General features: G+C 44.0%; 2 protein-coding genes across 2 annotated transcripts; both read right to left on the minus strand.

Moving 5' to 3' along the window:
- Positions 1–18,428: 18,428 nt before the first annotated feature.
- On the minus strand, positions 18,429–38,024 carry IL26 (interleukin 26). Its single transcript, XM_023643964.2, is given in 8 exon segments — positions 18,429–20,839; positions 21,846–21,911; positions 24,796–24,970; positions 29,513–29,621; positions 37,226–37,434; positions 37,606–37,658; positions 37,661–37,673; positions 37,769–38,024. Coding segments are annotated over 7 exon segments (753 nt in total). The 5' UTR covers positions 37,940–38,024; the 3' UTR covers positions 18,429–20,839; positions 21,846–21,888.
- A 15,995-nt stretch (positions 38,025–54,019) lies between these two features.
- IL22 (interleukin 22) lies at positions 54,020–57,978 on the minus strand. The gene is made up of 6 exons (NM_001309428.1): positions 57,963–57,978; positions 57,628–57,859; positions 57,128–57,193; positions 56,860–57,003; positions 55,881–55,946; positions 54,020–54,497 (listed from the first exon to the last, which is right to left on the minus strand). Exons 2-6 carry the CDS (start codon positions 57,811–57,813, stop codon positions 54,390–54,392), a joined length of 570 nt encoding a protein of 189 aa, NP_001296357.1. The 5' UTR covers positions 57,814–57,859; positions 57,963–57,978; the 3' UTR covers positions 54,020–54,389.
- Positions 57,979–72,089: the final 14,111 nt, after the last annotated feature.

Here is a 72,089-nt window from a genome sequence, read left to right on the forward strand (position 1 = left end):
GATGAGAGGTGATGTGGGAGTCCAGGCTTCTTGCGGCATCTGTCTTAAACAGGCACAAAGAGCACCATGATCCCTCATGGTCTCAAAGCCCAGAGTGGGAGGGAGGCTGTGAGTGTTGAGGATCCTACCAAGAACACAGTTATGGTCCCCTCTTCACTCATGCCAGTGGTTATTTGAAGGTTAGGGAGCAATGGTCTTATCTCCCAGAGGAACAGGAGCTCCGGGCTCCTTCTGGACTCCCTGGGGAAGAGGATGTCACTTCTGCCTTAGCACCTACAGATGGAGCCATAAGAGGAAGGCCTCCTGACACGGAGAAAACTTATGAGGACAGACAGACCGGAAGGAAGGAGTGAACACGGCACAGGCTCACAGGCCGGCAGGCCTGGAGCCAGGAGGAGATCTGAGAGCTGTAACCGGGAGCTTGGGGGTCTGAACGGAATGCCTCGCTTCAGCGAGGAGGGCACCGGATTTCAGAGAAGCAGAGTGAACCCACTAGAAGTAGGGACCTCTGTCATATATCTTAGGGAGTTCTCCTCAAAAGTAATTATCCAAAACAAAATGATGAACTACTTAAAGGAGAATTGATTTATTATTTGGGAAATTTGCTTATGGCAAATAGGCAAAAACTTGTTTAAAAATGTTCGTCGTAATCCACCTAAAATTTCTGTTGGCAGCATTATTATGGTTAGCTGCTCCCGTGGTGGCACGAATAAACCCACATTACACGATAGCAATCACTGAGTTTTCCTGTACATTTGATGTTATCATCACCAATTATGAGCTCTGAAGTAAAATGTTCTATCACATGACAAATTTCAAATGATAAATTTTAGGATTTACCATTCCAACACTGTTTGTAATAGTTTGAAAACTATTGAGAAATTAAAACTCCAAGTGGATTATACCTATAAAAGCTTTCTTTTAAGTGATGCTAGAGGAAAAAAAATATTATCCTAAGAATTTTAGAAATTATACTTTGCCAATATGGAGATAGTTACAGAAAACCTATATTATTTTTAAACATATTTTGTTTCACTGATGTTTGTGAAATTTGACAAACTATTTGATAAATCTAGATTTTCTGGAAGGCTCTCAACTAAATGCTGTTATTTCTTATGATCTGTCTTGGCTACTTTGAGGACCTTAACTTTCCAATATAGGCTTTTAGACTTCCAAATTGATACTTTGAGGCCCCAAATTATTCCCACCATAACTTAGAGTAGCTTTTGAAATAACTTGTAGAAAGTACCACTGATTCCATACCTAGGGCTTTTTTGAGTTGTTCATAATTTATATACATGCTTATTTATATAATTTATATGTATATCTTTTTTATATAATTTATAACTAGATTTCTTTTACCAAATAAAAAAAAAAACAGTCTATATTTAAAGTGTGATAAGCAATTGGATTACTTAACTTTTGCCACAACTCACTCTTATCCATTGATTTGGAAACCACAGGCAAGATAATCCTCTCTACCAAGAATCGCCCCCCGGAGGCAGTGGTGGTGCCATTAACTATCATTTCCACTGACAGCTGGGGCTGTGGTTTAGGTCTCAGCCCTTTTTCCCTTGTGTGGAGTGTTGAACAAAAGCTGTCACTCATGCAGTAATGTGAGTAATCGACCGAAGCTGTGGTTACGACTACCATGAAATGTTGTCTTTCTCAGTAGGAAAGTGTCACTGGTCATTCCCAAGATGTTACATACGAACAGAAAAAAAGTGAATAATATTGGCTCATACATTTTTTGACTAGGAAATAAAACTGAGTTCTTCATTTGCGGTTACAGGCAGGTTGCTGTGGTGACACACACCGGGTTTTCATTAGGAGATGAGCTCAGCAGGAAGCAGGACCTGAGAAGCCATCAGCAGTGAATTTTACACCTATGATATTCATTTGTCTTAATAAATACAAATAGCAAACATAAAAAATAGCTTCTATAGATGTATTAAACTTTGTCTGTCTAATCTCCTTTAAACAATACATGCCGTATTAATGTTTTGCTGCTTAAATCTTTTTCTTCTTCCTTGAAGAGAAATCCAATAAATTTCTTCTCTTTCCATCAATGGTACACCGATTCTTCTGTTTTCCTACGCAGTTTGTATCTAAAAGAGACCGTGAGAACTACCATCTTTGTTTCTAGACCCAGGCTTTGATCTAAGGCTGTCGTAGGAGAACCAGTGACAATACGTTGGCTGGGGTTCAAATCAGAAGTCCTATAAATACACAGTTGCTAGGCAGAAGTGACGGCTCCAGTTCAGACAGCCACACACTGGGCATCCTTAGACATTTCCAAAGCTCCCTGAAGCCACCCTTCTCTCCATCTCCTCCCTGGTCCCGGTCGCCACCGTCTCTCACAGGCACCACTGCAAGTGACTTCAATCGCCTCCCGAGCTTCCTCTCCCACAATGAGGGCTGACGGTCAGTGAGGATGCCTGCAGCCCACAGTAATTGGTCAAAATCCATGCCACACAGTTTGTTAAATATTTTTACTACCATCCCTGCCCACAATCCTTTCACTACATATGGCCGAAGTGATCTTTACAGGCTAAATCATGGCTCGTCACTCCCCTGATTCTAATGATTGTATCTGGCTGACAACACTTGAAACCACTCATCTCTCTTAACATCAAGAAAAGAGAAACAAGCAGGCATTACATCTTTTCTGAAGTGATGCAATGGGCCATTCACAGCACCACCGTGGAGCATTCTTGCCAAAAGCTTGAAACTGAATCTGATCATACCTCTATATCCAATTACCAGTTTACAGGAAATTGTGGTGAAGAGAGACACATTAAATGTCTTCTTGGGGATGTCAGCAGCAAAATGCAAGGGTGGAAAATTCCGTAGGACAAATGATCCGGTTTCTTCAACAAATAAATGTTGGGAGAGACAAGAGTGTGGGTACTGTTATAGAGCTAAGAATATGACTATCCATTTGCTTTGGATTCTGATTCAAACAAACCATCTATAAAAAGGCGTTTGTGAGATATTCAATTTGATGATATTAATAAATTATTGTCAATTTGTGTGTGTGATAGTGATATACAGTTGTGTTTTTAAGAGTTCTTATTTCTTAGACATACTGAAGTATTTATGGCTAAAACTATGATATCTGGAATTTTCTTTAAAATAATCTGAGATAAAGGAGTGTTAGGTACAGGTGAACCAAGATTGCCAGATGTTGAGAATTTTTTAAGCTGAATGCTGGATGTACTAGGGTGTGTCTGTTTTTATGTTGTTTACAATAGCCTCTCTACTTTTTTGTAAGTTCTGAGATTTTATAACACAGAGATGAAAGTATTAATAGAAAGAAAACCCTTCGAAGACATCCTTTTACTCTCAGAATAAGCTTTAGGCTCCTTGCCTGTCCTCCTGGTCCTGCATGGCCTGGTTCCTGCGTGCCTCTCCAGCCCCATTGTGGAGCATTCTTACTGCTTGTTATGCTCCGGCTACCTGCACCCCTTTTCTGTGTCCTGAATACTGCAATTCCTTCCCACGTCAAGGTCTTTGCACTTGCTGTTTTCTCTGCCTGGCATGCTCTTCCTCCAGCAACTCATGTGGCTGTCTCAACTTTGATCTTCCAAGTTTCAGCTCAAATATCCGTGTCATTTCATCTCTGAAATCTGCCCTGAACCCCCATCAAAAATAACCCTCTGCATACCACCCACCCGCCCCGCCAGGGACTTTTTGTTGTGTTACCCTGGTGATTATTCCTTCATAGCACTGACCACGCCCTGAATTGTCTGTTTTCCTCTTTTTGTTGCTAGCTTGTTTGTTTTCTGCTCCCCACTAGCTGTGAGCACCTTGAAGGCAGGAATGTTATCTCTTTTCGTGGCTGTTCCCTGGCATCAGAACAGCACCCAGCATGCAGTGAGCACTCGATAAATATATGTTGAATAAACAAATGGGATATTGAAAATGAACAACCAACCAGGGAAAAGAGCCAACGTCAGAGAACTTGAGTTGGCTAATCAATTGAGTGCTACTTCAAACTGAAAACCTAGACAGTCAGAAGTGGAGGATGACCCAGATTCCCTAGACGGAAATGAGGCAGGAGCACGACCTCAGAGGGTTCGAAGATGTTCCTCTCAATTGGGCCAGAGATGATTACTCTCTCATGAAACCCAGAATTCTCGGAGTAGTGGGGTCATCATGTGGCTAGATCTGAGCGGTACATGGTATCTAAATACATCAATACCACCCCCTCACTTCACCAGCTAAAAGGTGCTGCAGGAGGCAGAGCACAGCTGGGCTCACGTAACTTCTCCCGCCCCCTAGGCCTTACTCCCTTAGAGGTGCATGAGATCGCAGGCCTCTCAGAGACTAAGATTCACGGACATCTGAACTCCTCGAAGTAAACTGGCATATCAGAGTAGGAATGAGCAAGAGAAAGCACCAACACATTAACACGGCAATAAGTCCTGTTATTGTTATCCTTACAAGTATTACCAGGTGAGACTTAGGGAACCACAAGCCAAGCTTCTTCCTGATTTATTCCCAGAAGACTGGGCCCAGTTCCGAAATTGAGAATCTCTTCTAACCTGGGACCTGGATTCCTGACTTGAGGGTGATGGCAGTCACAGTCCTGATAAAACAGCAGTTCTCTGGCTTCCTCCTCTAAGAATGCCTTTCCAAGATCACAAGCTGGCTGGACAATTCTGGCACATCCATGGCAGACCAGACAAACTGAGCAAGGTTTGCAGATGGTGCACTGGCATAACAACTCAAAGTTAAAACTGTCGCCCAGGTCACCAAAGTGTCACACATCCCGGGCCAGTCCCATCAGATAACGGCGAAGTATGTGGATATAAACTCCAGCAGCTCAGGGAGGCGCCTGATGAAAATTGGATTATCCCTTGAATTCTTCACTTTATCGTCATATTAGAACTATTCACCCATGCCACATCACAACCACTAGATTAGGCAGAGTTTATTTCCTGCTCCAGTAATGTTGGGGATGGTCATCTGACTGGATTTGGCCAACGGAATCTTCATGACATTATGCAAACAGAAGTTTAAAATATGCTTGCATGCTTTGGCTGGGCCTCTTGCACTCCTGCCCTCTGCTATGAAAAGACTGTGTCCTAGTTTGCAAAATGAAAGACATGTGGAAACTACATGCCTGAAACTAGAGCAGCAGCCTGAAGCCTATAGCAGAACAGCCCCAGCCAACCCAGAGCCCAATGAACAGGCACTGTTTTAAGACTCTGAGATCTGGGGGTAGTTTGTTACACAGCATTATCGCAGGACTTGTTAATCCTCAACATGGAACTTCAAGAATCAAAGCTCTGTCCCCTTCTTCAGTGAACTGTCATTGTTACTTGCTCAGTTGAGGAAGGTTTCAGTATGTCAGCAGTCCATGGATGATGAACCAGGGCTCATCCAATGAAAACTCCCCAGTTATGCAAAGTATAACAAATGCAGGCTATAAAACTCCATCAAAAGAGACCTATGTCCTTTTTCCCTTGGAATCTGGAGAATTAACCTATGCTATCCCTGATTTGCCTGATCAAGAAGGTATTTTGGTGGCCTCAGCACAGGTTCTCACTAGTATTCCAAGAACTTCAAAGCAATTTTGCAATAAAGTTCTTTTAAGAGCCCTGTAGTGAGTTGATACTTTGTTCTCCAGTACTCTGCTCCTGCAGCCCCTGCAAATGGAGGTAAGTCATTGATAAGTACTCCTAGCTCACAGATTACTTCCTACAAGAGCTTCCAAACTATGTCTTCCTATTGTAGATTATGCTATTGGCCCAAATTCTTGGCCCTAACTTTCATCAACACCCTTGGTCATGGGACTTTACAGTTCCTCCCACTAAAGGGGCATAAATAGTTCCCTGCCACTTGTCTTTGGATTGGACTTGCATTGGTCAATCAAATAAGGAGGACATGCCAATTTGGCAGTTCTGAGCCTAGACCTTAAGAGACCATACCTTTTTACTCTCACCCCCTTACATCCTTGGAGGAGGAGAGAGATACTGGGAGCAGAGGCAAGGCAGGATCAGCAACGCCATCTAGACAAGTCAAACCCTGGTCAGTGGACTCCAGATGGCCTGCAGACTTGAGAGCCAAATGAACGCTTGTGTATGATGCAGAGATTTGGTGGATGTTTGTTACACAGGATTTTTTGACCATAAAAAACTGATATACATCCCTACCTGCTATTTTTTTTTTTTTCGGCTGAGTAAGATTTGCCTTGAGCTAACATCCATGCCAATCTTCCTCTATTATTTAGTATATGGGCCTCCAGCACAGCATGGCCACTAACAGAGTGGTATAGGTTAGTGCCTGGGAGCTGAAGCCAGGCCGCCAAAGTGGAATACACTGCGCTTAACCAGTAGGCCACTGGGGCTGGCACCCTTCCTGCTATTTAAAAAAAAAAAATTTTTTTAGGCTCCTGTCATTTATCTACATCACTTTTTACACTTACTTATTGATAAGACCTCTTAATATATTAAAGATAGTGAACCTTGTCATAATTTTTGAAAGAATCTTTTTCCAATATCTTTTTTATCTTTTAAATTTGATAAAAGTAGCTTTTTGAGTATAATTTTTTAAATTTGATTTAATAAGCCCCATTAATCTATTCTTTATGATGTTGCCTATTAGTTTTATATTTACAAAATTGGTCATCAACCCAAAATCAGTTAACTACCTCTATTTTGATTGAGACATATTTACTTACATATTCAGGTCCTTTATATAAATCTGGAAATTTTTCTACAGTTACGCCTTTGTGCCTTGCCTCTGTTCCAGTTAAGGGCAGAGTTCTTATTTGGGAATATCTATATTTCTTAGGTTTTTATTTGAGGACGTGGAGGTGGAATTCATGGGTCACATTCTATCCAGCTAAGATATTAACAGAATACAAGATTAGGTGCTGGAAATTTTTAATTAGGAGTCTGGAAACAAGTAAAAATACTCTAGTAATTTGTGAAGTTATACTGGTTTCCTTTTTCATCCTTTATGTTTCTGTTTTGGCCTTTTTGGTAACAGCTTCTTGAAGGACGAAGGCCTTATCTGAAAGGCTAATCCTCTGATCTGCTCTTCCCCAATGCCTCAGCAGCATCCTGGCTCCTGCATCCATTTAAGAAAAGAGTTCCCAAAAAAGCTGCTCCAGGATAGGCCACCAATGGCAGGAGAGAAGGAGAAACATTGGTCATCAAGAGCATCTCTGAGGGAAGAAAATACCTTTGTCAAGCATGTTCTCAAATCTTCAAGTCTAGAATAATCAAGACCAACCCCACAATCCTAGTGGGTGAGGCAAATTGCATCCTTTGAGCTATTTGTTGGACTTTGACATCTTCTAGGTTTCAGGAAGTCAGCAGATGCCTACTCCAGAAGGAGATCAAGTGGGAACAGAGGAGCCTCCTCTCCAAGCAATCCTCTCATTTTTTGTATTCATTAATTAAGCAAAAAAATATTGAGAACTACAAGGTCCTAGGCACTGGGCTCCGGCTGATGGTACAACCATGAGCAAAGTTCCTGCTGTCCCGGAGCTTATAGTCTGGGGAGAGGGAGACAGACAGTAATTAAATTAATGTACTAATGAATATAACTCAGTCAGTATTTAACCAGCATTTCCAGAGCATCCTAGGTGCTGGGAGCTACTCTGCATGTTGGGAAGGTTTTGTGAACAAGTCAGGCAAAAGTTCCTGCATCTTGGAGCTTAATTCTAACAGAGATGGGGAAATGATAGCCTAGATTGATTGATTGATTGGTTGATTGATAATAAAATTCCAGGAAGGAAAGGAAAACAGTTGTTTAAGAGCATACGACAAACAAATCTGATCAAATCAAGAGAAGCTGCAAAAGCTTAGTAGGGCGGCTCAGAACATAGACCCTGGAGCTAGGATGCCAAGATGCCAACACCAGCTGCTGGTCAGCCACTGTGCGCCCTTGTGTACTTCACAACTCTCCCTGCTTCAGTTTCTTCATCTGTAAAATGGGTATAATAACAGTATTATTAAGTGGATTATGTAGGTTAATATTTGTAAAGTATTTAAAGTAGAGCCCGGTCCATAATATGCACATGGAAGGATTTTTACCAAAAAAAAAAAAAATGTTCAAAGGAGAAAGAAATGTGTTCCACAGAGAGGGAGCAGAATGTGCAGGCTCCCAGGGCTGATGCTCACACACTCTGATAGAGTCACGCCAGTTGTTTTCAAGTCACCATCCATTCTGATTGGCCAAAGCACATGATCTGTGCTTCAACTCTGAGCCTTGCAGATGTTCCTGAAAAGAGGGAATTGAAAGAGTAGGGGCCTAGAGCTTAAAGAGCAAGGGCAGTTAGAAGGAGGGTGTTGCAAGATGAGGTTGAATGAGAACACACAACACCCTGGGAGCCAGGGCCAGAACAGGGTGAGGAGAGTGAGGTGACCAGGGTGTAAAATATAAGAAGGCACTCACTCCCAGGATCAGGCAAGCACCATCTGTACAATGCCGAGACTGAGTGCCTCCTTAAATTTTGCACACCAGGGACCCCACTGGCCTCCTCGTGGTGTAAGCCCCGCTGGAGGCCATTGCATGGTGCTTGCTTATTTGATGGGGGCAATGAAAAGCCACTGAAGCATTTTGAAGGGTGAAGGAGGTGGATGTCATGATAGCATTTGCACTTTGAAAAGTTCTCCCTGGCTATCCAGACAAGGAAGAAGCTGGCCAAGAAGATCCAGTGTGGGCAGCAGCTGGTGCTTATAAGAAGCAATGCCTGGCTGGGAATGTAGATCATTCACTGCTCCAGGGAATTCTGGATTGCTATGAAGATCATATGTGCTCCCTGGAAAAACTCGCCCAAATATGCATCACTGGCCCTCACAGCCCATTCACACTTTAAACGCTATCTCTTAGGACTCATGTGGCCCGGGATCCATGGCTACCTGGGGCCCAGCTCCTAAGCCAAGAATAGTCCTGGACAGCTACAGGGCCTTTGAAACCTGGTCCAAGAACCTGGACATTAACATCATCACTCTCCAAAGAGAGGGCAATAATGTGGAAGTAGGGACAACCCAAGAACCTCTAGGAATAGCTCAGAATCCCAGTGATTGTACCTGGGCCTCCAGATCCCATGTCTGAGAGGGTTGAAATCTAAACTGTAGAGTTAGGAACATTTTGGTTGCAAGTAACAGAAAATTCTATCCCAATTGGCCTAAAACATTGATTAATTATGCCATCTGACTAAAATAGAGAGCAGGTTTGGGGCACAGTTTAATCTGGAACCCAGCTCCATGTCAGAGATCCTCTAAACTTTGTCCTCCTTGTATTGGCTTCATTCTTAGGCTGAATTTCTTCATGGTAATGAGCTGCCCAAACAATAACTGGTGTTACAATCTTTCTCATTCACATCAGGAAGAGATAGTATTCCTTTCTTCAATTATTGATCAAAATTTGTGAGCTTCAAAATGATTGGACCCCCTACCAATGAATCTTCATGGCCAGGTTAACTCCACTGATCCTGTGTTGGCTGAACCATTCGTTGTGGCAAAGACATGACCAACCTCCATCCTCATCCTTCCCTGCTCCGGTCCTCCTTACCTGACTTTATTTTTACTCTATAGATCTGATCATTCACTCTATTATGTACTCGTAGGGGTTTATTTGTTGCTATATTCCATTAAAAGAAGGTAAGCCCCATGAGGGTAGAGACTTTGTTTTGTTCCCTGTGCCTGGCACAAATAACTATTTGTTGAATGAATGGATGGATGGATGGATGGATGGATGAATGGATGGATGGATAGATGATGGATGGATGAATGGATGGATGGATGATCTGGAGTAGTGTGAGTAGTGAACGGCTATTGAGGAAGTGGAGGACAAGCACAGACTGCTCTCACAGTAAAGTTAGCTATAAATAAAAGAAGAACGACAGCGCTATGGAGACGTTGAAGGTGAACTTGAGGCAAGGTTTCTTTTTGTAAGAGGAGAGATTTCTACATATTTATATGCTGAGGAAAGAGATCCAGAGAGATAGTTTGATGTGTGAACTGCACACTCTTTTCCTAATTAATGTAACTGGAAGGATAAATGGGGTTCCATCTCTTATTTCACGAAGCAAAGTAAATCCATCTTAACACTTATCTTGTTTTCCTTGAGTGACATCTAGAGTTGGGTCAGAAGTACTAAACCTTTTCTAGTTCTGCATTATCTCAAGATTATCATTTGCATGGATGGGTGTTTCCCAAACTATTTTCTGTGAAACAAAGACACAAGATGCTGCTAAGTGATAAAGCTAACATGTTTTTGGATCAAACAACTTCTGGAAACAGGTTAAACAAAGTTAAAGAGTTATTTTAATGCAGAACTTCAACAAGCCCTTGATATTCTGATATGGAGCAAAATTCCTCAGCTAGAAGATATAGTCTCCATCATTTCCTAAACTTGTTAAAGAATAAAACAGTTTTATAAGTTAAATAAAAAAACTATTAACATATTGGGGAAATGCTAATATTCCACGAACCAAGTGAGAAACGCTGGTGTCAGTAACATGTTTGCTTTTTGCTCGGGAGCAAGGTACCCCTTTGTGTGTGTTTAATGCTTGCTGTCAAGTCCCAAGCATCTGTATTATTATGGTGGCCACACAGTCTTAATTTGGAGTCAGCTTCAATTACTTGGTCCCATTGTCCCTCTAAGCACTTCAGAACTTTTCAGGATTTGTTGCCCAATTTTTGATTCAGAAAATACATTTACTACATATACAGAAAAATAGTTTGGTCAATCAAGAGAACACGGATTTCCATAGCTAAGAAATTGTTTCTGCTATTTATTAAAAGTCATCAGATAACTAAGTAATTTCCTGAGAGAAAGTACAAAAGGCAGCTCAGAGAAATGTAAAGTCTTGTAGGTTATGGTCTTAGTCTACTTCTTAATAACTATGTGTTTTTACTAGAAATATGTAACCTCCTCAAGCCTCAGTTTTTGTATCCACAAGAACACAAAATCATTACACGATACCTTGGCTGACTACTAATCAGCCATTGTAAGGATTCTTCCCGTCTGTGCAAAAATGCTCTCTTATCAGTGAGCAAGCCAGCCCTTGCCCTGCCAAATCCATGGTCCTTCCCAGCTTGGTTGTTCTTCTTAGCATCCTCATCGTCTGACATACTTGATATTTACTTTTTTTGTGGCAAGAATATTTAACATGAGATCTTCCCTTAACGAATGTTTAAGTGCACAACACAATATTGTTAACTACAGGCACTATGCTATACAGCTGATCTCTAGAATTTATTCATCTGGTATAACTGAAACTTTATACCCACAGAACAGCAACTCCCCATTTTCCCCCTCCCCCAGACCCTGCCAACCATCATTTTACTTTCTGTTTCTGTGAGTTTGACCATTTTAGATATCTCATATAGATGAAATCATGCAGTATTTGTCCTTCTGTGAGTGGCTTATTTCACTTAGCATAATGTCCTCCAGGTTCATCCATGTCATTGCATATTGCAGGATTTCCTTCTTTTTTGTGGCTGAATAATGTCCCGTTGTGTGTCTACACCACATCTTCTTTGTCCATTCATCTGCCCATGGACATTTGGACTGTTTCCATATCTTGGCTACTGTGAATAACACTGAAGTGAACATAGGATTTCTATCTCTTTGAGATCCTGATTTAGATTCTTTTGGATACATACCCAGAAATGAGATTGCTACATCACATGGTAGTTCTATTTTTAATTTTTTTGAGGAACTTCCATACTGTTTTCCATAGCAGCTGCATCATTTTGCATTCCCACCAACAGGGACAAAGCTGCCAATTTCTCCACATCCTTGCCAACACTTGTTATGTCTTGTCTTTTTGATAACAGCCATCCTAACAGGTGTGAGGTGATATCTCACTGTGGTTTTGATTTGCATTTCCCTGATGATTAGTGATGTTGAGCACCTTTTTATGTATCTATTGGTCATTTGTATGTCTTCTTTGGAGAAATGTCTGTTCAAGTTCTTTGCCCATTTTTTAGTCAGATTATTTGGTTTTTTGCTACTGAGTTGTGTGAGTTCTTTACATAATTTGGATATTAACCTCTTATCAGACATGCTTTGCAAGCATTTTCTCCCATTCCCATAGGTTGCCTGTATATTTACTTCTCTATTTGTTTATAGTTTGCATCCCCCCAACTAGAATGGTCTTCTCACCTGGTTAACTTCTAAAATAGAGCCTTACATAACAAGTAAAACAAATCAATCTTTGTTGGCTAAATGAATTCAAAAAGCAATGTGATCAAATTAATGGAAACACTTGGAAAGTGATATTAGAATAAATCTGCAGAATTGCAACTAATATCAACAAAATCAGGTGCATATGAAAGTTCAATATGTATTTCTAACCAATCATTGATAACTCTGGGAAATAACTGCCAGGGAATAGTCATGTGGGCTATTGCAGCCACAGAAGACTCTAGGTCAGAGGAGATCATGAAAAAATGTAGAGTTTGACTGGAAATGGAAGAGTGAAGCGGGCGTAGCCGAGGGACAAAACAGCTCATACAAGATTCTGAAAGCAGAATCAGCCTGTCTTATGAGGGGGCTTTAAAAAATGGCCCGATCTAGAGGACAGCGCATGCGTCAAGGGCCAGTGAGAGACGGATTTGTAAACTCAGCCACTTGTTCAACAAAAGCTTGCTGAGCACCCACTCCTGCTGGACTCTGCACTGTTCGGACTGGTGATGGTAGAGGACCTGCTGATGGCCCTTTGAACGTCAGGCTAACGATTCGGAAAATGCTCGTTCTAGCCCATGGGGTTGTTTTCAGAATTAACAAAATAGCTCGCATACTCAGCACGCTCCAAAAGCCACTATACCCCGTGATGATACAAACATCTGTGTCATGACCAGCTGGAGACTGATCGGCTGAAAGCTTCGTGTTACACCATGCTTTTAACCAGCTGGCCACAGACAATACATGTCTGAAGATCACACAGTGTGTCAGAATTTAGAAAGCACGGTTGTGGGGAAAGTCGAAAAGCCATAAAATAGATTGAGCACCATCCAGAAACAGACCTGTTTCATGCTTTAAGGACAGAAACTGCTAGAAATAAGTAATAAACTCAACCTTTCCCAGATGGGACCCAGACTCTAAAGAAGAATCTGTTCTGAAACTAATGAAACATTCTTCGGTCACCTCTCTGAGAAGGTGCCGAATGGAAAATTGCAAGTGACTAAAGGAAACTGATAGCTGTCTGCAAAACCCAATATCAACAAAAAAAATGTAAAAAAGCAAATCTATGTCATGTTCCGTGGTGCGCTCTTCTGCCACAAATTAACCAGTTCCAGGCTCTCATTGAATGTTGGCAGCACAAAGATCAATGAGGCGCCATCCCTGCTCTCCACGAGCTCTTGATCTGGTGAGAGAGTTAGAAGAGGCAGTCCAAGGGTGCAGTGTGTGTGACAAAGGGCATATCATGAGTATTTTGCAGGGATTGTGGTAGCAAGAATTCTGAGGAGAAATCTACCCAGGCAAGACTGGGGGTAAGAATAAGAGAGGTGCCAACAATGAATGAGTAGGTAGGGTCACAAACTGTTTGCACAAGTCCCCTGTTCTCGTGAAGATGGTCAGGAACATCACCTAGAAGCAAGGGACAGTTGAGCCAAGACATGAGTGAAAGAAGCCAGTTGTGCCAAGAACCGGAGGAGAGCGCTCCAGGGGGAACAAGCAGCAAGTACAAAGGCCCAGACAGTGAACTTGAATGTTTCAGAATCGGAAAGGTCAGCCAAGAGATGAGGTCGGTGAGAAAGGCCAGGCAGTTCCAATAGGACCTTCTAGGCCAAATAATAAGGCTTATTCTCAGTGCAATGGAAGCCACTAAAAGATAGCAAACAGGAAGGGCTATGCTTTGACCTGCACTTTCGAGTTCTCTCTGGAAACTGATGAGCCCAGGTTCAGGGCAGGAGGGGCGTGGAGACGATGCGAGCAGTCAGCGGGGGCTTTTGCAGAGAGGCCAGCGACATGGGCCAGAGTACACTAACACAGGTGGGAGAAGCAGAAGGATTCGGGGTATGTTTGGGAGGTAGAACTGAAAGGACATGATGATGAATTTGGCTTGGGGTATGAGGGAAGAGAAGAAATCGAGACTAACCCTAGATGGTTGGCTTTAGCAATTGAGAGGGTGGTAATTTATCATATAGTGATAATTACTCTTGCTTTATAGTTTTATGACGTGCCAGTCATGAGTCTAACTACTTTACATATATAATATCTCATTTAATCCTCGTAAATAATACTACAAAACAGGTCCTGTTACCATCACTCCTATTGCACAGAGAAGGCAAGAGAGGACTAGAGAGATGAAGCTCCCGCAGCCTTTACAAGACAGCCCGCACTGGAACCCAGGCTCTGCCGGCTCCAGAGTCTATGCTGAACTGTGATGTCACTCCATCTTGTTTTCCAAGTTGCTGAAGACTAGACGAGGAGCTGATTTTAGAAGAGAAAACAAAATTTTTGTTTTTGACATATTATGTTTGAGATGCTTACATGGAAACGTCAAGTACACAGTTGGATGTATGAGTACGGAATTTAGCGGACAGGTCAACCTGGAGACATTAATGGAGTCAGCAGCACATGGACAGTGTTTAAAGCCATGGGGTTGAACTGGATGTAACAGCAAGCTCTAATAGAAACTTGGAGAGCCCAAAACCAAGTCCTCGGGTCCTCCTGTCTGTAGTTTTCAAATAGAAGCTCACTTAAGAGACTGCAAAGCAGCACCCACGTGAGGTTGAAAGAAGCTAGAGGAAGGTGGATTCCCAGAACCACAGTGATTAAAGTGTTGGCTTTATTCTCAGCCAGGCTCTGTCCTCATGGTAGCAACGTGGCTGCAGCAGTTCGGCCTGTAACCCTTCAAGCTTAAGGCTCATAGAAAAGAGAGAGACTCTCTCCCCAGGGAGCAAATCCTGGAATGCACGTTGATTGGACCTTTTTGGATCACAGGCCATTCCTGAATTTTGCACCAATCATTGCAACCAGGGAGCCCCAGGGTAGGGCCCCATCCATGATACATGGATGAAAAGCTGAGACGCCACCATCCACTGTAGCTTGTACTTTGCAGGAAATTATCACCAAATCTTGTAAATTATCGTAGCTAAAAAGGCGTAGAGGGGCCTGATTTCTATGAAGAGAAAGCTTTCTCCAGTTCCTGAGTCTCAAAATATCATCTTACCATGCAGAGGCTACTGACGCTGTGGCTGTTCGTCTCCAGCCCCCGACTGTGCCTCCTCAGCTAAGCCCCTGTAAGCCTGGGCTAAACTAGGCGGGACGCACTCACAAATGATATGGGGAAGTGGAAAACAGAAAATCACCAGAGCCTCATTTCGAATCAACTGCTTTGAAAACAGTTCCGTTTAAAGGAAATGCAACCGCATGGTTGGGAAGCCATTTCACCCACTCCTTTGTAAGAGTTTCTATCCTGTCACAGAGGCTGAGGTTAGGAGCCAGCCCTGGCTAGGGTTTCCAGCATCCTAGGCAGCAGGTGTTTGTAGTTAGGTTCAGGTAAGATTGCAAACTTATTATTAAGTAAATGGCCCATAGGACATTTTGAGGTATACATCTCAGAAAAAGAAAGTGTAAATGGAATAGACGCATGAAAAGATGATCAACTTAACAAGTTGTTGGGGGAATGCAAACTAAAACAATGGGATGCCATTTTCAACCATCAGGCCAGCAAAAATGGAAAATAGCAATAAGATCCAGTCCTGGCAGGAATGGGGGGAATGAGCAATACAAGAGCTATGAAAAATAATGTGGCAGTATTTAGCATATCTTCTGACCCTGCAATCCTGCTTCTAGAAAGCACTCCTATAAAATAAAAGCTCAGACCAGGATATACGTACAGGGATGCTCCTTATAGCCTGTTTGTATGGACCAAAAACCAAAACAACAGACTGGAGTGATGGAATGAAGTCTGCTGCACACATTCCACGGAATATATTTTGCAGCTACTAAAATGAACTTGATGTATATACATACATACTTGGACGGCTGTCCTTGACACGTTAAGTGGAAAGAGCTGGTTGAAGGATAGAATAAAGGGCGTGATACCATTTTTGTTTCTGAAAAGGGAAAGATATCTATGCATATTATTTTTATTGTTGTTGTTGATAAAAATACAAAAATTTGGGGAAGAGCCCTAGCAAACTGGCATCATCGGGAAGGCAGAGGTAGGGAGGCAGAGAGAAGCGATTGTTTTTTCTCTATATGCTGGGGTATTGTTTCAATTTTACAGGAAGCGTATATTATTTATATGATTTTTTAAAACCCTAATAAACTATAAAAGAGAAAAGCAAGGGAATGACTCTGAGAAAACAAGGCCCCAAGAAGCCAGCAAGGCTGTGTCAAGAACAGCTGGGAATGCATTTGGAAGGGAATCTGCTCCAGCCATTGAAAGCACCCAAAACCATGACAGAAGAACAGGGGGAACCGGAGCTGCTCAGCCTGGAGAGAGACCAGGTGGGAGGAGGGGAGGAAGCTGAGATGGAAGCAAGAGGAAATGAGCGCTGTCTGCAAATGTTGACTGTGTGGCTGTGTCACCTGACAGTGTTCTCCCCTCTCTCTGAGCAGGGAGCCCTCGATGTCTAGCTGGATGCGTGGCTACCCCAAATCCAGACTGCATTTTCACTTCCTTGCAGCTGGCTGTGACTCTGTAACTAAGTTCTGGCCTGGTCTGTGCGCACAGAGGGTGGTCGTCACTTCCAGCTGAGCCTTTAAGAGGAAGGGGCAGAACCTCCTCTTCCCCAGCATCCTCCTAACGACTCCACCTGTCCTGTAGGAGGCGGGTCAGAATCACTCTAAACCCCGAGTTTGGGAACTAGGAGAAAGGTACGATAAGTTTCAAGAGGACAGATTTCAGACCAATAGAAACAGTTTTCCAAAAGCAGGATTATTTACAGATACAGAGGGCTCTTCTCAATGTAAGCATACGCTAGATGGGAGCAGTGTTACGAAGAAGGTTCTAGTATAAGATGCAGAGTTGGACCATGTGGCCTGACTGGTCCTTTCAAATTATGAGATTCTATGCTCCTATGAAGTCCAAATTTCAAAGCATTTCTGTGTTTGGCCAAAAGGAAATGCTAGAATCTCATTACAATGCTCTTTTCTGAGTCCTCGTTCACTACAAATCAGTAAAAACACAAAACCTTAGAGTCGTCTCAGACTGCTTCCTCTGCACCCATCCCTCCTTAACCAGTTGGTCACCAAATTCTACCAATTTTACCTCCTGTCTTCTCCCCAATCCATTTCCCCTTTCCAGCCTCACTGCCACTGTTGTTTGCCATTGTTTCCTTCCAAAAACATTTCCTGAGTGCCTGCTGTGTGACAAGCACTGTGCTGAGCACTGAGGACACAACGCTAAGTAAGTCTCTGGCTGTGCCTTCAAGAAGGAGATGAGCAAGGAGGCAGAAACCTATAAGACGACGTGGTAACTGCTGTTCTGGAAACGTGCTGTGCGAGGGGCCTGGAACCCAGCAGGGAGCCAGGCTGGGAGGAGGGCACCAAGGAAGCCTTGCTGGGAGAGACGACACCTGAGCCGAGTCCTACAGGATACACGACCTCAAACTCCACTCCTCAGGGCAGCGTGGCCTGATGGCCACTCCACCGCACTTTCCACGAGGCTCCATCAGTGCTCGCGTTTCACCGTGTGACTGTTTGTCTACTATCTCTCTTCCTAGGTCCTACATTGCTGGAGAGATACTGAGTTTTATTTATCGTTATTACCTCAGCCATGACCGTGTGCCTAGCAGATAGTGAGCATTCAGTAAATGTTCACAGAAGCAATTGGACTTCCTCTCAGTTAACACCTGACAGCCCGAGTGAAGGACTCCACTCTCATGAGTCTTCGTGACGTGTGGGGAGTCACAGCACAGTTCTGCATCTGCTTTCGGGATTTTCTATTTCTCTCCTCAGCCTGGCTGAGCTTTTACTTTTTGTTCCTGCCACCACGCACGCATCTGACCGCTAACAGGGACTCCCACAGCGACCCTCCCCGGGGAGCCGCATCCATCTCGGCTACCTGCGCAGAGCCCACTCACCCCGCGGGCTGACGGGGGAAGGACGAGGGCTGTGCCACCATCCCAGCCTCCTCTGTCGAGAGCCGTACTCATCAGCCCCACGGAATGACTGACTGACTGCGTGAGCGTCTGTGGTACCTCCGTCTCTGGAAACAATGACAGGAGTTCTGAAACCGGTTTGAAACCCGAACATCGTGGCTTGACTTTTTCTAAACTGGTATCTGTGGGTAGGTTAAAATGACCAAGTTCTAATTGGCAACTATTTCTAAGTTGGACCAGAATGAGGCAGTGGAAATTCATTATAATGCAGTGTTTCCCAATGTAGGAGACACATTCCACCTGGGGTTTGCACGATTCCCCACGGTACTCAAACGAACATGTTTCAGCTAAGAACGTGTTCGTTTAAGTTCAGTAACCAATTTTAAGAGTCATATATTTATTTACAGGTACCTTTTATTTGGGGCAAGTAAAAATTATGTTGATTTAAATACACTGTTTTGCAGATAATAAAATGGTGCTCATAGAGGACTCAAGGGGGTAAGCACTGTCATGTTACACTCCTCACGGTTCACGCCAACCAGTGAAAATTACGGCAGCAGACGTGCCCAAACTGGAAGAAACCTCACAGGCTGTCGAATCCAGTTCACTTCTTCACTCACTTATTCATTCAATAAATATTTATCGGGCACATACTGTGTATAAAGGTCTGGGCAGAACTGCAGTGAATCAGACAGTAGGACAATCTAGTGGGAGAAACAGATATTAAATATACAGAGGATTCATATTTATGATAGGTTCTGTGAAGAAGAAAAGCATGAGTGAAACCATTAACAGCAGGATGATGTCTGAATGAAACCTTAAAGCATCCGGAGAAATTAACAAGGCAAAGCAGGCCTTGGGGGTAGGTGGTGGGAAGAGAAGAAGAGTGTGTGAGCCCCTGAGAGGGCAGCGTAGCTGGACTAAGGGAAGTCCCTCCTTGTGCAGATACCTGTATAGGTCACCCGTGGTTACTAACTTCACCCAGGACCAATCCAGAAACGGAGGACCCGGAGGCGAAGTGACCTGACATTGGCCACACGTCCTAAGAGAGCAGCAGGGCCAAGGCCTCAACCCATTCACTCATGGGGTCACACATTCACCACATGCTTACCGAGAGCCCTGTGTCCAAGCCCCGTTCTGGGTGCTGGGGACCCTGCAGGGAACAGACAGACAGAAGTCCTGTCCCACAGAGCCAATTCTGATACAGTGGAGACAGTCAATAAAAAACAAGTCAATACAAGCATGCCAGTGGGAGAGAAGTGGTGTAGAGGAAGGGATGAGGGGTGAGGGGTCGGCTTGCGAGGGCGTTGATATTTTCTATGAGTGACCTGCTGATGATTCAGGGTTGGGACTAGTTGGGTCTCTTGACCCCACTAACGGCTCTTTCCACCACTCCAGGCTGCTCACTGTACTCAGGCTCCCTCTGCTCCACCCCGTGCTAAGGACAGGTTCAACTCCTTTAGTTCTAATCACATACTGACAGATAAACATTTTGATGGGAATTTAGTCTCCTAGGTACGATCCGGGAGGGCTCTATCAGAAGCAATATGCTCCATAGCTTTGGGGCTGATAGAGCATCCCATGAACATTTGGGGCTATGTGGCCATTTCCCAAACTGTAACCGTCTCTGGTTCTGATAAAGCCCAGAGTGGCACCTATAAATCGGAGGGAAGGACCCTGAGCCCACAGGGACCCCACCAGCACAGTTCCCTCGCTGTGCACAAGGACCCCAGCTTCTCTCTCTTTAGCTGCCTGTTCAATACACCAGTCTTTACTCAAACACACTAAAACTGTGCTTTTCTCCTCGGCATTTGAAAAAAATTTGCTTGCAGATAGGCACCAGAACATGAATATTGTTTTTTTACTCGGCGATGACTTGTAAATTCCCATAGTGCTTCGGACTGAGTTTATCAGCCTTTTGGCTGTTCTGAGCAAACCAAAGAATTTGGGAAACAAGCAAACAAACAAAAACATTGAATTCAGTCAACCAAAGGCATTGGGGAACACAGGGGAAATTCTATCCATAAGGACCTGAAGTTTGCCAACCAGCAAATGACTATTTCGCAGCTCCTCTCATGTGTGGAGTCCCTAAATAAAGCAGCAGCTTAAGAACGGAGGAGACTCCAGGCTCTGTGGAAGTGGAACTGTGAGGGGAGTTTGTTCCTGGAAGACAAAGGGCCCTGGAAGTGGGGCAATGAGAGGCCGTGGGTGCACCGCCTCCTCTCAGGTCCACTGCAAAGCCCAGGGGAGGCTCCTGGTCCTCCGGATACCAGCTCTCCCAAGTGTTCCCCAAGAAGGAAGGCTGCCCACTGCTGACGGCCTCGGAGCCTGCACTGGGGGCCCGAGATCAGCAGCACGTGAGGAAGAGGGTCCTCCAGTCTCCCCGGGGCCAGTCCCCTCTGCTCCCCACACCTTTGCCTCCCTGTGGATTTGTCCAGTAATGAGGTCCCCACTAGAGATAAGACATGGGGCCTAAGGGGCTTGATGGAGAAGGCAGAAAGGAGGAGGGACAGGGAACAAAGAGGCAATTTTGGAATATGAGATAAATCAAGACAGGGTGGCCCTTCGTGAATAGAAAAATGACTGTATGATTGACAAGAAGACCTGGATGGGGGGAAAGCAGTGAAGAGACGAGGTGCTGAGGACAAAATCCACTAAGGCCTTCAGGAAGCACCCCCACTCACATCACAACACACCAGATCACAGTGTTGTCGGTGAGCAGCGGGTGCACGACGATGCTTTGTGAAAGTGAGTTGGCCATCACACAAGCTGCTGGCTGAAACTGCCCAATAGCCATGAAGTAGAGTCTGAAAATGGAAAACAATGGTCAGGCCCTATTACTCATTTAACTGAAGGGCTGGCTGGGCAAGTAAGGTCTGGGGAACACTATGGAAATTTTTCTGTGGTGGAATCTGAGGTGCATTTAGACTTCTGTTTGCCTCTATCAACTTTCCTAATTGTTCAGCGCCCGAAGGAGCATTAGCAAGTTAGGCATCATTTCTTCTTGGCTACTTGTAGTTTCTGTGGCTTGGGTTATCTGTCAAAGTCGTTCCTAGTAAACCATTTCCAGTACTTAGTCTACATGTGTGTCCTATGTGGTCAATCTGTTGTTACCCAATGCACTCAGTGAAATCACTGTCATAGGAAGGATATCCAGGAGAAGGAAACACAGCTTATTTAATTAAAATCAAAATCTATTAGCAGCTAAGTTCACACTGGGCATAATTAATACCCATCAAACCCTTAAGTAGATAATAATCACATACAGGGCATCTATTTAAATCTCAGTACCATTATATTGTATCCCAGAAAGCTGTCATTTTCCCTCCATAAATGTTACATGAGTTAATTCTGGTTATACACTTTTAAATTAAATTTATACAATGTACTCGGGAGTAACAAAACATGTCCATGATGAAAGCATTCTTCAAAAATTCAGAAAATGTACATAGTAGTGACAATTTGCTTATCTCCAAAACTTTATGATGTTAAATTCCTCTAGTCTATTCTGAATCATCTAACCTGCTGTCAGTACTATGTACATAATTTTTTAAAAGAAACACACTGTTATAAATTTACTTCTGGTGATTCTCATTATATTTCAAAATAACAATCAAATCAATGCACTTGGCTTCTTGAATTGCTTAATGCTTTCCAGGAATTGTTTAATCCAGGAAAGAAGGATACCCAGTTCCCTGACTGCTCTGCAGATCCCTTCGCTTCCAATCTGCAGATGAAGTAGAGATATGAAAGCAGAAATCTTTTATATTTTAAAAAACAAAGTATTCAAAAACAAGGATGTGGAATACTTACCTTATAAAATGTTCTTTTCATCCTGGTACTGGGTTTTATCTTTCTAGCTGACGAGGCATAGGAAATCTAAGGAGTCAACAGGAAACACAGATCATATTGTTGAAGATGCTGTAATCACACTCACTCTTCCATCCGTCCAACAGGCCTTCAGTGAGGAGGCATAGCATGCCTGGCACGGCCATGCACTGGTAATAAAGTAATACAGGGTCCCTGTCCTCACGGAGCTTACAGCTTCATGGGGGAAGCAGACGATAAATATGACAACAGACAAAATAGAAAAATGTACAAGTTACAATTAGAGCTGTGTGTGTAACGCACAGACTCTACGACAAGGATTTATAGGAATGACCTGCTTTCAACTGAGTGGCCAGGGAGGGCTCTTTTGAATAACGACATTTAGATTAAGATCTGAAAAATGAGAAGGAGTCAGCTATGCGAGGAAGTGAAGGAAGAAAAGAGGGTTCGGGGGGGATGCACAGGAGAGAATATCTCAGGCAGAGGAAAGGCGTGCAAAGGCCGTGAGGCAGGAAAGACTTAGTGCTTTCCAGAAACTGAAAGAAAGAGGCAGCAAGGCTGGGACAATGGAGCAAGAGAGACATGGAAAACATGGGAGATGTGGGAATGACAAGAAAAAATTTACTTTTTGAAAAATCACCCTGGCTGTTATGTACACTGCACAGTACAATATTTAGGCATCGCTTGCTAGGAGAAAGCACCAGAAAATTAATATTAGTTTCTAAATCAGGAGAAGGAGCAGGCTGATGTCTTGAGAAGTGGCTGGTAGCCTGGCTGGGGGAAACTGCCAGCCTCCTTGGACGAGGTGAATTTTCAAACCCTATCTGAGCACAGGAATTGCTTAGGAGTCAAGTTGGGGGAAGTTAACACCATCCTCTCTTCTCCCACAAACTTTCATGGGGTTAATCAGAGAAAAGGGAAGAGAAGAAAAAGGTGAAGGAGTCTCCTTTATCTACCTAGTCTTTACTCATAAAACCTTAGCACCGGAATAGACCGAGGAGATGGTACAGGCCAATTCTTTTCAATTACAGAAAAGAAAACTAAGGCCCCAATGGTTAAGTCACCCACCCGAGGTGTCACAGGGTGTCCTGACCTAGTGAAAAGATAGTGTCAGATGCATCAATAAAGATAACATTCAATGAAGTGGAAACAGTTAAATAACAACACCTAGTAAAACAAATAAAACATGGCCAGCGTCAACCAATAGGTCCTTTCAGGCCAGAACCCAAAGAAGAGACGAGGACAAGGGGTGGCGTCCAGGCTCCTTTCCTATCAAGAGAAAACAACTGACGGACAGGACAGTTGGTCCTGAAGGCGGTCGCAGCAGCTCAAAGGTAGGGATGGTGTCACGACTCTGCCCAGGTGGGGACCCGACCTCCAGTTCAGTGGCTGCACAGGAAGGAATCAGCTTTCCTGCTCAGGCACCCGAGAGCTACAGACACAGAACATTCCAGTCAGGGGGCAGCTTGTAGAATTCATAGCACAGAGCTGGCCCTCCGTGTGAGAAGAGCCCTGAACCAACAGGGTGACATTTCAACCCAGACCAAATCCTTGAGGCCAAAACAATGCGTGATAGATCTGAGACAGTGGTAACAATGTCAGAGAACACAGTCACTGATTCAACAACGGTCAGCAAGGGCCTACTACGGGTCAGGCAGTCCGTGATGCACTTAAGTTCAAGGTAGCTGTAGATCTAGGAAAATCAGCAAAGTACAAGATCAGTATTAGAGGGTAAAAATTCAGTAGTTCCAGGAGCTCCCTTCTTTATCCCAATTCCCCCTCAAGTGAAGACAGAAATCCTGAGACTGTCGGGTGAAAATATCAGTAATCAACACGCGTCCTGTCAGTCACTCATCTGGAGGCTGTAATCACATTATCTCGTTCGCTCCTCACAAGGACCCTGTGAGACAGGCGCTATGATGATTCTCCTTCTACAGGTTAGGAAACAGAAGCAGGGGGCCAGCTTTATGCCTGTGTTCACACAGTTAGCAAAGGGAAGAGCGGAGATCTGAACCCCAGCGCTCCGTCTGCCCTCAGAGTCTGTATTTCAGACAACTATATTACGCTGAAAAAAAACAGCATAACTTGGAAAAGATATTCCAACTAAGGCAAACTCTTGTTGAAAACCTGCAAAATCTGGTTCCAAAGAGAGATTACATGCAAGATCCGTGCTCTGGATGACATGAGGGGAAATGATGTAAATAGCTTTCAAAGACTAAGCCGATTGGCCGAGAGGGAGAAGATTTCAACCTGAAAATGGACAATGTGATAATGAACAAAAGGAGAAATCCCATGGGTACGGGGATGGGGTGAGGTGGAAAGGTGTTGTTTTCTTTTTTGATTTTTTTTTTCAGATTAGAACTGCAAACAGAAATTCTAGAAACACCAAGTCCAGTTCCAAACAAGACAGCAGCTAAGGAAAGAATTTAGAGAAGTCTGCCCACTATTTTAGAAACTGAGAGTTTGAGGAGACTCGAAGTCCTTCTGGCCCGAAATAGCGAATATAAAAGTAGTTGGCCCCAATTGCAACTGGAAAAAAGGGGACTTCATAAGCAGAATCAATACTCGCCTACTTTCCAGGCAGTATATCAAAGTTCTCAGATGCAGGGATCAATTACAAAGCACAGAAGAAACAAGTCACATGGACGATACAAAATATACACGTGTTAGGATTTAAAGATTTAACACTGAGAGGGGGAGACCAAAGAAGCCAACGCAACGCTGTCCGTTCTTACAGAAACGAGAGATCACTGAGGCTTTCCTGTGGACTCTGCCCTCTGCCAGAGAGCTGGGACCCACAGTGCGCCCTACAGCAGGTGGGAAGGACCAGAAAGGCCTCTGACTTCGCTCCATCGAGGCACACGCTGTCCTAGGAGGAACGAGGTGAGTAGAAAAGGAGAAAAACTAAGTTTGGCCAAAAAGCAAAAACACTTACCAATTCCACTGTTGCCACTCGAGCCTATGGGACGCTCTCTGGTGCCTCCAGCTCCACTTCCTGGAGCTGATCCCGGTAAAGATGTGACGCGGAAGGTTCTCATTTTCCTCACTGCTCTAAAGATGTCTACAGCCCCGATGGGACAGCCAGATTTTACTGCCGTATTCAGACTGGTCTGCTTGGAAGGAGGAGTTTGTAAAAGAATAGTTTCCTTTACCTTTTATTTCTGTGTATAGTTGCATTTGCTGAAAACAGAATGCACAACGAAGGGTCAGCAGTTTCACTGCAGAAACGGCTGATGATTTGAGAAACAGCCAAAGCAGACGCCATCTAGACTAGAGGCCGTTTACAGTAGGCTGGAATCACCAGGACCGCCTCCAAGAGAAGCGTGAGATAGTCACGGAACAAACCCGAGGCCACGGCCCAATCACTCATCGTCAAGTCAATACGTTTTACTGCATACTCACCAGACGCTAGCCATGCCCACCCAGCCTTGGTTTATTCAGTTTATAAAAGTACCCGACGAGATGAAAATCGCCTTGGGCACAAGTGCTGGCTCACAGTGTACTGAGACAGACAGTGATGCAAATTTACAGTGCTATGTGATAAATACTGTGATTCACAAAAGAAAAAAAACACAACTGTTCTGGGGGACAGAGCAGAGGCGATCAACTGTGGGCTCTCAGAAGGAGAAGACAAATGAGTTGCACTTTAAAGCGCGAGTAAGATGGAGCAGAAGGAGCAGGGAGATGGGACAGGCAGGCAGAGGAAGCAGGATGCTCCGAGGCTGGAGAGAGCAGAGAGGTTAAACACCCTTCCAGTCCCAGCTGAAACCCCAGACTCGACAACCTGCACGTGGCCCCCAGCCTCCAGCCCCCCCAGAGCACAGCCCCTGTCTCAGTCTGAGACTGGCTGAAAGCGTGTTCAAGGAGTTCTGTAAGGACAAGGGTGTTACCTGTCAATCTTTGTTCAACCCCCAGCACCTGGAATAGCGTTCAGAAAATACTAGATATTCAATGAGGTTTTGCTGAATGAATGAATGAGTGAATGAAATGCAAGCCCCAGCTGACGGCTCAGGGTCCAGGAAGCCTGCTGGCTTAATAAGAGTTTGAAGCGTGTCCTAGGCGTTCATCAGCATTAGCGCTTTGCTTAAAACAATGGGAGGAACAAATAGTACAATCCTTAATTTGTGTCCCCAATATCCTCACATGTTTGAAAAATCACACAAACTGGTATTGTGTATGACAGCTAAGTGAAAATGGAAAATCTCTCACCACTGATAATTCCGAGGAAGTGAAGCACGTGGGTCAGTGAGGGGCCAGCTGCGCACCGATACCGTCCTTTGGAGAGGGAACTACTCATACTTTGTTCGAACAAAGAACACCTCAGATCCTTCCGACGAAAAGAGTTTTATTGTATTATATCCTATTATAAACATATACAGTAACCTCGCAGTCTCACCCTCACGGGAGGAGTGTAAAACCACACGTGAAATCTGTTATATTTTATCTCCCTCAGCATACAACTTCACACCGGGCTGTCACCATCTCTTTTTGATTTGTGTGGATTATTTATATATTTTTTTTAGTTGACCTTAATGGTTAAGATAGTTCGTACTCTGGCCATGGCCTTGATTTCCTGAAACTAACTTTCCCCAAAAATAGATAGATACGGGATTGAATTAAAGATTAAATTAACTTAACTTTATTGTATGGCAGCAGGTGTAGAGTTTTAAGTAAATCTTAGTAACTTCTTGCAGTTTTTCCTGTGATGTCTTACAAATATTATCTGAGGTGCATTTATTTATTTACTTATTTTCTTAAAGATTGGCACTGAGCTAACATCTGCTGCCAATCTTCTTCCTTTTTTTTCCCCTTTTTCTCCCCAAAGCCCCCCCAGTACATAGTTGTATATTCTAGTTGTAGGTCCTTCTGGTTGTGCTATGTGGGATGCCGCCTCAGCATGGCTTGGTGACCGGCGCCATGTCTGTCCCCAGGATCCGAACCGCCCAAACCTCAGGCCGTGGAAGTGGAGCAGGGAACTTAACCACTGGGCCACGGGGCCAGCCTCTGAGGTGCATTTAAAATAAAAATTGAGAAAAGTATATCAGTGTAGCCTGTTTTGAAAATAGATTTTTAAAAAAATTAAATGTCAGCTTGGTGAAAGTGTGGGCACTAGGACGTTAACACAGAACCACTGAGACCAGAAAGGTTTAGAGGAAAGTCAGAAAGAAAATTTTAAAATTAGTTTATTGTTGTCACAAATGGCAAGATTTCATTGGAAGATAAAAACAACAACAACAAACAAACACATAGCTACAGAGATTAGATTGGTGTTTACCAGAGGGGAGGCCGGGAGGAAGACAAAAGGAGTAAAAGGGCACACCTGTGTGCTGATGCATGGCAATGAGTCTGTGGGTGGTGAACATGGTGTCGTCTACACAGAAATTGAAACATAATGATGTACACATGAAATTTATATAATGTTATAAACCAGTTACCTCAATAAAGAACAAACTTCAAAAAATAAGTTAATTAAATTAAATTAAAGCGTGACTATATTTGCAACCAAGGAGGTTGCATGAAAGAAGGAAAGAGTAACTAAACTATAAACCAGTGTCTCTTCAAAACCAAATTCATAGTCAGACATTTAATTTTAAAAAACAAATGGTGGATAACCAGTACCTGAGTAAATATGTATCAGAAGAATTTGCAAGCATGATGCCATTTTTCTATTCTCTATAACTAGCAGAATCATCTGACATAAATAAGTGTATATAATCTCACTTACCTACAATAATCTTAGACCCTCACAAAACATTTCTCCATTTTCCAATCATAGAAAAAAAACTAGGAAGAGTTCTAAATACCTTAAATACAAAAAGATACTAGGATAGCATAACTTTATAAATCCTCAGCATAATTATCATGTATCAGAATGAGTCCATGCAACGAAGTTAACTAGACGTATTGTGGTGATCATTTTGCAATTGATACAAATATCAAATCATTATGGTATACACCTGGAACTAATATAATGTTATATGTCAATTATATCTCAATAAAAAAAAGAACAAGTCCATGCAATTTAGTACATGAAGTGATAGAGCTGTGCCCACAATTTGACGGAGAAGTTATATATTATTAACCAAGGAATGAATTTGTCAACAAGGAGATTCTATAATAAAATTAGAAAACATATTTACCAGGAACGAATTGCCTCTTTACCTGTCAATCAGAGTACTACTGTATATTATACACATTATGGAAGTCGACACTAACATTAGGCACTAAAAAGGTATTTGATTGTTTAAGAGAACCACTCCTTTGGAAATTGTGGAGAAAATGTATTTGGAAGAAAATGAGTATTCTGTGTGTGGAAAGCAGTAAGGAAAGACACTGGCAATTTTGCAGAACTGCTGCATGCTAGACCCTTTTCTGTATTATCTCATTTAATTCTTCCAACAACCACAAGATGAGATTATTGGTATGGTTGAAGACAGGTTTTGGATTCCGCAGTTAAGGAAACACCAGAACAGGGTTGGTCTCACTTCCTACTTCTAGTTTTATCAGTTAACCAATTGTAATTAGAAAAATATTTGAAATTAGAAGGATAAATAGTTGGCAATGCTTCACAAGTAGATAAGCTAGTTGCAACTGATGATACAAATTACTTATCAGGTATGCTATAAGAAATGGAAACACAAATATTCTATTTGCCAAGACTTGTCAGACTTCACAATTAATTATATACGATCAATATAAAGAAATGTATCTCTCTAATTACCAATTACTATTCAGGCTCTCAAAATGTTGATTAAAGTAGATGAAGAAATCTTGAAAACTAATGGAATTTTTTTTCTCAGTTTCAACGTTGATCACTAGCAATTAGGTATGTTATTTAATGAATTCAACTAAGCAATTATAGGTTCCCTATACAGTCTGAGAGTATTTGAGATCTACAGGAATCTTTAAAGCATCTTCAGACTGAATCTGATCTAGTCTCTATATGTAATTACTAATCTATGGGAAATAAGAAAAGAATATATTGGGCCGGCCCCGTGGCCGAGTGGTTAAGTTCACGCGCTCCGCTACAGGGGCCCAGGGTTTCGCTGGTTCGGATCCTGGGCGCAGACATGGCACCACTTGTCAGGCCACGTTGAGGCAGCGTCCCACATGCCACAACTAGAAGGACCCACAACTAGAATATACAGCTATGTATTGGGGGGATTTGGGGAGAAAAAGCAGAAAGGAAAAAAAGAAGAAGATTGGCAACAGTTGTTAGCTCAGGTGCCAATCTTTAAAAAGAAAAATTACTTAAAAAAATAAAAGAATATATTCAGTGAACCGATGAAAATGCAATCAGAAAATTACAGAGTATGAGAAGCTCTGTAAGACAAATAACCTGATTTTTTAAACAAGTAAATTGCAAGAAGAAGCAGGAGGAAAAAGAGGAGAGGGGAAACAGCAGCCACAGGGAACTGGGTAGAGCTGACAGAAGCATGCTGCCTCAGCATGGGGCAAAATGAGCACTGAGCTAAGCAAGGCTCTGGTCCTAACTGACGAAACTTGAAAACAACATCTGAAAGAATCAAACTGCTTTCAAATAATTTACCTGTGTCCTGGAACAAAGGTCAATAATATTTACAGAAATACAAAAATTATCTAGGACCCTATAAGGTCAAATTTATAATGTCTGATATTCAAAGAAAAATTACCAAGCACGCCCACTGATCCGCTAAAGCCAGCAGGCTTGCACGGTCCACACAGGGGACGCCGTGGGCACCAGCTGTGGTGTCTGTCCATGGAGCCTCATGTTTCTGGGCCCTGTGAAAAGGAAAAATCAGAGAGACAGCTCTTGACAGGTTATCATCTCCAGGGCACGGCACGGACAGCAGACCAAAACACACCCCAGTCTTCCTGTGAAAAAGGCCATTTACTTGACCTGGAGCTTCAGCCTAAGTACAGGCTTCAGATTTACCACAAATCTAAAGGCTACGGAGGTGCTCTCAGGGAACATAGGCCAGGAGATGCCATCTTTGTGCTCTCCCTCGGCCTCCCTACAGCTCGCCAGCATGATTCATTAAAGAAAAACATTGATAAATTGGACATCAACAGAATTTAAAATCTCTTCTCTTCAAAATACACTGTTAAGATAATGAAAAGATGTCATAGACTGGGAGAAAATATTTGCAAATCATATATCTGACAAAGGACTTGTATCCAGAATATGTTTTAAAACAAACTTACTCAAAACTCAGTAAGAAAACAATCAAATTTTAAAAAGGGGGCTGGGGGTGCAAAATATTTGGACACTTCAGCAAAGAAGATATATAGATGATAAATAGGCAAATCAAGAGATGCTCTATCTCGTTAATGATTGGGGAAATGCAAACCGAAAACAAATATGATACCACTAGGTTCCAGCCACGCTGGTTAACATTTGTAAACATTGACCACAGTGAGTGATAGCAAGGATATTGGGCAACATGACTGGTGGAAATGTAAAATGCCACAACCATGTTGGAAAACAGTTTAGCTGTTTCTTACAAAGTTTGGCACACACCTAACCTATGATCCAGCCATTCCACTCCTAGGTATTTACCCAAACAAAGACTTGTATGTGAATATTCATAGCAGTTTTATTTGTGATCAAAAACTGGAAAAAAAAATATCCATCAATGGGTGAATAGAGAAATAAATGGAAATATATCTTTACAGTGGAATACTACTTGGCAATCAAAAAGAAGGGCTTATTGATACACTCAACAACGTGAATGAATCTCAAAATAACACTGGATGTAAGAAGCCAGACATAAAAGAGTATAACACATATAATACCATTTACATTAAATTCTAGGAAATGCAGACAAAGCTATAGTGACAGAAAGCAGATCAGTGGTTCCTTGGGGCCAGAGGGACGGGGCAAACAGGGAGAGGGTTACCAAGAAACACAAAGAAATTTTGTGGGGTTATGGATGTGTTTATTATCTTAATTGTGGTGGTGGTCTCACAAGTGTATACAAGTCAAAACTACCAAATTACACACTTCAAATATTCAGTTAATTGTATGCTGATTATGTGTCAACAAATCCGTTAATAAATGCATCATAAATTTTACAAATACACAAAACATCCAGGGAGAGCATACATCCTATGCATGATTATCCTTGCGCATGGACTCCTCAAGCTTTTAGCAGGTCTAAAGCAACTTGCCTACCTTCCTCCAGGCCTTCTGCCTCTGCACTCAGTAAATGACACCACTACCAGCCAGCCCTTGAGTAGAAAGCGTGGGCTCGTCCCAGAGTGTGCCACCCCTTTAGTCCGGGCGCATGATTGCAAGGCTCTTCTCATTGACTCCTCTGCCTCGAGTCTCACCCCTATCTACACTCCTCTACAGTCACCAAAGAGATCGTCCTAAAACATAGAATATTTCATCGTGCTGTGCCATCCAACGACTTTCCATTTTCTTCAGGATACAATCCAAACTCCTCAGCCAGTCTTACCAGGCCTTTCGTCACCTGGCCCCCATCAGCATCTCCTGGCTAAAATCCAACCAACCAGCCTCCTCCTCACATTCCCCAAGTCACTTTACATTCATACCCAATTATATCCAGTTTCCTGAATACGGGATGGTGTTTCATACCATCAAGCCCTTGTTCAAGCTTCTCCCCTGCCATTCCTGCCCCTTATTCCCCAGAAATTAAACTCAGTCATTGCCTCCTTCAGTAACACCCTTTTGAGTCTCTCCCTGCACACACCCCAAGCCCCGGAGCAGACGGAATTAATGACATCCTCCTTTGTGCTTCCACAGTGACTTCGTGAGACCCTAAACTCAGCCTTCCCAGGCGTCGCAGCTCGCGGTCCATTGACCTTCTCTGTTTACACCACTCCCAGGAAGAGTGTAGACCCTGGAGAGTAGGGACAGAACTGTACCGGCCTTTCCTACCCAGCACCAGCACAGGACCTGGAAATACGGAAGCAGCCCAAGCTGCTGTAAGCCGATTTGCAGAAAGTCAAATCACAACATTTACCTGTTTCTTTTAACCATTTAGTTTCAGTTGATTGGGTTTTCATTTGTCCTTATAACACCACTTCAAGGAAAGTTCAACTTTCGTCTGCCTCAGTTCCACTCTTATTCATGAGAAGAATATATTCATAAGGAGAAACAATTCGCTGACTGCACTCATGAACAGAACCGCCCTGTACCATTGTCCAGATGAGGGCGCACGAGTGCTCAGTCTAAGGGGGTGTTCCGTTCACTACCCCATGCTCACACAAAGCTATATTCTTTCTCTAATTTGCACCAACATACCCTATAAGCTAAGCATGGCCCTGGTCATATAATATACGGTGAAAAGTTCTTGGATAGCTAGACTGCTGGCTATTAGTCAAAATCTATTTCATTTTCTTCCTAGCCATCAGCTAGACTACACTTCCCAGGATTCCTTGCACTTCCTGTGGCTGTGCAACCCGTTCTTGCCAATGGAATATGAGCAGAATGACAGGTGTCCTGTGGGAGCAAGGCTTATAAGTAGCTGACATGTCCTCTTCCTGCCCTCATCCGCCTTGGCCTGGCTGAATGCAAAAGACCTGGGGAAAGGCAGAGCTGCCATGTGGAAGGTGCCTGGATCCTTGAGTCATAATGTGGAGGAAAGACACTTCATCCAGAAAAATCCCAACTGAAATTTTACATGAGTAAGAAATAAAGTTCTAAAATGGGAAGCTGCTAAAATTTGTGGGAGGATTTGTTATAGCAGCTAGTGTCTCTCTAGTACTGAAACTGGTACATATACTTGAATGCATCTTGACTTTGGAGAATTCTTACAAAGGCATTCTTTCCGTGCATAAGAATATACCAATGCTACATGTCTTCCTAAGAATTCTGCATATTCAAAAATATTCACTTCTTCTGACTCTCCCCTATTCCCCCAGTCCCCCTTCTCTCTACTGTCAGTCTCCAATTCCAGAAGCAGGAATGTGGAACTGAGACAAATTAGAATATTCCTTAAAAAGAAGGAATTCTCTCATATGAAGATAAAATAAAAGCCAATCAATGAACCCAAATAAGTAAAAGAAACAATGGATTCAAAAAGTTGGCCATTTGGCAAATTGACAATTTAGCAAATTGCCCTAGAGAAGGTACACGGAATATTCTGAAAATATGTTTGGGGAAAAGAGGGATGGGGGAGGGAAGAAGGAAGAAATAAGGAATGAAAGAAGGGAAGAAAAACCCTTGGTCCCAGCCACACAGTGGCTGCCCATCAAGTATAAATCCATCAACCCTCAAAATGTGGATAATTATGTATTTCCTTGCCTTCATCACATAGTAATAAGTGGCACCAAGTTATCTGGAAAAGAACAAATAAGGGGAAAAACCAGCACTATTTACTTGCCACGGACATTTTAGTTTTGTATCTGAATTTTGAACTAAGAAATCTAAAGTCTAGAAATGTCCAATTGTTGGTTGGTGGTATTAATGTCAGAAGAGTTGTGCCACTCTCTACAGCCAGTGATCTGACGGCTCCATGTGAACTGAAACAAGGGAAGAAACACTGATCACGCCCGGCTGACAGCATGTGATCCATCGTCTAATTCCTGATGGTATAGACTCAGTTGTTAAGTTTTTTCTCTGATGATGCAAAACCCCCACCAAGGATAACTCAGATATAACTCAGGTTATACCCCCAAGCTAATGAGATTTGGTCATACAATACATCGGTATTCCATCACCGAGACTGGAATATTTCCCTGACCCAAATGGTCCTAATAACACCAAGGAAGTTCACCGTCAATTTTAAAGGAGGAATTTAGTACTTTGCTCTTGATACATGAAAAATTCCAGTTAGTTCAGTGTATAATCAACAAATTCACCCAGAGTGAAAGCCTTTTTGGTAAAATAGGGCAGAATATGATCTGCAAAGGTATTATCGAAAATTAAAATCTCTTTGTGTCTTTAGCATAGTAATCTTTTTTGTTTAACAATTCTGGATGTCCATTAAAAAGTGGCAACAGAAATAAAATATCCACATAGAACTAGAACATTTAAAAATACCTTTACAAGGTAACAAATTATAAAGAACAATAGTAATCCTTACAAGTGTCTTCAACGTATTAAGATACAAAATAAATAATTGTTGGATTCTACAAATTATACAGAGCAATCTGCATCATATATTTTGCTTTTTTTGTTTTTCCAAGTTTTGAGGGGAAAAATGATTTTCAGAAGAGCACACACTAACGCTTTATTGTTGGCGTTAATTCAAATCCCAAATACATACGGTGGTAAGCGAGTGGACTATATGCCAAAATTCTGTATGTAAGTCAACTGTTTTGAACTCAGATAGCATTTAGCTCTGGAAACAACATGACGAATGCACTGCTGGTTTTTTAATAAAACCCTCGACATCCTATTTAGCCTATATTATCACGCTAACCTGAGCGTTAGCCGAGAGTTCTGGATGCTGGAAACAGGGGTTGGGCCATTTCCTCTTGTTTCCAGATCGTGCAAGAAGGCTTGGACCAGTTTTGAAATATGTTAAGGTTCTGTGCAAATAGAACCCACAGAATCCAGGGCCCCTCTCAAAGCCCCTCCCTCCTTCTTGAAACCTTTCCTGGTCCGTCCAGACGTGAGCATCCCCAGAGCTTTGCTAGGACTGTCCCGACAGCACGTCTCCTGTCCTCCTCTTGTAACCGTTTGTGAAGTTACCTGGCACTCCCCTTCCTTCCACCTAGAATCCTCCTATCAACACACACACACACACACAATACACAAACACACACATATACACAAGCACAAACACACACATATACACAAAATACACAAACACACACACACACACTGTAAAACTCCTAGAGGCCAAGGTCTGTGTTTTACGCATCTTTCCTGTAACAGCCCCAATACCAAGTCAACAAGGGAAATACAGCAAGTGTAATTATTTTCTAAATATTGGCTGTTTATATGTTGACTATATTTAGTGCCCATTTTTTATTAAGAAAGTATCACAGCTAAGTTAATGCTGCCTAGTTCATATTTTATAGCTTCTCCCTGCTAAACCCTGCCCCAACCACTAGTGTAGAATTCCACCTAGGCAGATGCTCAGTGAATTTATATTAAACAGACACCAGTTTCTCTTGCCAAAAATATAAAATTCTGATTGGGCAAAAGATTAAACACAAGGCAAGCACGTATTTCCCTAAAGCAACGTCTGCAGAGGCTTGCCAGAGCTCAGGCCCGTCCTCTGACTGTCTCTTCTGCAGCTCCCCAGAGGTGGCTGGTGTACCCCAGAGCTTGAGAGACGGGAACAGAAGCCAACAGCGCCGGCTTCAGGAAGGAGGCTGTGCCAGGGCGACTGGATGATGTGTTAGCATTCGGCCAGAAGGGGGAGCCAGCCGCTTTGGAAAGCCGCCACAACCAGCGTGACAGGTGCCACCCGGCGCCCATCCTGCTGTGTGGCCCTGAAAGAAGCATCACTGTTAACAGACCGAGGTCCCATGGGAAAAAGCTCCTCCAAAAACAAACCGAGGAAAACCAGAGTTCCCAGGCAGTTCTACGCTTTGTAAGTTTTCATCTAGAACATTGCTTGGATCTGTTATAGCTGTCGTTATGTGTTCTCTGGCTATTCGACCCAAGGAAACTGAATTAAGGGCAAAACACAGACGTGGCTTTTGGGGCTCCAGTGTCCAGATACACAGTACTGTGTCAGGCAAAGATTTCCTCCAGCGCCTCGCCGTCATTAACAAACTTCATCAGGATAACATTAAATTAAATCAGATGGCTCATGCCTGGACAGCACCCACACAGAGGAACTAAGATCTCCAGCAGAAAGAGAAACAGAAAGTACTTTAAAAAAAAAAAAAAAAAAAACAAAGAAAAAAAGCCTGAAGAGGATCCTGTCTGCAGATGCTGACATGAGAGAAGCTTGCTGTCCCTCAGAGGACTCCACTGTCGCCTGCAGGGACCCTCACCATCCCACCATCTCCCCAAACATTAAGTCCTTGAGGGTTTGTTCTCCCCTCCGGGTCTACTGGTGAAAATTCTTACTGGGGTAATAATAACCTAACCAGCTGGGGGCAAAGTGAAATATAAAATTGTGTAACGATTTAATCTAAGACCATTAATACTATTCACGGTCTTATGAGGTGACTTCATAGGTTAAGTACAGAATAAAGCACAGAGGGGCAATGATCTTCCCTCTATTTCAGGCGAGGGCACCGGCCCCGGGCGTTCTCTCTGTGTTCTACGAAGAGGGACCGCTTTGTAATTTTTCTTGTTGTTGTCACCTTAGTGGAATAGGACAGTTTATGAAAAGCCACGCAACCCAAGTCCTAAACAAGGACACAACTTAAATCAAACCAACCAAAGAAAAAGACAACATAAATTTGTTGAAATTTATTACCTATCTGACCACCTAACCCTCATAAAAATTCTCTGTATCATGGACCGGAATCTGAGTTACTGAGCACTTCATGGACTACAAGAAAAAAAAAAGGAAAAAACATCCTAACTCTTAAAGGATAAAAATCCACCTCTAACTGCCCAGCGTTGAAGTCTCAATGACCATGACGCCCAAAGGTAGGCAGCTCGTTTCCACTGGGCACCCCCAGGACTGAAGTCATCAGCACCCCCCTACCTGTGCGCACCTGTAAGGCCCAGCCCAGGGGGCAGCAGAAAGCATGCCTGGAACCCAGACAAGGTCACAGAAAAGATCAACACTCCCCACAGAGGAAAGTCACCTAATATTGCACAAATCCGATATTGGCTTATGCTTGTTTTGGGGGGGTTTTTTCTGTACTTGTCTTTATTACTACGGATGTTTTCAGAGAAATGTGGTCACTTTTGCTTTCTTAATTAATTCCCCATTACTTATGGTGGCCGCGACCATACTGTAGCATCAAATAATTCAGGTATCAAAGAAGACATATGCCGTTGTTTAAGTTTTGACTGTGACTATGACTTAAAAAGAATATAACTACAAAAAATTGGATAAATAAATAAGAAAAAGGCAATCTAAAATCTCTCATCAATATGAGAGAAAAAGAAGGAAGGAAAGAAGGAAAGAAGGAAGGAAGGGAGGGAGGAAGGAAGGAAGGGTGGAAGGAAGGAAGGGTGGAAGGAAGGAAGGGTGGAAGGAAGAAAGAAGGAAAGAAACAGAGAGAGGAAGAAAGCAGTATCAGCCTAGAATAGCGCTCGGCACATAGTTGGTGCCTAAGAAATATTCATTAAATGAATGAAGGAATTACTTGGGAATCATATAAAGAGGGCATGATAAAAAATAAACATTTTTTGAGGAGCTTTCCATGTTATTTTACCTCTCTTCAATATGTTTTATGTGCTATTCCTTAAGAAATCGTGAACAGTGCCATTATGAGTTGATGCTGTTTCCCTGGTGAAGGATTCTCCATCTGGACCACAAGCCCTTTGTACTCACCCCTCGGTGTGGAGACAGCTCTCTACATGCTGTTTTCTAGGTAGGTTTCCAGGATCAAACTCCCGGTATTTGCAGTGCGTACTTAGACAGCGGCTCAGTTTCTGCCTAAGGCTGTGAAACTCTTCCACAAAGTGTATTTCCCTGCGAACTTGTAGTTGGAGTTGACCAAAAACATCTTCCATGAAGAAGGACAGAAGCTGTCCTTGAATCTGCAGTTTTTCTATAAATAAGATAAAAGAAATTGCATAAGGTAAACCATGAATAGCGTTTGTAAAATGTCACAGAAACATCCCCCTGACTATTACTTAATGACCATCCAGAAAAATTAAAATGCAAGGAAAAAAGCATCAAACAAGTAGAAGCATGAAAAAGGAAGAGACCCTATAGCCTACCATAAATAGCCTTTTTGTTTTCTTTTTTAATAATCGTATTTTTTTATGCGGTCTTCCTACAATGAAACAAAGAGAAATAAGTTTTATCCAGAATTACAAGTGTTTTATCCAGAATTCCACGTCATCATTCCAAGCAGAGCCTAATACTTACTGGAATTGTTGCTTTGAACCACGCCGCCTTGACACACAGCATGTCAACAGCTCCGGACAGTGTTCCCCACGGGTAGCAGCTTTTGGAGGTGGCAGCTGGCTTGTGCTTGACAACGGCAGGAGACAGAGTGACAAAGAGCAACCCAGACCTCAAAGTGCAACTTACCCACATTTCCGTCCACCCGGCTCTGGGCCAGTGTCACTCACAGCAGCCAAAGCCCCTCGCATTGGTTAGATGAGAGGATAACCTACTTACTCCAGCCCTCAAGGCCGCCTCTCCAAAGAGATGCTGTGAAAGATAACGTACAGTTCAATACAGAGGAAGATCACTTTGGTTGTTCTACTTTTGTAGAGCTTGCTTCATAATCAAAAACTGCTGACCATGCCATCTGTGATGTTAAGTAAAAGCTCAGTTTACTGGTAAGGCTGGGGCCCCGTCTCCAAAAGATTCAGAACTTCAGTTGCACATCAGAACGGATTTCATTATTTTACAAGTTGCGCTATGCCGATAAAAGAGCCTGATCTCCAGGAGGACGTGCAATGTTTTTAATTCCCATATGAAAAAAACCCTCCTTTTCTAACCAGTATCCCAGAAAAATTTAACCCAAGGGTAGAACAGGCAGCCCTGGGAGACCGGTTCATGACTCACGTGGGTTTTCCACTTGCCCCCATGCCAAATCCCTCACCTGGCTCCTCCCCTCCCCTCAGAAGCCACAGTTCTACAGCCAGCATCAAGACTCAAGAGCTAAGTTTTCCGATTTTTCTCAGGAATTTTTCCAGCTCAGAGGTTGTAACTCCCCTACATATTCAGGATTTGTTTGGAACTGGACCTGGGATTAAAGCCCACACTTTCATAGGTTCTCTACCATCTCTGTCCAAGTTGACCACCCAGACGTTTCTCTAACTCTGGACTTCCAGTGGAGTGTGAATTCCTTGAGGGAGGAGCCTCCACCTTGCCATCTTTGAATCCTCAGCGCCCACCATGGTGCCTCACCTGAGGAAGCACACCCAATATTAGCTGAGTAAACGTCCTTCCACGTCAGGAGATGCTGCTAGAACCATAGTTTCATTTTTAATTCATTCCATCAACAGATTTTTATCAAGGTTCTGCCCATAAAAGAACAGTGCTAGGTACTAGGTGGCAACAAAGGTGCATGCTCCATGGACTCCCATCCTCAGTTCCATCCCAGTTCTTCCCACGACCATAAGTGTGGTTCCTTCTGGGTAGCAGCCTCAAGATAAGAGGTGGACAGAGCCCCGGATCCCATAGTGAGAAGCAGAAATCGGTCATCAAGGTCTCGAATGAACAGAGTTACTGAAGCACCAGGCAGGTCAACCCCAGAGATCTGTGGTGAGTAAGACAAGAATCTTCAAAACTAGGCAGAGTCCGTAAGAAGCATCAGAACCCAAAACTAAGCCCTAAGTCAAGGCGATCAGGGCTGGTGGAGAAGTGAGGAGAAAGTACGAAGGGAGAGGTTCAAACACTTGCTAGTACTTTCTGCTGTTTCCAAAAGCGAGTGGGTCTCTTTGAAGAGCCAGAGCCTCGGTTCCCCAAGGTCAAGGAGACACCCTCTGAAAGGAGATGAGGACTCTTCACAAAGAGCTACAACAGACGACAGCTGATCAGGAGTGCAAGGGGAGGCTTGCGGAAATATTATAAAAATTCAGGAAAAGGAAGAAGTATTTTTAGCTGGGAGTAGCTTAAAGGGCGTTTGAACTGGCACATGAAATACCCTGAGGGTTTTTTGAGCAGAAGGATGCCTTCTATTCAAAGTTTCCTGGGACAAAAGAGCATGAACACCAGGGATCAGAAGCCCAAATGCCTTCAGAGAGCATGGGATTAACATGAACACCATGAGTGGTGGATATAGGACAATTGGGGCTAACTTATATGGCCACCAAGCCTGAAGTCTGCCTAATTAATAGGCTTTTTACACTCGGTGGGGACGCAATAAAAGGACCACAAGAAATCCTTCTAGCAGCCATATGCTGCCTCGAGCAGCTAATTCAGTCCCCAATGTGCACCAACAAAACGTAAGTGCAGCTCAGATTGCTAATATTGATAAATGAAGTCACTGTGGGTTCTGACTGTCTTTTAACCTCTGATAATCGCATCTCCATAAACATCTTGTATCCCTCAAATCGTCACTCCCCAAGGGAGATCACACATATCCTAAGGAGGCCTCTGCTTCGGTTTACAGCCAACTCAAGAAATCTGTGGTCATTTCTTTGTGACTGAAAACGGTGTCACTGGGTTGATCATAGTTATCCAACAGCTCAGTCAGCAGACGTGCCTCATTAGAGTCCTCTAAACCGTCTGATCTGACCTGAAAGAACGAATAAAATACTCAAAACATGGGTCCTGAAGACAATTCCAGAAGAGTGTTCCAAAGGTTTCCTCAGTAACAGAAGAACCATTTGAACAAGGACAGGATGCCTTGGCCACCAATTTGAAAGACAAATCTCTGCTCCTCAGATGTGTTTTTATTCCATCACCTTCACAAGTTTCTTATACAGAACTGTATAAAAACTGCATTTCATTATGAGGAGACTCTGTTTTGAGCCTCAGATCCACTATTTCCTAGTTGTGTGGCCTTGAGAAAGTTACTAATTCTCTCTAAGCTTCAGGTTTTATCATCATTAAAATGGGGCAATAATTGTATATACTTCAAAGTGTTGTCGTGAACAAAAAGTAGAATAATAAATATAGAATACTTGGAATAATGAATATAGAATACTTGGAATAATGAATATAGAATACTTGGCACAATGTCAGCTATAGAAGCACCCTGGAAGTGGCAGCTATTGCATTGTTATTTTTCAAATAATAAATGTTTCTTAGTCTGTTTTGGGACTATAATGAAACGCCACAGATTGCATAGCTTATAAAAAACAGAAACTTATGTCTCACGGTTCTGGAGGCTGGAGCTCCAAGATCAATGTGTCAGCATGGTCACATTCGGTGAAAATTCTCTTCTGGGTTGCAGACTGCCAGCTCTCAGTGTCTCTACAGGATGGAAGGGCCAGGGAGCTCTCTGGAGCCTCTTTTATAACGGCACTAATCAGTTCTTGACGGTGCCACCCTCACGACCTACTCACCTCCCAAAGGCCCCGCCTCCCGGTACCATCACCTTGGGGTCTCGGTTTTAACATATGAATTTCATGGGGACACACATGCAAACATTCAGACCACTGCAAAATGCATGTGTGATACTCTGAATGATGTTAAAGTTCATCACAAGCCTCCAGCAGCTTTGAGAAATGGTTGAGGAAAGTGGAAAAAGTGAAGGATGAACAGGGATCCATGATCTTTCAGAGTGTGTAGGCAGGAGGAATTCACTTATCCCACCCGTGTCCCGACAGTGGCCCAGGACCATGGAGTGTATATTTCAGGGCCACCACTCCTGGTAAGGCACAGGAGAACGTATCAGCCCAAAAGCACAATCGGCTGCCCCAATTCCCAGATGCCAGCACGGCAGCCATTTCTCTTACAATTAAGTCCCTCCCCACCCAAAAGAATGCTAGCAGCCCTCTGGGATGGTCAAGCATATCCAGTGAGCAAAATGAGCTCGCGAAGGCATGCAGAGCGTCACAGCTCCCTCCGAGCCCTCAGGGATGCAAATTCATGCCTGCTCCACTGTAGGAGGAAAAAGCCCATCTGTGATTCCTAAATTACTAAACCATTTAACTGGCTCTAAGACACTTTTTTTTGCATTTTAATATCTCTGGAATCACAACCTGTTTTATGATACGACGGTTATGTCGCCGAGGCACAGTCCACATGCAGGTGTGCTCTCCTGTGCAGCGCTAATGATGTCATCGCTTCGATTGAACTGTGGGCATGGTTGTTACCATGGGTGTTGAGTTCACCTCTGTTTGAATATCTTCAGAAAGACTACCCCATGATTCAGCATTGAAACAAAAGTTAATGTGTTCACAGGAATGCAAAGGACAGCAGCAGGATGCAAATCTGTTGTTAGAGAAACAAGTATCTGTCTAGTTTTGAATGATCAAAACTACAAATTTTCTCACAAAGCAACAACCAAGTGTTAAATGTTAAGAAAGCATTGTATCACAGTTTAATCAGCACCACTTTTTTCCTATCTTAGTGGTAAATAAAATAATGGTACAATTTCCAATATATAGCATCTTAAATTTGTCGAAATATGATATTTAACTACCTCAGTGATTGGCATGATTCCACATAGGGTCATAAATCCTAAAATCAATACGGCTATAAGTAAGAAGTAGGTGGATCTATTTTAAACCACTCATCCCGAAAAAACACTGAAATTCAATATGTTTTTTCCAGGATAAAACAAGAAGATATAAGTAAGAAATAGTTATAGATAGACACATATGTTCAATACAATGGTACCTTGCTTTTGTCCCTCCAGAAGAGGTTGGACAGTTCCACCAGGAAACCTGCCACTCACATGCTTACATCAATAGAGGGAGGGATGAGAACAGACTAGAGAAGGAATAAAGAGTGCTGCAAATGGTCTGGATGGGAAGGAAAGGCCATATGGAAGCACAGTAAATGGAGCTGCACGGAGACGAGAAGTGCATGGAAACTCACCACGAGCCTCAGCCATGGTCCCTGTGCTGGGTGACTTGTACCCTGTAGCTTTTCACCACTCATCGTTAATTCAGTCATTCACCAAATACTTATTGGGTGCTTAGTGGGCCTCGGGGTGCATCAATAAACAAAACAGAGAAAATTCTTGATTTCATAACACACCCTAATGGTGGGGGAGGAAGGAGTAATGGACAATGATTGGACATGAGCGATTATAAGTTAAAGTTATAGGTAAGTTAAAGTTATAAGTAAGTTGTATACAACCAGAGAGTATTAGATGCTTTGGAAAAATTGAGATGGAGTAAAGATGATGGAAGTGTTGAGCTGGGCATGGAGAAAACTGAAGTAAGATGATCACAGAAGGCCTCAATGAGAAGGTAACATTGAAGGAACAGCCAGAATGAAGTAAGGGAGTAAGCTATGGGGATACCTGTTCAGTCAAAAGAAGCAGTCGATGCAAAGGCCCTAGGGAAAGATCGCGCTTAGTGCGTTCAATACAGTTGGAAGTCTGTTCACTGGGCGGGAGCGAGTGAGGAGGGCCGAAGATGTGATGCCAGAGAGGAAATGCACACAGACTGTAGAGCCTTTTAGGCTGTTAGCGAGACTTTGGCTTCCCCTCTGGGTCATAAGGGAGCTTTGAGCAAAGGAGCTATATGGTCTGACTTCGGTTCTTTAAAAAGAAAACACGATCCAAATGTCCATTAAGGAACGAATGGATAAACCAGATGTAGTTTATCCATACAATGGAATGTCATTCAGTCATAAAAAGGAATGAAGTACTGATCCGTGATACAACGTGGGTGAACCATGAAAACAGTATGCCATGTGCAAGACTCCAGACACAGACGGTCACTTACTGCATGAGTCCATTTACACGAAATATCCGGAATAGGTAAATCCATAGAGACAGAAAACAGACTGAGGGTCGCCAGGGGCTGGGAGGATGGGGGCAATGAGGAGTGACTGCTTAGTGTGTCTGAGGTTTCCATTGGGGGTGATGAAAATGCTTCGAAACTAGCTAGAGGTGATGGATGCACAACATTCTAAATGTGCTAAACACCACCGAATTGTTCACCTTAAAATGGTTAATTTCGTGTTATGTGAATTTCACCTCAATAAAAGAAAAGAAGGAAGGGAAGGAGAAGGAGGGAAGGAAAGAAATAAAGAGAGAGAGAGGAAGAAAGAAAGGGAAGAAGAGGGTACAGCCCAGTGGTGGAGTGGTTAATTTTGCGCCCTCTGCTTCTGGTGGCCTGGGGTTCACAGGTCCAGATCCCGGGCGTGGACCCAGCACTGCTCGTCAAGGCTCGCTGTGGCGGAATCTCACATAAAATAGAGGAAGACTGGCACAGATGTTAGCTCAGTGACAATCTTCCTCACAAAAAAAAAAAAGAGAGAGAGAGAAGCAAGGCGAGCCCAGCTGCTGATGCAGCAGGAGAGAAAGAAGCCACATCTGAGTGACGGCTGCAGCGAACCTGATGTTTGGTCCTCGTAGTTCCCTTCTTGTACAATCCCGAAGAGAATGTTTTTAACTATGTTGTGAATGCGAACGTTTTAGTAGCTCTAGAAAAACATTTTTAAGAGGAAAATTTTTAATCCTAAGATACAGGGCATAAGTAAATGCCTCCCACTCTATTTAGGAATATAGTTAGCTTCAGAGCGTCTGGCACAGCCCCACTTCACAGAGGAAGAATCTGGGGTCCATCCAGGGACGTTTAGTCACGTGAGGCGGAGGATTCCGTCCGTGTTCTGAGACTTGGAAGTCCACGTGTTTCCCCCTCCCTGTGCGGCCCCCCACACAGGAGAACAGGATACAGCAATGTCTGAGGCTGTAGGGACACTACAGAAAATAAGAGATGGGACAGTGATCTAAACAAAAAAAGATAAGAAGAAAATCCCCTAAGGAATAGTAAAACAAATTGTTGTGGTATTTTATAGCTCTTGCATGTACATTATAAAAATATCTAACTTTATATAATCCTTCACAGAGATATCTTTTTACTTGGTCTTCCCAACGCTTCCATAAGAGTAAAGGAGGCCTTGTTCCTTCCAGTTGACAGGGGAGAGCTGAGACAGACAGAGGGGACCGACGTGCCCGAGGGCACAGAGCCAGCAAGCAGCAAACCTGCACCTTGACCCCATCTTCCATGAGCAAGCCCAGCAGTGTTTCCGCAGGAGCATTTTGCCTCTGGGTTAATAAGTAAACATGATTTATGCACGAGTCCCGGATCTTCTGATGGGCAGAGTGAAAATAAACCTACCAAAGAAAAGGTTAGTATAGATTCCAGTAGCTCTTATGCAGGAGCAATCGTCTTCATAGCTTTATAGCTTTTTGGTTATCTTGGCATTTTCAGATTTGACACATTGGTATCATACACATCGGCCACTCGTTCTCTGGCAATAGAAGGCACGTCACCCATAAAACCTGCAAAGCATGTAGTGCCCTATCATGATCTCCAAAATAAAAAATAAAAAGTCAGGAGCAGATTTCCCATAATAACCCACCACAAAGGATGACAGAGAAGAGACCTCTGCTGCTGTCCCCTTCACGCTTAGCCCGGCAGAAGGAAAGAGAGAGAGACAGGACGCACAGGCACACATCCGGCCACCCTCCACAGTTTTGTCAAAGCACAGATGACTTATGAGACTTTCTGTCTCACTTTCCAAGTGCATCAAAGAGAAGGTTCGCGGTCAGGACAGCAAGAACTGGGGCAGAGTTCAGGAATCACGGTAGTGAGCATCCCAGGAATAGGTGGATCTCTGTCAGGATGTGTGAATCATTGGCCCATCCCTTCAGCCTGTGGCCCTGAGGCAGCCACATAAGCCCTGAGCCACTCGCTGGGACTGAGCCAGGCGTCTGAACCTGGACCTGCCGGCCGCCACCAGCACAACCTCTCCCTTACAGACTTCCCCCGTCACTCTCAGGAGAAGCCACAGTCCTTTCCAGCCTGAGGGCCGCCGCATTCACCTGCTCAGCTTCCCTCCAGCCTCCTCTCCTGCGGCTCTCCTCTTGCTCGCCCACGCCAGCCACAGTGCCTCCCTGATGCTCTGCCAATGAATCAAGCTCCCTCGGACCTCAGAAATTTTGCGCTTGCTGTTCCCTGTGCCTGAGAGGCTTTTCCCCCAGATGTCTCCATGGCCAGCTTCTTCAAGTCTTTCGAGTCTTTGCTCAGATACCACCCTCTCAGTGAGGCTGTCCCAGGATACCTGTTAGGGGCTGAACGTTATCCCCCCAAAATTCCTGTGTTGGAGTCCTCACTCCCAGTACCCAAGAATGTGACTGTTTTTGAAGACAGGGTCTTTGTAAAGAGGGAATCAGGTTAAAATGAGGTCATCTGGGTGGGTCCTAGTCCGTCTGATGGGGGTCCTCATAAGAAGAGGAGACGAGGACACAGACACACAGAGAAGAGACCATGTGAGGACACAGCATGAAGGCAGCCATCTGCCAGCCCAGGAGGGAGGCGTCAGAAGGACCAGCCCTGCAGATGCCCAGATGTCAGACTCCAGCCTCCAGACTGTGAGAAACAAAGGTCGGGGGTTTAAGCATCCCAATGGTGCTACTTCATCACAGCAGCCCGGCAGACCACTGCAACACCCTAGTTAGAATTAACCCACTCCAGCCTCTCCATCTCTTTTTCTGTTTTAGTTTTTCCAAAGCCCTTCTCATTACCTAACCTGATATATTTTACTGATGCATTTTGTTTCCTGTCTCTCTCCCTTCACAAAAATCTAAGCTCTGTCAGGGCAGACCTTTGTCCGTCTGCTCGTGGCTGCTCCCCCAGTTCTAAGCAGTGACTGGCCCAGAGGATGTGCTCAGTGGATTACAGATACACCCCAACGGGTCCCCACAGAACCCCTGAGAGGTGACAAAGCCCCAAGGACAGCCCAGGCTCAGAGGAGGGAGAAAGAGATCTGGGTGCTGACAGACGAAGGTGACCTCAGCCCCGGGAGGGCCGCCTGGATGTTTCTGCTCCTCCCACATCGAGCTGTGTTGGGCAACCACCAGCAGTCTCTATCTTGTCATTGTGCCTCTGGGATCCAGAGAGCCCACATGGGGAGAGCATCCCCCCTGCCACCCTCTGCCCCGCCCGCCTTCGGGACTGTTTCCTGCCTCTCCTCTGCGATTCAGACCAAACCAGAAGTGCCGAGGACCAGGTGAGCTGAACATCCGGGCGGCCGGGGACCCCTCGCGCAGCTCCACGCTGAGTGATGCTGACTACGCCTTTTGTTGTGTATCTTTTCCTCATAACTTCCTCCAGGTCAGCTGTTCCCTTTATTGCAGTTACAGCCATGGGTGTTTTTGCGTGGCGGGCCTGGGTACTCTCTGATGCAGGGACCAGCTAGCAGGAACTCTCACGCTTCCCGCAGACTTGTTGTGGTGCTAACGTCTTCCAGGGGTCCAGCCCTGAAGCAAGGTGCTCATTACTTCTTTCGAAATGTAGTTCAGATATGTGTATGTCACTCTACTGCTCACAGCAGATCTTATATATAAGATATACGTATATATACAGATCTTAGATGTATTGAACACCCACCAGGCAATATTCTAGGCAGTGAGCAAAATAAACCCAAATCCTTACCCTCATGGAGCTCAGACTCTAGAGAGGAATTGCCGCAGCTCAGGGTCCCCGGAAAACAAGGCCTGGGGCGGAGCTCGAGCCGCTGCTTTCTCAGGGAGCAGGGAGAGGAAGGGAGAAGAGAAATGAGGACAAGGGCGGGCAGCACGTGCACAACGGCACGTCAGTCACCTGGCCAGGGCCTTACGAAGAGAGAGGGCCAGCCTTTTGTCAGGCAAGATGACTCCAGACAGGCTGCATGGGGCCCCCATGCCCGGGTCAGACAGAGGGAAAGAGGAAGGGATGAAAAGTGTCGGCCGGCTTCCCCGCTCCTGTGATGGCTGGCCCCCGGCACAGTAACTTCTCACACCGGAGTATTACTGGGCCCTTCCCAGGCGGGGAAGACAGATCCCACAACCTGCCCAGAGTCCCTTTTTCTGAGTGGCAGAAGAAGCTGTAAATATCCCCGCAGAGGCAGCTGGGGAGAGAGGCCAAGAGAGTCGGAGAGGGCCCATAAGACATGATACAGAGATCCACTTTTTATTGTAATAAAAAAATTCATTGTCACCAAAAAATAGCTAACAACGTCAGTTCCTCTATTGTAACACATGTCCCACTCTGGCAGGGGATGTGGACAATGGGGAGACTCTGCATGTGTTGGGGGGCGGAGGATAAGTGGGAAATCTCTGTATCTTTCTCTCAACTTTGCTGTGAACCTAAAACTCTAAGAAAATAAAATCTATTTTTAAAAAATGCCTAATAAGATGAAAGAGTCCTATAGTCACGGTCTGCTGTAATAACTCGTGGTTGATGGGAAATTCGCTGCAAGTTGTCCTGACTCTGGGTCCCACTCAATGCTTAGTACATTGCCATTCTGCCTCTCAGAGCAGCTCTCATTCCCACAAAACCGTTCCCGTCTAACCCTGCTCGCAGAATTTCAGTGGGGTGTCAATGTGCCTAGTGCTGGAAAATGAACTGTGTATAACGCTAGCCAAGAGTTGGCCAATCGTGGCCCAAATCTGGCTCACAGCCTGTTTTTCTAAAGCTCATGAGCAAAGAATGGTTTTTATGCTTTTAAAGAATTGAGGAGAAGCAGGAAGACGAGGAGGAGGAGGAAATATATGCAACAGAGACCATATGTTGCCCACAAAGCCTAAACATTTACTATTCTGCCCTTCACAGAGAGTTTTCCCAGCCCTAACCTAAGCCGACGATCGTCAGGAGCACATGTGACATTTCTGGCCCAACAGCTGTGGAGGGAGTCTGCCCGGGGTGTGTCTACTTTGGGGAAGGGGAAATCGGCGCTTTCCCAGGCTCCACACTTTGGGGGAGGCAGGGGGGCAGGCTTGGGGGTGCTGCACCTTATTTCTATTTTCTGAACATAATTAAAAGTCAACTTAGAAAATTCCACTTCCAGCCAAGATGGAGCCATTTAATTCTTATGTGAGAGTAGGTGTCACTGTCCTCATCTTCAGGACAAGGAATCCGCAGCTCAAAGCTGATTAGGTGGTGAGGTGCAGATCTCACCCGCTCTGGGGACAAACCCCAGCACACTGGAACCACTTTCTGAAGACAAAGACGGACAGAGAACTCAGTACATGCTGCCCTGGCCTCAGACCAGGCTCCCGGCAGCCTCCACACCTCAGTGCTCACCAGCAGATGGGGCCCAGGAGGCCGTGGGTGGCTCCCAGTCTGAGTGTGCTTCTGGAGGCAACCTCGCTCGTCTGGCTGTGTCAGAAACTAATTGCTTTGTATTCAGCTTTTTGAATGAATTTCGCTCCATACATCAGCAACATCACATTTCCCATCCTTCTGGTGAGGCCTTTGGTGGTGGGAAGTGTTAGTGGGCATCAGCTGCCCAACCTCGAGAAGAAGAAAGTTAAAGCACAGAGTGTTGATGCCATCGTCTTATCAGCTCATGCCAGGCTGAGGGCCCAGGTGTGGTGCGGGTCAAAATCCTGTTCGTTCATAGGGCTGGCCCCGTGGCCGAGTGGTTAAGTTCGCGCGTTTCGCTGCAGGCAGCCCAGTGTTTCGTTGGTTCGAATCCTGGGCGCGGACATGGCACTGCTCATCAGACCACGCTGAGGCAGCATCCCACATGCCACAACTAGAAGAACCCACAACGAAGAATACACAACTATGTACCGGGGGGCTTTGGGGAGAAAAAGGAAAAAATAAAATCTTTAAAAAAAAAAAAAAATCCTGTTCGTTCACTCAGTCGCTTTTCCGTAAGCCCTGTCAACAACTGAGTTTCCAGAGACTGGAAATAAGGAGCTGCACACAGTGAATGTTACCCATTGCTGGTCATCCCCCATTGCATCGGCCCCCACAGCCTGTGCTCCAGCCACACCGGACCTCTGGCCCTGCCAGCTGTCTGTCCCCTCTCACGTCTCCATCCCTTTGCTCATCCAGGTCCTCAGGCCCAGAATGCTGTGCAATCCTCTATGCCTCCATCCATTAAACATCTACCCAGCACCGGTAACGTGCTGGGCATTTTCAGGTCCTGGAACACAAGAATGAACCATAGTTTATGTCCTTGAAAAGCCCTCAGGAGAGACATGTAATAAATCATTAAATTGCAATGTATAAGCACCAAGAGAAAGAGGTAAATTGTGCTTTGGGAATCCCAAAGATGGAGCAATCACCTGTGCCTAGGATGCAACAGGGAGGAAAAAGGGGAAGTTCCACAGAGGAGAGACACGTGGAACTATTGGAGTCCTTCTTACCCTTTAAGATCAGCTCAGATGCCACTCCAGTGCCTTCAGCAGTGACGATGTCATCCTGTGGGTGCCCCTCTCTCAGCACACTTCAGTCCGTGTGCCCCAGACAGCTGTCTGCTTGTCTTCCCCACAAGGTTGCAGGCCCCTGAGGACAGCATCCAAATCACATCTAACCTTAGAGTTTCGCAGCCCTGCACAGGGGGATCTTGCACACCCCATGATGTGCAGAACTGCTTACTGAACTAAACTGAATTGAAATTTCTAAGGGTGTCATTGAGTCAAGCAGGAATATAAGAGTCATAGGGTTCCTGGGCAGTCATTGTGCCTAAAAATAGCATCTACAGCGATGGCAAGATGGAAATGTCACATATGGAACAACACCTCCAAAAAGCATCTCACACGCGGGTTTCAAAAAGAAACAGCGCCTGCTGGAAAAGTCACCACGATCACCTTCCGGGTGACGGTGAGGAGAACCTGCACGCACATTGCTAACATAAGATACGGGATGCAGAGGACGACCAGATGGCTAAATCCCACGGAAACCAGGGAGGAACTGTGACTAAAAGAGGCGTGCAGGGTCACCCTGAATATCCTTAGCAGCTGTGACAAGAAAAGAGGAGAAAGAAGGGCCACAGATAAGAGAAGCCACTAGAACACAAGGTTGAGAGGAGTCAGAATTATCCAGGTACCGTAACTCTCTCAGCCTCTAGTGAGCAGAGTAGCTGGACTGAAAGACTCCCGTGTGTGCTCCATGGGGGCACAGGCAGGACAGAGCCGCAGGGCGGGACGTGAGCACGCCTGGACCAAGGAGAAGGAGGGAGCTCCTCACTTCCTTCAGGCAATAGCACTGTTGACCCAAGCACCTCTATTTCCCCATGGAGAAATCTGTTGGAGAAATAGGATTTTTTTTTAATCAAAAATAGTGTTTTAATTTTAGAAACCAAAAAACCATTGTTTCTGATTTTGCTTTCGTGCAGGGTCAAAAACGTACACACAACTCAGACATGCCAAAAACTGGCTTTACTTATCGCCCATAAATGATGTTTAAATTAGCAGACTCCATCCTGCTGCCAGGCCAGGGTCAGGGGAGAATGGAAGAGAGAAAAGCGATATATACAGAAAATGTGTTACACTCAAACTGGGTAACGGAGGAGAGTTTAAGAACCGCCTGATTTTCTTTAAGGTGTGGAAAGAGCGTAAGGAACCCCACAAGAAGTAGTGCAACACCCTGAAGCTGACAATAGCTGGAAGCTTGTAGGGAACAAGGTTGAGAGCAATTTCCAGAAGGAGGAAGAGAACCACATGGAAGAGCGCTGTCTGCAAGGAGCTGAGGCTTTGGTAGAAGCACACGACCAACCTGCGCGGCACTCCGGAAGGAGGCTTCCAGAGGGCTGAGTGCTCTGACCTTGCTCTCCTCCTTCAGTCTCCTGCTAACTTCCCTCACTTGCCAAGTCAATCAAAAGCCAGAGAGCAAGCACGTGTATGGGGCAATTCATACACACCAGCCTCTCTGGGCACGAAGTAGAGGGAAAAGAACAGAGGATGGATCTGGAAGACTAGATGGGCACAACCCATCCTTTTGTCTTCGGCATCCACTCTTGTCTTTGTCCAGGTGAAATATGCCTGTCTCCAACACAAGAAATACTCAGAATGTCATCAGCTCCCATAACCTTATAGGATGACGTCGCTGTGGCCATCTTCCCATCTGAAAACTAAAATATTAGCCCCCACAAGTACTCTTCATCTAAGAGGCAGAGAGGAGGGAGGAGGAGAAAAGAGGACAAACTACTTATTAGCAGAAACCGTATCTGCTATAGTTCCTACTTTTAGAGCGGTTGGCAGGGTCTCAATTCATAATCATGAATTTCTTCCGCCACCACCCATTCCATTCCCCCTCTACCTTCTATCTGCTCCTCCATTGGGTGTGGTCCTTCACCTGGTAAGGTGACTTAAGCCCCCCTTCCTCCAGAAATGGAGTCCTGGATGATCCTATCTCTTTTGGGTTGATGCAATTTTCCACGTCGAGACAATCCAGTGAATGCCCTGGGTGAGCTGCAGTCCTCCAGCCTCCCGGTGTGGCAGAAGCACAGTTTCCTCTTGGTGGTGAGGATCAGTCATCTTGGCCTTCTCCACCTGTTCTTCCAACAATAAACATTCCTTGAAAGTAGATTTTAAAGTTAAAGTCACGATAGCTGTGGTCGCCTCAGAGACAATAAGACCCCAGCTGTCAATCCTTGGTCTCACTGCCTTCGCCTCATCTGACCCAAGTGTCTTCATTCAGATCTTAAAATCTTAACCTCCTTTCAGAGCAAAACCGCTTGTCTGTGTTTACTTTCGTTCCTGGAGCACTGTAGGCCTGTGAATAATACAGTGTGAATGAGGGGCCAGAAGGAAACCAAGGATCACCTTCCTGTCAGTGAATATGATCCGTACAGAGCTCTGATTTCCCGGGCAACCCGAGCCGCGCGTGGCAGTAAGAGTCACGCGCCACTTTCCTCTGGCCCTGCTCCCATCCACTCCAGTGCAGCCAGCAGCCATCTCTTTACGGTCACCCCGGCCTGCTTCTACACTTACTCCTCAGACCTACTGTCCACCCGGCAGCCAGGGTGATCTTTATAGAACACGAGTCATAGCAAGTCTTTCCCACACTCGGAACCCTCCAGGGGCTACTCGTCAATCCTAACTGCTGGTTGGTGTCTCGGGGACTTGTGTCTGGCAGATTAGTCTTGAATACCTGGGTGTTGCCATCTGCTACCTTGGTATCAGATGGGGGGTAGACACCCAAGGCCTCTGCCAATGCCAAGAACAAGAGCAGTGCTGGCAGTGCCAGCCAAATGCTAGCTGCCACCACTGATGTCAAAAAAACAAAAACTCCTGCAGCAGGTGCCTATGACTATGGCAGGACCCCTGCAAGGAATCTGGACCACCTCTTGTGGATGCCGCATTTGTCAGCGCTGCCCTCTAGAACTGAAGAGGATCCTGGCACCCTATGCCACATGTTCATTGGATTCAGAATTTTTAAATCTCTTGATTTCAGACTCCTTGCCCTAGGATGGAAGCATCTGTAAATCTACTTTTAAGGATGTTCCTCCATTTACAGCTCAATTTCCAGAAGATTTGTCAAAAACAAATACAACACCAAATTTTGCTGAAGTCTTTACATTGAGATTCATTTGGAAGAAGAGAGGAAAGAGCCCAAACCCCAGTTTCTCCCAGAAAGAATGATAGGGCTGGCCTCCCTCATGCTTAGCTTTGGTCCCTCTCGGCATTTGGAGCCCAGACCCAGAAGTATTAACTCCACTCTGTCCGCGCGTGAACCTGCGGTTTATCCATGTGCTCACCCATCCCAGCCGGCTGGACCTCACCCTGCAGGCACTGGGCGAACAGCTGGTGAGCGGCCTGTGGACTAAACCCAGGGTTCCCAAATTTCTGGAGAAGGAAACACTTTAAACAGCTGACCCCGGGCCTCTCCTGACCACTGACTTTCACCTTCTGTGGAAAGACCTACACATGCTTCAGGGCTGGAGTCCTTCGTTCGTTCTAGATGGAACCTGTCCAAATTTGTCCCACCTGTCCTCTCTCTTCTCGGTACCACAGCACAAATTTTGGAGATGTGCAGCTGTCCCTCTCTCTCCGTGTGCTTCATCGAGTCTTGCTCCTCTTCCACCCGCGAGACTTCTCCATCAGTGCTAGACTCGCTGGCAGCCAACACCGCCCAGACCCAGTCAGCTTCCCCTCTGCTTTATGTCCTGCCTCACAGGAGAACGGGAGCACGCCCTCCCTGGGGCGCTGGAAGCCGAACGGAAGCAGGTCATCTACAGCCATAGAGACCTCATGGATTTCTCCTCCAGCACCTTCACTCCTTTCTCTTACCCACAAACTGCTACTGAGGCAGATGGATTCTTTTCAATTTCTTACCTATGTTCTTCTGGAATTACCCGCGAATCCACACAATAAATCTATCCAGGCAATATATCGGAGAGCCCGGAGATCAGATAGACCCAGTCCAACGGAGGTCAACGACTCACGGTTACGCACTGTTTTCCAACACGTCTCTGACTCAGTTTTCTCATCTGTAAGATGGAAACGATACTTATAGCCACCTCGTTTGCTGAGAGTCAAGAATAACGTCATTAAATGAGGTCCTTGGCCCATTTGGCGTACGAGAATGGTTACCTAACGGTGATGGTGATGAGGGTGATGATGACGATGATGATATTAAAAGGAAAAAAATGACAAAGCCACAAGATTTAAGATCTCAAAGTGTTTATTGAAGTCAAATAAACATATTATAGCTCCATAATAATTGCTGTAAATATTAATATTAACCTTATACTTAAGTAACAATATCATATAATGTTTCTATAAATAAATCCATATTAGTAAAATGACATAAATAAAATGTGTACTTATAACAATAAATAAATTCACAAATATAAAATATTGATTATGGAAATAAAGTTATTTAGGTTATTTTTTCTAAAGGAATGGGAAGTAATCTTACTTGTGGGAATAGAAAATTGCTTAAAAAATAAATTTCTGTGTATAAAACACCAACTACGATAAAATGTTATCAATAAATCTGGTTATGCTCAGAAAGTCTACCTTCTGATCTATGGACATAAGCGACATTGTGGCATTATGTTCTTTTTAAGCTCAGCAGGGGTTTCTTTGGAATCCATCCATGTCTGTGGAGTTTGGCTTTCCATTTTCCTTTGGGTAAAGGAAAGCTTTGGGTATCTTATTGTTATTTCTAACAGGCAAGAAGGATTAGTTATCCATTTTCCAGCTTTTCTCTGGTCCAATGCAGGCATTTTTCAGCCGCATAAACAGCAAATTCAGTTCCCCAATTGCTTTGATGTCTCCACTCTCTCCAAGCTGTGAAAATAAGAGCACATAAGTATTTGAGCATTTATGCCATATTTTTTAAAGAGGAACAAATTAGAGGGAGCTGGCATGGCTGGGCTGTTGGAGACAGAAACCAAGTTTTAGCCTTTTGTAAAAGATTAATCGTTATAATTATACCCTTTTAGCAAGAGTATAATACGATTTTCCACCTTTCCATGCTTCCTTCGACATAATGCCCAGGGATATTTTTTAAATCTCAAAGACGCCCAAGACTAGCAAGAATTTTAGAGCTGATCTTACCCTGCTGCCTGTCGTCCATCCTGCCACAGCCCGCTCTCTGCTAGCACAGGGCTCTAACCCCACCCGATCCTGCCCTCCCGTCCCGGGCAACCCTGACTGGTTTCTCCTCAAGTTGAGCCTGCGCTTTCTGGAGCTACAGGGCAAAGAAAGTATAACCATTCTTCCATGGGACAAACTACTGCCTATGTGGAAGTTGATTCTCTCAAAATGGATTAAAAGCTTTAAAATATGTTTTCCTACACAGATCATCATCAGATCTTTCTCTCTCACATTTCACTTTTTAAAAACAACAAAGTAAGCTGACATCAGGGACTTTTCAAACTAGAAGTGCAAAGAACTTCTTGGCGAGGGTATGCGAATTCACATCAATACCTCTGTGTGTAGATAATAGTTCTGTGACAAGAGAATTGATCTTCACAGTGAAAAACTACACAGCCTTCAATTATCAAAGAAACAGTCACATTCATTAATGCTCAGGAAGAAATACTTTTTAAAAAAATCAACATGGAAAGAAGGCAGGACTGAGGTTAAGTTTGTTACAGAAAATGCCATCAGCCAGAGCTGTCATGTTTCTGAGGTTTAATTGCACCTGCTTGCAACAGCATCACTTTCGCTGCACTAACCGTTCTTCTGCTTTTTGGATGCGTCACAATTGCTAGTCTGAGCCTTCCTCTGTTGTTCTTGTCCCCAAATAGGCCACATGACTGTGTCATTCACTGAAGAAATGTACACTGGCCTACACTACATAGATGCTCATGAGGGACTCATTGAGGAAGAGAAGGAGGAGACGAGAAAGGAAGGGGAAGGGAGAGAAAAGGAAAGGAGGATTTCCAATTCAGACTTCAATTTCACTATAATAAATCCATGACTAATATTTTCATTCTATTTGAAACTATATAAAAGTATTCAGGGGTTGTTCCCTCAGGCTCTTAAATTAAAGTCAATAGCTATTGGGTATTATAATTAAATATAAATACAATCATTCCAGAAATCCATTCTGGAGAATTAAATAAAAATCACAATGTGGCAGGAAAAAAGAAAAAAGGAAGAAAGAGAAAAATAACATTTGGCTCTCCTATTTACTGCTTTAGCATTAACAATTATTAGTGGTACCTTTTTCACTGTGTCCTTCAGGTTTTGCACTTTTTTCTGGACATGCTGGTCATCACCCTCAATATGCTACAAAATGAAAACCAGAGAAGCTATTTTAACATTGTTGCACTGAAGCGTTATCAACCTCCGCGTCCCTAACCAAGGTACGTTACAATTCACCTGCAATTAAAGTTTTAGCAATTTTGCCCACAACGACCTAGATTTCACCAGTGACCTAGATTTTCCGAGCTCTTGATTTCTCTTGGACACCAAAATCCACTCATTTCCCTTACATGGGTCCTCCCTTCACCTTTAGGAAATCCTACTGAGGTTTAAGTTTGTGGAAAGAGTGGAGTGGTTTATGCAAATTCTGTCAAGACCAAAACCTTAGCTGTCCCTCATCAAAAATGCATGCTCAGAACAAGAAACGTACACAAAACGTCTCGTGTGAACAGGAGGCCCTCCTCAATAAATACGGTCTCCTTTGCTCTGCCCACTCCACTCAAACTTTTTATGATAAATTTAAGTGTTCAGAGGCATTGAGCTCACATACCTTTGATTTTGTCATTTCCCATAACATCAAAAAGGCAGCAGTCTTTGCTACTCACCACCAGACATTAAATCTTCTATCTCCCTCTTTCTCTCTTTCCCATCCCCTCCCTTCATCCACTTATACTCAGAGGATCCATTTCCACACCTAGGTATTTTTTCCTTACAAATCCCAACACCTTTTGCATCTCGCATAACCCGAGATGCTTTTCCCTGGGGACAAATGAGCCCTCTATGCACTTGACTTTCAGACCCCATTTGTCACCATAAATTCAAAATGTGACTCAATTCAAGCAAAAATAAACACTCTGATTTCAGATGACTCCGGTAAGGATGTTGCCCCCGGCCTGGGATGGGGCAGTGAGGGCTTGGGGAAAGGGCTCTCCATGGGAGCAGGTGGGAAGGCCGGCCACCCGGAGTGGGTGGGCTCGGGGCTGGGAGGAGCACTTACGCATTGGCTTAGCTTGTTGCTGAGCCCTGCCAGGAAGGACACCACCTCCTGCATGTAAGGCTGGAATCGGTCAGAGTAAGGGAGCAGCACCTCTTCAAGGGTAAAGTTTAGCACCTGCTTCATCAGGTAGCAGTGCTGTCTCACCTGCAGTGACAGTGGAGCAGCAGGGGTCAGATTAGGGGACATAGAGAAGACCCAAACCTTCGTCAGCACCGCTCCAAATATCCCCAGATGGCACACCACCCCGCTCGTCATGGCTATGGCTTACATTGACTCCATGGAACAGTTTCTCCCCAATGAGCCGAACATCTGTGTTGTTATCTGCCAAACTAGCCTGGAAGAGAAGAAAAGACTAAGTATTTGCCTGGACATGGAGGAGAGAGAAGAAAAGTCTGTAAGTAGAGATGGACTCTACCCCTCTCCCCAAAGCAGCCCCACAAAGACTAAAGAAAGAATTCAGATGTGTGCATGAGTTTAAAATAACGCTCAGAGGAGTAAAGGGAAAAATGAATAGTCAGATGAGCTACTAAATTTCTCCGTTTGGGGTAAAACTCAATGTACATATCCCAAAGGCCAAGAGGGAAGGTCTTCTGGTAAAGCCCCACCTCGAAAGAGTCTATGAAGAGACATAGGGAATGATCTCTGGTCTACCCACAGAGATAAATGACAGGTTCTTAAAGACTTTAGATGTGTTCTGAAGAAAACTGTAAGAACTATTTGGGTTCCAAGTAGACAAGATATGAAAGCGAGAGAGGTTGAGATGACTACCTCGTCGGCCAGCTTGAAGGTGCGGTTGATGATGTATGGCTGCTGGAAGTCGGACTCGTCAAGCCTGCAGTGAGAGCCAAGGGGCGCAGCCACTCCTCCCTGCACCCACAGGGCAACGAGAAGGAGGCAGCTGGCTGCCAGAGTCCCCAGGAGGCAAGAGCTCAAAAATTTCTGCAGGGTGGCCATTGCAGACAAATCTGACTCCAGCAATCGGCGACGAGGGAAGGAGAGCCTGGGATCAAGAGAACAAGGAGCAAAGTCAACATAAAGGGAAAAAATTAAGTATCAAGAAGTATCAAACAGAGCGATTATACCAACTTTGCTGAAACACTTACCTGTTTCGATGATTCTGCTTGTGATGAGAAGGTAGCCGCTGCTGCTTTTATAGCCCCCAGGACACCAAATTTTTTTGGTTGTGAGGAGTATGACATCAGCAATTATCTAATTTCCAGTGCTGTCTTCTGAGAACTACCTAACCACCATGGGAGCCCACAAACGCCACCTCCCGTCCTTCCCACCTTGATGCGTGAGTGTTCCCTACAACGTCACAGTTAGGGCCGGAAGGAGCTTCTACAGACAAATCCCAGAAACTTTTGAAACCCTGCACATTTTTTCAAAGAAAATTATTGCTTTGTCTTCGTTGATTCCAGATTTAGTAGACTGTTTTTTGATCTCCTGTAGTAACTGAGTAAGCATTTTGGTCACGGACTCATTTTCCTACCAGCTTCTTAGATTCTTATCTCATTAGAGATGATCAGAAATAAAGGACCCGTGTCCTATATCCTCTGCTTTAAAGTAAACAAGAAAGACAGGTTGGGGATAATTCCATTTTAAAAGATAATTTTATCTCATTTTTTAATATGCTGAATCCTGAAGAAGACTTACATTTTAAAAATAACAGTGTTGGCTGATCTAAGCACTGTTTTCCTCCCATTCGGTGGCTTTTTTCAAGTGAGCGTAACAATCCTGGTAGATGCAAATATACCTTAAAAGTTTTTTCGCTGAATTATAATCAACATCAATTTAAGTTTGGAAATATTAATGCTGAACAACCTGAGCATGATTTTCAAGTATTTAAACACGAACATGCGAGCATTTTGAGAATACGGTGGATGTAGTAGTTCGTCTTGAAATTTTACCTGCACTCATTCGAAACAACACTCAAGTCTCAAAATCATGTTTCCAAAAATCCTATAACGACTTTCATTATATCACGTTTATGGATGTCTGAAGAAGAGAATCCGGCAATATAGTGGTGATGTGTTGACTTGAAATTATTAAAAATACGTGGAATTCTAAATAACACCTAAAAAACAGACTGGAAGCCCTCCCAGAGTGGGAGCAGGGAGACAGAGCAGCAGTCTACGCAGGCGCAGGAGTGCGAGTCCCTGCGGACCAGTTTGATGGGCTTCTTCTCCTCACAGCTGGTCAGGGTTGAGAGTGTTGAAGAACTGGAAGAAGAGAAGTGGATGATGGTGGATCCTGAGTGTTTTGTGAGATAGCACAGACCCAAGCAAGGGGTCACAGTGAGGGACGAGAAGGGGAAAGGATGCAAAAGGGAAGATGAGTGAGAGTAAATAACAACTAGACCCATTGCCAGCATTTGCTTGGGGTTGTTCATGACCCCAAGAAGAGGGAACGCTTCTTTATCCAATTTCCTGGGATGCAAGATGTGGCCATTTTTGTCCAGAGCTCAATATGATTTTATCAGCATTGGAATGAAGCTACACTGTGGATTACACAGGCTGGGACCCTGACAAGCATTTATAATTTTGTTCGTATGAGAAAGTAAGTTTTGACATTATTGAATTATATGCTTTTAAGGGAAGTTTCTGTCCCTTTCATCTTTGTATCTCCAACACTTAGAACTGCTGCATACACAGGAAGGACTCAATAAAAACATATGGAATGAACAGGTAAATAGATTTATGAATTTAAATAATTTACTAAATATCTTTGGGAACATGCATGGAGGTAATTTTGGGACTGCCTTTATTGTACTTCTAAAATTGGGATTTGATCCAGCACTACTTGTCAGCTTCATTATTCTTCCTGAATAGGAAATAAATAGCTGTGAAACAAAAATAAAATGCTAGAAAATTGCACATCAGTCTTTTTGTGTGTGTGTGAGGAAGATTGGCTCTGAGCTAACATCTGTGCCAATCGTCCTCTATTTTATGTGGGATGCCACCATAGCATGGCTTGACGTGGGGTGCTAGGTCTGCAGCCGGGATCCAAACCTGTGAGCCCCAGGCCAGCAAAGCTGAGTGCACAAACACCCACTACGCCACCAGGCCAGCCCCTGCACACCAGTCTTTAACAGCAGTGAAATGTCTACTACTCCTTATATGGCCCTGATGGACGACCATTAATAAGTTAGTGATATTGGAGCCAGGAGCTTAGGTTTCAGTGAGCTTGACCAAAACTCACTAACGTGAAAATCTTCTCTGGGGCTTTATGTGGATTTCAGAACAGTCATATCAGGAGTCTCAAAAATACTTGTCATTAGGAGAGATTGTCAATATAGCACAAAACTGCTCCTGTGAACAAACACCGGGGAGACACGTGTACTAAATAATTCCAGATCGTAATGGGCCTTCTCTTCAGCTGTTTCCTTCTCAATTTTCAAATCTCTCCCAGAAGCCACTGCAGATAAAGGGCAACCACAGGGTCATGCTCCCAGGCCCCATGCAGACTACACCCGAGGTTGATCTTAGATGCATGAAACAATTTACCCAGCCTACTGCCAGGGGGTGCCCCCAGAGTCCCCGGTCAGAGGGAGTCTTTTCTGTCTCACTCACTATACTATTCCAGCACCAGGGCAGCGCTGGCACCTGACAGACAGTGAATAAATATTCACCAACTGTATGAGACAACTGTTATTCAGTGCATTGGCTGGTGCTTGGAAGTCCACAATGCATTCTTTTAAAGCACAGTCAAGTATCACTTAATGGAGAACAGTTTCTCAGAAATGAGCTGGCCGGTGATTTCGTCATTGTGCAAATATCTTAGAGTGTGCTTACGCAAACCTAGATGGTGTAGCCCACTATGCTATGTGGACTAGACTAGATGGTACTAATCTTATGGGGCCACCGTCGTACATGTGGTCCGTTGTTGACAGAAACGTCATTACACAGCATATGACTGTGCACCTCTCCCTAGCAGAAGTGAGACTGTAGGTATCTTAGGTAAAAAGTTTTGTATTCATCATACTCCTTAGTACAACACACATGATCATTGTTCCATACAAGTTTCCTTGTGTGTTTGTGTGTGTCTGTGTGTCTGTGTTTACGTCTGTGTGTCTATGTGTCTCTGTGTGTGTCTGTGTGTGTGTGTATCTATGTGTTAGCAGGTGTGTGTCTGTGTATCTATGTGTGTCTGTGTATTTATGTGTTTATGTGTGTGTATCTGTCTGTGTGTGTATTTATGTGTTTGTGTGTGTCTGCGTGTGCCTGTGTGTGTGTCTGTGTGTGTCTCTATGTGTCTGTGTGTGTGTCTGTGTGATTCCACCCTCATTATTCCCCTTCCCTCTGCACTGAGTAACCCCCATCACCTCTGCGCCTGCCCAGGGCCACTGCTCTAATGTATCAGAAGTATGTTTCTGAATATGTATGCCACCTTGTGAAACATGAAGAGCTGTTTGGCGTGTGTAGGTGTTCTATTCTACAGGAGTGGTTCTCCTTCTCAGTCTTGGGCTCGGACTGCAGTCTACAATCCATCTGTGCTGCTGCGGGCGGCTCCTGTTGCTAACAGGACGCTGCATGATGTGACCCACGTTTACTCATCTGGAGCCTCTTCAGTGGGCACTAGACTACGTCCAGCTGCCCACTCTGCCAACTTTGCAGCCCCAAGCAACCTCGCTCCTGTCATTTTAGTGGTATTCTTGGAGAATATCCTTGGAATGGTGACCCAGGAGCAGGTCCCCTGGGTCAGAGGGATAAGTTCATTTGCTTTCACTCGAGACACCAGATTGCCCTCTGCAAGGCCACACTGAGCTGCTCTCTCCTATCGATGGAGAAAGGTCTCTGTTTCCTTACATCTCCAGCCACACTTGGTGCTACCCAGCTTTAATTTTGCCGCCTTTTGGAGGCTTAAAACAACATCTCACTATTGCTTTAATGTGCATTTCTCTTCATACACTTGCAGCCACTTGGGTTCCCCCTTTATGAACTGATTGTCTGCATCAGTTGCCCACTGTTCTGGTGGGCTTTGTTGTTGCTGTTGTGATTTCTAAGAGTACTACGTATATTTTATACCTTCCTTTCTTTTTGTTTGTAGGCATGACAAATTCTTCTCCTGATTTGTGTTCTGTCTATTTGTTCTTTGTTAGACAGAAAACTTAATTTGGATGTCACCATTATTTTTCCTTATATGGTTTGCATTTTTCAAGACTTGGTTTAAAAGCCTCTCTCCATCCCAAAATCACACAGATACTCTGCTATCTTTTCTTCCACTGCTTTATGGCTTTGCCTTTCACAACCAGGTCTCCAAAGCCTTTTTGCATGTGGTGGGAAGCAGGCATCCTCTCTCGCTTTTCCCCACATGGTGAGCCAGTTTTCCCAACATAGCCCACTAAACAGGGAGTCCTCTGTCATGTGAGTTTCCCAGTTCTGAATAGCTGTCTCTGAGCTCTCCGTTTTGTTCCATTGGTTTATTTTTCTATTTTTGTTCTTGAGCCTGTTCCATGTTTTTATTACTGAAGAGTGTCTTTACATCGAGACAGGAAGTCTACCCTCTGTGCTCTACTTTTTCAAGGCTGACTTAGCTATTCATGAACCTTTCGTATCTATTTTACATAAATTTTTTAATAAATCTATCAAGTTCCTGGGGAAATGCAGCAGAAACTTGGATTGGGCTATCTTTTAATTTGAAGAATAATTTGGGGAGAATTAACAGCTTTATAATATGAGCTCATTCCATCTAGGAGCATTGACCACCTTTCTACTACTTAAGATCTTCTTTTATACTCTTTGATTGTGTTTCAAAATTTTCTCCACTGAGGTCTCATGTATTACTTTTGATTCCTAGTCACTTTACAGGAGAAGTAAGGTATCAAGCTGTTATCAATCACTTTCACCTTGGTGTGAATGAGTACCAAGTTGGCTCAGAGAAAGAGACTATGGGGATACTCGTCTCCTGAGAACATGAAGAGTGTGTGTCATTTTTTCAAGACAGTAGAGAGGTGAGACGGAGGTGCCCAACAAAGAACAAGCCTAGAGACTGATGTTCCCAGACACGAACTTTATTTCCTTCCCAGTTTCGCGCACCGATAACTCTGACGACACCCAGGACAACTTCCTACCAAGCCCACCGCACCCTGCTAACACCCTGCCCACAAAGACACTTGTCAACCATAGCCACCTTTCTCTTCTTCCTGAGGACCGTGTCGTGTGACTGCCTGTACCTCACCTGAAAGCGAAGACTACACCCATGGGAATGTGTCATGACATAAATGAGGATATTTTCCTCTCCAGTAATACTGAATTCTGAAACCAATTTAAATGATAGAAGAAAGCAACATTTACGCAAATTCTTCAATACTCTAGTGCATAAAAACAGAATTTAACGTTGGCTTCTTAATGCCTGCCCTCCACTGTCATAGATTTTTTTAAAATCTATAGGTCCATCCCAGTCTCTCTTTTCGTTTATTATTTTGGCTAGTAAATAAGTATAAAAAATCATAAATCATACTTGCTTATACTACCATATTTTCAAGTCATGGTTAATTAACTATCAGTGAATCTTTTACCCCAATTCTCTAATCAGTTTTAGAATTATTAATGTTTCTCACAATCATTTGCATGAGTTAAATGTTATTTTAAAACGTAACTTGAAGAAATTCATATTCAGAGCTCTATGGATCTTGGGGCGTAGATTTTACCACACTTTCTCTGTCTCTGCTGGGAAAGCCGTGGGCAAGTAAACTTGACATTTCCTCCATTCTCACGACCCTGTTGAACTTTTAAAAGTACCGATGACCAAACACAGTTCCAATTCTGAGGTGATTTGGTTCTAAAATACCGCCCACATCAATCCTGAGAAAATGCCCCTTTTCCCTTCTCTCTGTCACAGTCCCAATTCAGAAGCTGTGTGTGTGCTGCGAATAGGCAGAAGTATCACCAATGAAGCTGGACAAGAAGTCACTCTGAAACATGGTGAGTCTGAAATGCAGGATGTTTTAAAAGAGGTGCAATTTTGTTATGGCTTCCAGACTCTTACAGCCAAATCAACTAAGCTAATAATACGTCATTCTGTTTAATAAATATCTATTTTCTTGCTGCTGGAACATTTTACCAAGTAAGGGTTCTGGGGTCCATGTTTAATGCTTTTTAAAAATCCAGTAGCAGTTAACATAGTAATGGGGTTGTGGCAGCCTTAGATTTAGTCTGAAGTGGGCTTACTTTTGAGAGAAAACATAGAATGTCCCTAAATACTGATTCGAGAACTGGAATTTAAATTGTACTCATATTAGTTAATTAGCGTGCCTTTAGGGAAATTAGAATTATCTACAGACCCTTGAATAAGTAGGGAAGGAGTTAAACACAACAACCAGATGGAAATAGTGCTTGGAACACTTAGCAGGCTGACAAAGGGAGAGTGAGAATAAATGATAAAGCCATAGACGGTGGAACCATCTATTAGAAGGCACAGTTTGCATGCATGAGGGTGAGAGGGAATAGCCGGGTGAGGTTTGCCCCGGAAATGGAGCAGGGACAGATCCACGCACAGGGTGCTAGGTGAGAGAAAAGGGGGCAACATGCTTTACTCATTCATGTACTCATTCCTTCAGTCACTACAACATCAGCCCCATAAGAGCATAGACTCCATCTGGCCCAGTTCTCAGATTATCACAGGCCCTCCGTAAGTTCTGGTTGGATGATTGAATGAATGACAGGCAAAGGCAACTTGCTGATGACTGCAGTAATTGTCTTTTGACCATCCCATTTGTGAAGCTCCTAGTGCAGAGCCTGGCATCCCTCAGGCGTTTAGTAACTGTTCTTAGTTGAGGGGACATAATGAATATTTCTCAAAAAAATAACTCTCATCGTTTGTATCCCTTCTCATATTTTCAGGCACCCTCCAATGTAAAAAAAGGCAAGCTCTTGCAGCCCCTTTACAGCTGGGGAGAGTGAGAGCTGTTTGTGACTAGCCTGAAGCCACAGAGTCACAATGAGAAAGCCAGCGCTGAGTTCAGATCTTCCAACTCAATGGCCACTGCCTTTACTCCCTCTCTCTCCTTCCTCTTTCATCCACCACAGTCTGGCTTCTTCTCCACGTTCAATGCTGAAGATCGCTTTGGGCCGTGCGTTTGATAAGGCCGGCATTCAGTTTGATTCAAGAACTGAAGTCCCACGGTGGACATGAGGTCCAGCGTGCGGTGTGGCGGGAGGCAGCCATTAAGATGTGGGTCTCTCTCGTTGGTCTGCTCAGATTTGAACTCGGTTCTGCCTCCTGTTAACTGAATGGCCTTGGCTAAGTTATCTAAACATTCTGTGAAAATGGAATAATAATTGTACCTACCACACAGAGTTCTTGACGATGTGTATGAAGTACTTGGGCTCGTGCCTGCAAGATAGTAAATGTTCAGGAAGCGTTAGCTGTTAACAATAGGAGCCTCTTCATGGACAGGATACGGAGCAGCCAAGAGAAAGGAGTGGGAATAGTCATGAGCCAGCCAAGAGTCGGGAAACAGAGACTCTGCAACTTGACTAGATGTTTTATCTTGGACAGGCCAGATCTGTCGAATGAATTAATGAGTCTTATTCTTGACTTGAAATTTTAGCATGAGTTTCCCTTCTGCTTCATCCTCTGTGGTCAAACTGTCCTAAATCCTCTCATTCTCACTTTGAAATATCTCTTGATTTAGGGTCTTTCTCTCTTCAACCAATACCTATCGACTGACCTTTTCTATTGCTGGAAGCACTACAGTGTGAGTTGTCGTTAAAAGCGATCCCAGAAAAGATAGTTCTAATATAGCTAACAAAAGACTGAAATCTAGAATATATAAAGAGTTCCTGCAAATCGGTGAGAAAAAAACCACCCTAAAGAAAAGATGGACAAAAGCTTGCACAGACACTGTGCCAAAGAGGATATCCAATAAACCTATGAGAGGTGTTAGACCACAGAGGGTATAAGGAAATGCGAAATTAAAACCACACGCAAACCAGAATGACTAAAATGAAAACAAACAAACAAACAATACCAGTTGCTGGCAAGCATTTAGAGCAAATGGAACTCTCATAAACTGCTTGTAGCAGCATAAATTGGTACAACCACTCAGGAAATCTATTTCACAATATCAACCAAAGCTGAACAGATACATGGTCCATGACCCAACTGTTCGATTTCTAGCTACATACTCAACAAAAATGAGTTAAATAAATCTCTTGTTAACAAGAGATATTTACAAAAATATGCATAGCAGAATTCTTTAGAACAGCCCCAAGCCAAAAACATTAGAATGGATAAAGTACAGTATAGTTAGACACTAGAATACCACACAGCAGCCATAAAATGCATGACATTGCTACACATAACTACAGGGAGGAATCTCACAAACACTGAGCAAAAGAAGTCAAACACATAAAAAGACAACCTATGTGATTTTTTTCATACAAAGTTCAGAAACAGGCAAAACTTGTCTATCCTGTTAGAAGTCAGAAGAGTAACCACCTTTGGAAATGGTCAGACACTGGAATGGGATAAAAGGGGGCTTCTAGCATGCTGGTAATGTTTTGTTTCTTTATCTGGCTGATTATACGGGTGTGTTTATTTGGTGAAAATATATTGAGCTATGCATTTATGATTTACTCATTTTCTGTATGTATGTTATAGTTTAACAAAAGTTTTCTTAACATCACTACTCCTCAGAACCATTTAAATCTTCCAGTTGTGACCCTGTTCTCATTTTCTCTAATTTGGACAATAATTTTGGCTTCCTCTGCTCAGTCCGTATCTCCCAAGAAGTGACCAGTGTTGGCCTTCACTATCTGTTCAAAAGTCTCCTCTTAGATCGTGGACAGAACCAAGGACACACTTGCTGACTCCTAGAGCGGACTCTAACACCCCAAATCTAATCTCTGCTCAACCGCAAACTCACCAAGCATCATCATTCCTGCTTCTCTACTCGGGACACTCAATGTAATAACGATTGTTGAAGCTCCTCCACATGCTAGTACTGTCTTGGGCTTTGGGGGATGTGAAATGACTAAGACATGGTCCTGTCCTCAAGGACCTTATTAATACAACTGATTCTATAACATCTTTAATTCAACTGCTGTGGCCCAGGTGGACGCTAGGGATGCACAAATGACTAAGGTGTGTTTCCTGCTTTTGGAACACTCAGAGTGTAATGAGATGGTGATTATTCAAAGAGAAAAATAATGATTCTGTGTGGTATTACCCCCAAATACAAATGAACACTAAATGAATAAAACCTGTTACAGTGGAATTGCAACCATTACATAGGGGTGCCCGATTAGAAATCGATGTGGAAAACTCATTCAAGACTTCAAGATGTTGAACTTGAGTAAAACTTTAAATATTATTAGTATTTGGACCAGTTTAAAGAAAGAAAGAAAGGTTTCCCAAGAATAGGAAACAGCAGGGAAAAAAGCTTGGAGATGGGTCTGGTAGAAGAAAGAGAAATGACTAGTTAGATTAGAATAGAATAAAACTGAGAAGTGACGGCAAAGAAGGGTGGGTAGAGAGGGTGAGAGCAGCTTATGAGCAGCTCTGAATAGCAGCCAGGACAGTCTAGGCTGGAGACGAGGGCCACAGAGAGCCATTACAGACAGTTGAGCGTGGAAGGGACCCGTATAAAGCAATAACCTAACAAGACAGCCTGAGGATTCTCTACAGCGTGAATCGGAGAGGCGGAAACTGGCATCACGGAGACCTGCTGGGAGGCTGCGGAGCAGCAGCGGGGTGGTTAGCTCCCCTGGGGAGGGAAGAAGCAATGAAGACAATGGTCAGTATCCAAATCCCCTTGAGCCGCCAATGGGTAAGATTTAGACTTGACCTTGGTTCGAGATGGTGGCACAAAGCATTTTTTCAAAACCTTAATTGAGACAATTTAATAGAAAAAAAAGCCAACTACTTAAAATGTTTTAGGAACTAGCGATCCTTAAAGAGTAACCCCAGACAGTGCTGGTGATGGATCTGAAAGATCTGGCAAACAACCGGCACATCCGGAGTACAGATGCCACGTGGAGGTCCCTGAGAGAGGCGCAGCCACTCAGGAGAAAAAGACAAATGGAATAGGAACTAACTCTGAGGAAATTTAGGTCAAATTTGAAGGCCTCAGGCAGAATCACCAAACTGCTCTCACCGATTTTATCTGCAGCAGCCCAAAGGCTTCTGACCAACTTTCTCCTCTTAATTGGTTCGTGGACCCAAGAGGAATGAAGAAGAAGCCCAAAGGTCCTATCCTGTCCTGGGGTATCACTCATCCTCCCGTAGTCCAGTTTAAATGACAGGTGGCGGACCAAGTGGAGCAGAGGTCAAATACTGCTTCCCCTGTGGGATGGGTGCAAGGGGGACGAAGAGGGAGAATGGGGTGCTGGGGCTAGGGAGGTTATGCACTTGGGGAGAGAAGCAGAAGGTGGCCCATGGATTTTTTCCCTCATACAGATGGCCTCGGCACCTAAGCTAGAAAACTGCTATAGAAAAAAAATAAAAGTCGGTGGACAGAGATTCCTTGCTCTCAGCGAGTTGTTTTCACAACTTCTCAAAACAGCCTGAGCAACGTCGTGCTTTGAGTAACACCTAAACTTTTCTAGCCCTCATCAGAGACTCGGACAATCTGGAGGCAACTGAGCCATGAAAACTGTTTTCTTCGGCTTCCATGTCAACTCCCCTCATCTCCACACGTTGCCAATAGAGTAAAGCCCACGAGAAAGTGATTTATGCTGAATTTTACCTGAAGGCAAGACTTTACCCAAAAACATCAAGGAAGTGAACAGAGACATTCCTGCTTGAGGAAGATCTTTGGCATGACTTTTTTTACTCTATTTCACACAAACACCCCAATCAGAGCACATCATTGGTCTCTTCTCCCCATTCCCAACCCTCCAGCCCCACCAGAACCTGTTTTCAAGGTTCCCTAAGAATTGAGTTAAAATTCTTCACACTTGGGACCATCTTGGTCTCCAAATCTGATTTGTTCTGATCACCACTTAGACATTCTCAGGCAGCCAAGAAAACATGTTCCTACCAGGCTTTCAGAAACTGTGCCAGATCCTTTGGGACTGAGAAAAAGGATGGAAGTTTGATGATGGCAATACAGTTTCTATTGGAAAGAAAGGAGATGGGAGGAAGAGTGGGCGCAGCTATGACACTGACTAGGTAACACACCATCTAGCCTTTCTTTCCTTTGCTCCATTAACACCAGGGCCAATTATTTGCATTTCTCAAAAACTATTATCCTCAATTAGAACTAATTTGAAGCAAAACTGTGGAAGAAAACAAAAGTGCTTTGGGGACCTTCATCTCTTCCTTTCTACACCATTTCACTTACCCCCATCTCTCTCCTTCTCTCCAGCTCTGACTTTCTACCCTGTCTGTTTTATATTCATACTAAGTCATAAATCATAAAACTAATATCACCATAATTTTCAAGCTGCTCCCCTAGATTTTATCTCATTTGACCTTCATAATAACCTGCCAAATTGTGCTATTCCAATTCTACAGATAAGACACATCAGGCTCAGAAAGGTGAAATGACTTTCTCCAAGTTACACTGCTACACAATCACAAATCTAGAACTAACGAAGATTTTTCATTCACACGCTGTGCTATCTCAGAGTGAGGCGTCGAGCTACACGCACCTCCAATTATGAGATTTCAGCTATTAGGGATCCAGGCAAGGGAAATCTTTGGTCAGCAAAGACAGTTTCCTGGAATCCATGAAAATATCCCATTTCCCCTTCCACTAAGTCCCATAGTCCCTGTGTCTGCTCCTATCATAGCACATGTCAACCTGAATTAACACACCCTGCTCACTTCTCTAACTCCCCAGCTAGAGGTCGCTAGCTCTGTCAGAGCACGGAGCGTGAACTGGTCAGTTTTTTCTTGCTTCTCCTGTGATTCCATTAAATACCATGGTTTCTGTCTCTATCTTTCTGTCTGTCTCTCTCTCTCTCACACACATGCACACCCACACACACACTACACCACTTTATATTTTGCTTGGGGATGGCTTTGAGTAAAATGAAAAGAACAGGAAGTGAGAATACGGCTACACTACATAACTTCTAATAAATTACACAATTATTCAAACTGAACATGGAGGGTTTTTTATAGGAAATCTTCCCCTGACAGTAGAGAATCATCGCGAGCATGTCTGAGAGAGGATGGCAAGGAGGAGGAAGAGCGCCATGTGGCGCCCAGGGCAGAGGAGGAGCAAACTGCCCATGTCCCCATTTTGTGAAAGAGAACACCTGCTCCCATGTGACCATGGCAGCCTCTTTGTGGCCTGGCCTGTGAGCTAAGGTCCAGCCTGGAAGACTCTCTCAGGGGAGGTCAGGTGGGGAAGGATGATGTCTCTGTGTCTCTCGAGAGCTGCCAGTTCTTCCTCCCACAAGCAGGCATGTGTGCCGCAGAGTGACCGCGTGGCGAGGCCTCCCAAGTTCGCCGCTCATCTGCTCTCAGCACATCAGCTGCAGGGCCATCCTGAGGGCACTTTAAATGAAAACCACAATGGCAACCACACGCATCTTCTTCATTGGCCCTGTTCTGTTCTCCCACCAGCCTGGGTCACCTTCATGCCGGCCTCCACGCTATTCAGGGTCTCCAGCAATTCACCCAGAGAAACCCAACCTCAGTGGAAGCATTCCATGCTCTGGACCTTACATCCTGCCCCAACCTTATTAAAAATCTCCCTGGCCTGTGTTGCTACCACCCGAGGTGACACCAGGTCATGGAGGCTATAATGGCCAACTAATCCATATCTAGGCATTAATAGCTCAGAAATTCTAAATGCAGATAGGCATTTTTGCAGCAGTTTTTAACATCTTAGCTCAAAGGAATGACTAATGGGAAATCTGGATAAGAAGACAGGCTTGTAGAGGAAAGATTTTGGATAAAATTCTCTTGGCAACTCTCTGTGCCACTTACATGCATGTGGGGCTCAGCCCTACCCCAACCCTCTGACTTTCCCGTAACATTTAAATTTCTGTGACCTCTTTGGAAATATCTGTGGTTGACTGCATCTCACAGTAATTGAGAAAGAGCAGAGGGTATTTTGATATTCCTGCATAGGATCCCAGAATGGACAATTGCATTTTTTGGTACCAAGTTGATTTCAGCGGCCTCACAGCACACTTACGACCAGGTAGCCATTAACAAACTCCCCAGGATGTCCATAAAACCTCTCCAGAGACCCCTCTGAGAACAAGTTTGCCGGTGGGATTCCCCTGTCTCGCCCTGGTGGTTTAGTATTCTCGACAATGACTTATAAAATGAAGAGGATTGGGGGAAAGAACTGGAAGCTAGATCACTTTACCTCAAGAGCCACAAATGCTTCCTTCTTTCATTTTTTTTGCACCCACAGATAGAACCAAAACGGTACCTTGATCTTTTGAGATAATCCAACTTCCTAGATGTCTTCATTTGTCACCCTGTGTTGCTGGGTGATTTATTTCAAGAACTAGTGAAACCACAGTCATTGACTAGAGCTTCACGCATCACAATAAATTAAAAGTTCTGGCATTCTGATAGAAATTCGGCTCTGAAATCTTGGTGCATCCACAAAGGACCTTTCCGTGAATTTACCAAAAGCCACTTCTCCCCACAAGTCAGTCTCTCCTGAGCATTTATTGAGTGACTTCTGTGACTGGCCCTGTGCTGGTCCTCATTGTGCAAGAGAGAAGAAACATCAAGAAAAGTTCCTCACCTTATAATGGAATTAAGGAGACAAACATAAAGAAGAAGGAATTAGGAAGCAATAAAGTAACAAACAGTATTGACATTCAGTATGATAGAAATCCAGATCAGGGTGAAAAACACATGCTAATTTCTTGCTAAAGATCCCTTTGCTTAGAATTCTTGCCATCTCACTTTTTCTCTTTCTGTGAGAGAAGAGAAAGAAATTTGCCCTCCAGGGTCCCAAATGAAGCTGAAGTGTTCTCATTGCCTTTCACAATTTCTGCTCTGACAAAGAGTAAGAAAAAGAATCTGAATGCAGGGTAATAACATCACTTTGTAATAAACGTCTTCCAGGCCGGCAGACTCAGCCAAAAACACAGGCATCCCCTCGGACGTCCAGGCTCCAAACACTGAGAGAACAAGCCGGAACTATTTGAAATGAGGGAATCCCATTTTGGCAGAGAGGGGAAGCAGTGTGAGTAAGAACTGTACTCTGCTCTGAGTTGTCCTCAACAGGGAATTAATATAAAGTTTAAACACCTTGACTGGGCATGATAGCAAGACTGCATGCATTTATCAAAATTCATACAATTGCA

This window comes from Equus caballus, chromosome 6 (assembly GCF_041296265.1).
Source record: "Equus caballus isolate H_3958 breed thoroughbred chromosome 6, TB-T2T, whole genome shotgun sequence".
In the NCBI taxonomy this organism is placed as follows: Eukaryota; Metazoa; Chordata; class Mammalia; order Perissodactyla; family Equidae; genus Equus; species Equus caballus.

Excerpts from the sequence above, each read along its gene's own strand:
- IL22 (NM_001309428.1), bottom strand. The coding sequence starts at position 57,813 with ATGGCCACCCTGCAGAAATTTTTGAGCTCTTGCCTCCTGGGGACTCTG. Across the intron at positions 57,194-57,627 it reads CCTTCAAGCTGGCCGACGAG|GCTAGTTTGGCAGATAACAA; the intron begins GTAGTCATCTCA and ends CTTCTCTTCCAG. Across the intron at positions 55,947-56,859 it reads GCAACAAGCTAAGCCAATGC|CATATTGAGGGTGATGACCA; the intron begins GTAAGTGCTCCT and ends TTCATTTTGTAG.